This window comes from Hemicordylus capensis, chromosome 3 (genome assembly GCF_027244095.1).
Source record: "Hemicordylus capensis ecotype Gifberg chromosome 3, rHemCap1.1.pri, whole genome shotgun sequence".
NCBI classification, from domain to species: Eukaryota; Metazoa; Chordata; class Lepidosauria; order Squamata; family Cordylidae; genus Hemicordylus; species Hemicordylus capensis.
The window spans coordinates 184,397,523-184,469,611 of NC_069659.1; the positions used below are offsets into that span (position 1 = coordinate 184,397,523).

General features: G+C 44.5%; 1 long non-coding RNA gene across 2 annotated transcripts; it reads right to left on the minus strand.

Moving 5' to 3' along the window:
• Window positions 1-4,030: 4,030 nt before the first annotated feature.
• On the minus strand, window positions 4,031-52,763 carry LOC128349240 (uncharacterized). 2 transcript variants are annotated; one of them, XR_008318650.1, is made up of 4 exons: window positions 52,435-52,763; window positions 15,549-15,620; window positions 4,631-4,798; window positions 4,031-4,552 (listed from the first exon to the last, which is right to left on the minus strand). It is a non-coding gene; the product is annotated as an uncharacterized LOC128349240 (long non-coding RNA). The 2 variants fall into 2 exon arrangements; XR_008318651.1 differs by lacking the exon at window positions 15,549-15,620.
• Window positions 52,764-72,089: the final 19,326 nt, after the last annotated feature.

The following is a 72,089-nucleotide window of genomic DNA, read 5'->3' on the forward strand; positions in this document are numbered from 1 at the left end:
CAGTGCCACTAGCGCCCGTTATTTTAACGGGCTGAAAAATACTAGTATATAAATAATTCCAAACGACATGTCCAAGAGAGGCAGATCTTTCTCAGATTCAAATTTGCTATGATTCAAATTTACCATAAATGGAAATTATTCAATAAAATGACTAGTGTTTTTTAAAAAATTTTTTAAAGAAATTCTCAATATTTTGCTTCCCAATTTTCAGATACCAAATTTTGCATAAACAGTCCTGCCACTTACATTAACTGATGTAAATGTAAAATGCCCTACATTTTACATATGCCTGCTGAACAGTTCAAATAATTTTTATGTATTTTTGAGAATCAATTTGGAATATCATACTTCTCAATTATATACCGACACCACATTTGGTATGAAAAATCCTGCTTCTTAAATTAGCTGAATGCACCACTGTTTACATCAGAATATGCTGGGGGAAATGTTTATTTTATATTTTTTATTTTTTTTTTTCATTTTAGAAGAAATTCTGAATATAATAATCATCATATTTTAACTGTTACTGTTCTCAACAGATTTTAATGCTTAATAATCATACCAATAATTCCAAATGACATGCCCAAGAGAAGCAGAAGATCTTTCTCAGATTCAATGATATTATTCAAATTTTCCATATATGGTAATTATTCAATGAAACTAATATTTGAAGTGAAATCGTATAAATTTCAAACTGTTCTTTTACTTGCCTTTTACAAGCACATTAATTAAAAAATCTATTAAATTTCTTGAACTTTCCTATAAGTGAAATCTAGACAAAATGACTTTGCCCGGTCAATGACAAGATTCATCTACTAGTGGAAATAAAAGCTTTTTAGAACAGCGTCCCCTGTTTTGTTTCGGCATTAATTCATTCTTGGCAATTGTCTATTTTTCAAAAATTTTACATTGTACACATGTAAAAAGACAAAAACTGGCCAATGTCTTTAGCAAATGAGATCTGTGTGCATGGCTGAGAGGGAATGTAATCTCTCTGGCTTACACATACACACACAGACAAATACTCTGATCCCTCACGCCAGAAATAAATCACACTTTAGTTAATTTTACTTAAGTGCAACTCACTTTCTCTAGACCGAGCACTGAGTTCAACTAAACTAATTATCCTCATTATTGAATTTATTTCATTATTAGTTTCAAGGGTAACAAATACCTTCCTGGGTAGAAGTTAACCCTAATGGAGTGGGGAGACGTTCTTTTTGTCCCCAGACCCCGGCCCCAAGAAGACACAGGCAACAATGTAGTGGGTAAAAGGGCCACAGCTTTATTGATAAACTATAATCGGATTAGCGGACTGGGAAGGGTTAAAGCCCCCCTCCACAAGACAGTGCGGGAGCATCATTGTCAGCAAAGATAAAGCCAAGAACTTCTTTGCCTGAGAGCTGCTCTGACAGCACAGAAAATAAGTTACCCCAGCCTGAGTGCTGGAGGCCCTGGTTTGAAATCTCCACCCCCAGCACCTTACAACTCATTCTCACATTCTTCCCAAATAGTAAAATATAGAAGCTATTCACACACGCATGTGTGCATTTTTTCACATGCATGTGTACTACCTCTAGGATCGGTACAATTTGTGGCAGCAAACTTGCCTACAGAGCCAACCTCCAAAATGAGGTTAGGAGAACGAGCACTCTTCTAACCTTGTTTCTGTGATCGTCGGCCAGCCATGGAGGGCTCCCAGTCGGCAGCAAGGAGTGGAGGAGATATCCACATAAAACACTACACATTCACATGGTGCATTATGGGAGCTCTGGGGGCGGAGCAACATGGGGCGATGCATCCGGCACCCTGAGCTACCTGCAGCAGCTAGTAATTGTCTGGGCAGGTGATCCGCCCACCCAAAGGATAGAACCAGATTGTCTGTGGGGTAGTAAGCTTTTTAAGGCACCCTCCCTGCTAACCCTCTTGCCCTTTCTCATTGCTTGTGAGAAAGGGCTCATAGTATGGCACTGACTCAGGAGGACTATGGGATTGAATTGGTGCTGGCTCCTGGTGTGTGGATATTAAAAGGGGAGGGTGTAGATAGAAACCCTTCAGGTTCCACAAGCTTTCTAGCATGCATAGGGATGCACTTTTTAAAGAATGGTAGAGGCAGATTCAGCGCTTTGTAAACAAACATACTTCTCCTTTCAAAAACTGGTTGTGCAGGTCTGAGTTTGAATAAGGAAGGTCTGCTTAGGAAGGCTGCCTATTGACTGGCTCCTGTAACATCACAAACCCACCTCCCTACTCCCAGTCTCCTAAACAATTTTGCAGCTCTGTGGTCAATGTTTGTGATTTTTTCTTTCTTTCATCCTTCAGTTTTGTTAAGTCCTTTCAGCACAGTTCCCTTCCTCTTTCTCTCTTTGGTCAGCTTGCCCCAGGCCAGAAATATAAGAGTGAGCTTTGTCAGGCAGTGTTGGCGACGCATAATTAAAAAAAAAACAAAACATGTGACTTAGGAAGGCTCATTATGACAAAATGAGAACTCTCATATCAGAGTGTGTGTGCGTGTGTGTGTGTGTGTGTTGCGGGGGTTATTTCTTCATTTATCACCCTAAATGTGTGTCATTTAATCCCACAACCTTTTCCAGCAGCAGAGACATCAGTTCTTTCACCCACAGTGAATTGGTAAAAATGAATTTCCGTGCTATTGTGACCCAGGGTGGTTTGTTATAGTTGTGCCATAATTGAAACTAATGTTCACTTAGAGCAAGGTTTTGCAGCAGGGTAGTGATAATGGATCTCTTAAAGTCGGGGACATATTATTTGTCAAGCATGAATTTATAAAGGAAGGAGCTTGCTCTGCTGTGCAGAGGAAGCCAAAAATATATCAGTTATTTGTGTAATTGTTGTGGTTTAATAATCATATCTTCAATTCAAATGAGAAATTTGAATTTTTTCCCCCTTCAATACATGCAAAGGGCATATTGACATATAGAGGCATTGCAAAGTAAGACATATTGCAATAATTAGTAGAATTATTCCTGGCATGCCATGAGCAATTACAGGATTAATAACTACCCAACCACATAGCGTTATGTTGGAATAAATTGACCGACAAGGTTTTTCAGTTCGGAAATGAAGCTTAGATGGGTCATCAATAAAAACAACTGTGGAGTGTAGACTTTTGAGAGCATACGTTGCACATTTACAAAATATGGATGTGATAATTCTGCTTAATGACTGGAAGAACCTATTTAAAAATTAATTTAAAACATTTTGCCCTTTTTTTAAATTGCCTAGCTCAAGTCTCCATTTCTGACAGTCCCACTAATGTACCATGTAACCTGTATTTAATTTTGTGTTCTGATCAAAAGGAATACTCATAATGACTTCCTAATTAGCCTTCTGCATGCAGCAAAGGAAAGTTTTCTCTGATAGGAAAAAATTTAGGCTCAACTAGTTTAGGGGAGAGAGAGTGTGTGTGTTCAGGGGTGGCTTGCCCATAAGACTCAACTGAGGCAATCACCTCAGGTGCACTTTTGAGGCCCCTCCAAAGTGCAACTGTACCTCATCGTGGTGGAGGGGTGAACAGTATAAGTTTACTTATGCTGGCTAACACGGCTCTGGCCTGGAGAAAGACCTGGCGACCTACTCCAGTATTTTTTCGCCAAAAAACTTGGAAGTGCAAGAGACTTGGATTGGGGGTGGGGGGATGACACTGGAATGACCATGGCAGAATTAAAGGAAGCTGTTTGAGATAGGACAGCATGGATTGCATTGATCCATAGAGTGACCGAGAGTCAGATATGACTGAACGGCTAGAAGAAGAAGAGGCACTTTTGAGGAGCCTTTTGGGGTAGCAGCAGAATGTGCCCCTGCTGGCCGCTGCAGTTAGTCCCACAACCCTGCCTCCTTGCCCCAGGAGTACCAGGAGGCTGATGTAGCCCTGGCCCCTTACTATCTCTCCCCATCCCACCTCCAACGTCCAGGTGAGATGCTCTCTGAATGTCACCATGTGCTCCTGGTCACTTTGTGCTGCTTTGCCAGTGGCAGTTTAAAAATGAGAGCCCACATCTCACAGCCATTCAAAGCTTCCTACAGTATGGCCAGCAGGAGCAATTGTGTGGACTCTCCTTTTTAAGCCAGTGGTGATGACAGCACCTCACTTCCACTGGCTCTCTCCATGCTTGGAGGGAAGGAGAGCCAGTGGAAGAGAGGCCAGAGGATGCTGCTGTTATAGTTGCTGTAAGCAGCAGCTTAAAAAGGAGGGCTCACGCAGCTGCTCTTCCTGCTGGGCATGCTGTGCAAACAGTGCAGCTAGCTGTAGGAAACCTGGAGCGGCTGTGTGGGCTCTCATTTTTAAACCACCACCAAGAGCACCAAGGAGTGCAAGAGCACACGGTGACACACAACCAGTGTCTTGCCTGGGCTTTAGAGGCAGGGTGGGGATAGCAAGGGGGCGTGGTTACATCAGCTCTGCACAGTGGCAGGGCCAGTGTGAGGGGGTGCACTGCAGCCAACACTGATAGTGTCACAAGCTTGTCTGTCCGAGGCTTGGTCCCAGGTCACCGCCAAGGAAGCCGGTAGATCAGGGATCCTCCTGCATCTGAAACAAAGCACAAGAGAAACAAATCACTAGCAAGTGTCAAGTTCACCCTCTCTCCCCCACACCTCGGTCACTCACCAAATTCCAAGAGTCCTGAGCCCAAGGTCCATGATGTCACCAAGGGAGATCTTAAGGTGAGGTGAAGCAGCCCCATCTCTGGCTCAGGAATCAGGTCTCAAGTAGCAGGAGTCAAGGTCTCAAAAGTCCAAACAAGGAGCTGGGAAATCCAAGCAGCCAAAGGCTGGTCTGCAACAAACCCACACAACATGCTACTTTCCAGCAGCTTGGACATTGTCTGCTGGCTAATTTATAGTGCTGGGCTAATGGCTCTCCTCCCCCAGCCAGCTGTTGGAGATTTCAGCATTTACTTTGACTGTTAAAAAGACACTGATTTCGCCTCAATGGCTGCAGCTGCTGCCACTATTTGGCACACCTTCATTCTTGTGGGGTAAATGGTTGTTCCTCTTCTAACTCAGGATCTGATTTTTCACCCAACATCTCTTCTGCTTCCAATGGCTCCCTGCAGCTAAAGCTTCATCTTGGCCTGTCTCATCTGCCTCCTGCAGCCCAACTGTTGAGCTCTCCCCTTCAGGTGCCTCTTCCTCTGCTGGAGGATTGCCAACTTCTCCCTCCTCTGGACTGTCCATGGGTGAGGGCATGACAGATAGAGGCTGTTCTCACGACCAGCCTAAGCCTGCCTGGGCTGCCTCAGGTAGGGTTAGGCTGGTCATGAGAAGCGGCAGGATCCTCGTGGATCCTTTTGCTTCCTGCCTGCCTAATCCCCGTAATCAGCCCAGCGGTTAGCTGAGGTGCTCTTACACCCTTAACCTAGCTACCAGATGCCGTGTGATTCCTCGAGCTGCATGCAGCCTGAGGAGTCACAGAGATGGGCGCATTGAGTGCCCATCTGAGAGGAGAATCCCCAATGTACTGTGCATGCCATGCATCACATTGAGGGATGTCTGGAGGCCAGAACAAAAAATTCTGGCCCCACATCCCTCCGCCCTGCTCCGTGATTCACAGAGCTGCACAGAGCAGGGTTGCCCATGTGGGTACACAGGAGGCACACCAAAGAGGATCTGCTTGGTTGTCTGGGGGGAAGGTAAGGTGAAGGAAGCCTCCCACCTCCCGTTCCCTTCCTGCCCACCCAAGGCAATTGTGTGAATTGCCTCATAGTGTTACATAGGTAGCATTCTTGAAAAAGACAAGAAAGGATACAGCACTCTGGTCTCTGGCAGTGGTTGTTGGGTCATCCAATATTAAGGGTAGTGTTAGGGATTTGTACAGGAGAAAGCAAAGGGAATGAAGGTTAAATCTTCTTGCTCCTGATGATAACTACCAAAAAGAAACCAACCTGCACTTATTTATCCAAAAGTATAAGCCTCATCCTGGTTTCTATTCAAAAGTGCAACAGGGTGCAGGGGTGGGGAGGCAGCTCTTAACCTAGCTTCCCCCCAGGCAACCAAACCATCCATCTTCAAGGTGCCTCACACGAGCCCACACGGGCAGCCCTGCTCCATATAGCTCCATGAGGCACAGTGCAGGATGGACAGATCCAGGGGCCGGAACTTGTTGTTAGGGCCTACTGATATCCCACAAGTGTTGTATTGGAGATTCCCCCATCAGACTGGCACTCTCTGCGTCCATCTCTGTGTCTCCTTGGGCTGGATTCAGCTTGAGGAGTCACATGATACCTGGCAGCCAGGGTAAGGGTGCAAGCACACCCTTAGCCTTGACTAATAGCAGAGTTTCCTAAGAGGGTTAGGTGGTCAGGGAGTGGAGGGATCCATGAGGATCCTGATGCTTCTCAGAACCAGCCTAACCCCAGCTGGGCTGCCCCAGGCTGTGTTAGTCACTCTGGGTCATTCCACACACTGAGGCAACTCTCATGACCAGCCTAACTTGTGAATTACAGAAATGTTTTAGAGTTTTCATCTTCTTTCCATTTCTTCCTCGGGCCACAAGTAAAAGAACAGTGAGGCGGGTGTCGCGATCAGTGAGACCTGCCTCCAGAGGGTTTGCAGGGAGAGTGGGCTAAGCCCCACAGATGATCATTAGCCCTGTTTTCAGTCTCATGAGATATCTGGTCTCCTGCTACCTGAAACAATGTTAATGATATTTGTGAAGTTTAAGGTCACACTATTAAGTTTCCTCCAGCCACAACTAAAAAGACAGTGAGGTGGGTCTCATGATCAGTGACGCGGCGGGTCTCACAATTGGTGAGACTCGCCTCCAGAGGGTTTGCAGGGAGAGCTGGTTAAAGCCCGCTCTCCCCACAGATGACCATTAGCCCTCCCCGGGTGGCCAGATCAGCCACCCAAGCAGGGGCTTGGGTTTTGGAAGGACATGCACAGAGCATGCTGGAGAGATGTCTGAGCCGGGAGGCTGCTTTTTAGCCCTCCCAGTCTGGGGTCTCCTTGTGAGTTGCCATGGTGCAGAGCCACGCCATCTAGGGTGGGGCAGGCAGGGCACATGCCCCGGGCGCCACTTGAAGGGGGGGCGCAATTTCTTAAAATTAAAAAAAAATTAAAAATTTTTAAAATTTTAAAAACAAAATGGCCACTGGGCATGCTCAAATGGCCTCTGTGAGGCCCTAGAGCATGCCACGCCTCGCAGAGGCCATTTGAGCATGCACAGTGGCCATTTTGTTTTCAGCGGCCATTTTTTAAAAAAAGAATTATTTTTAAAAATGACCACCGCACATGCTCAAATGGTGCCTGTGAGGCCCTAGAGGTCAGTGGGAGGAGGGGGAAACTTTGCAGAACCCCCACAGCCTTTAAGAAGTCCCCCGAAGGGGCTACAGGTAATTTTATTTTTAAAAATTAATATATTATGTCACTGTACACATATTCAGATTGGCACCATGTACAGAGAATCAGGGCTTGTGAATACTGAGCTGAAGTTTATGAGCTGAAGTTTATGAGTTTATGAGACTGTATTCATTTGCTCTTACATTGCTTTTTGTGATAAGTAAGTTAAATGTGATGTCTTAATAATATGGCTATTAATGGTGAGTTTGTCTTTGAATCAATATGAAATCCTTAGTATTAAGGCCCACTGGGAGTTTCTTGCTCTTTCTCTCATTTTAACTGTCTTTCTGAAAGACTAGAAAATATTCCAAGCAGTGACACAGTTTACTCTGCATATCATTTAATTATTTTCAGAGTATCTGGGAAAAGTCAAATTCTCCATTTATTTTTAAAACATATGTAATCATGATGCTACAATGCATAGCAGAGAATTAGACAGGCAATTCTTTTAGTTTTTCCAAGTTCACCTCCGCATAATATTTGGGGATCTCATGAGCCCCAGCATACTGAAATTTGTAGTTTTCCAGCATTTTCTTGGTCTGGCTATGTCCACTGCTAAATAGTTTTAGAAATATTAAAAGATTAACAAGCTTGACTTGTATTTTTCAGCTGACATTAAGGTAAAGTTATCTGAAAGATGGGTGTCAGATGCTTGGACAGGGGGCGCAATTTCAGTGCTTGCCCTAGGCGCTATTTTCCCTAGCTATGCCTCTGCACGCCAGGGCAACACACGATCGTATAACCCGGCTTAGTAGAGCACTTACTCTGCTAACCGAGATGGGGTCCAAGATGGTGACCGGTCAAGTAACCTTTTCAGAGAGCTCCCTTGCTGAGTTATAATTTTAGTAAGTTTCTCAGGTCTTTTGCTCCGCTAACCTGGGCTAAGAGGAGGGCTTCCTAAGCGGGTAACCTGCTGTAAGGCAACTGGGCTCGCCTGCAAGCCCAGTATTCCTCACGGTCTGCCAAAATCAGGCTAGGCTCCCCTAGCCCGATTTTAGCCGATCGTGAGAATAGCCTCGGTGTGTCATCCACACAATCAAAAACTGAGGTTATTCACATAATCCATAGAAGCTACTCTTATGACCAGGGGAAATCGTGCTAAGAGAGCCTAGCCCAATCTCCCCTGGTCATCTGCTGCCACGGGAGCCACATTGCTCCTGGCAGCAAACTGCAAAAACCACCCCTCCCCTTAAATGAGGTTAGTGGAGTGAGCACTCCGCTAACCCCATTTTGTTGCTCATGTGCTGCTTCTGCGCGGCTCCATGGCATGGCTACACATGAGGAGACCCCCGCTGGGAGGCTGAAACAAGCCTCTTGGCCCCAGGGGTCTCTCCAAATGCCCCATGCACTTGTGTGGGGCATCCTGGAACTTCTGGGGGCCATGCTGATCCATGATGGAGCCGGCAGTCATGTGGGTGGCTGATCCGGCCGCCCAGGGACGGCCTGTGTGCGGGGAGAGCAGGCTAAGCCCACTCTCCCTGCACTACCTCGAATAGTGCTTCACACCTGGAGCGCCTCATAAGCTCTTTCTCACAATCAGAGAAAGGGCTCAAAGGGGGCGAGGGGAGGAAGCCTTCAAACGCTCACCTCCCCTGCAGTCAATCCTCTTGAAGAATCTGGACATGCAGATTGCACACCCAGACATGCAGCTGCCTCCTCAGGCAGCACTGAGATCAGGGTGCTAGGAGGAATCATCCTGCCCCCTGGAATCCCCATAATGCACTTCATGAGTGTGCAGTGTATTATGGGGATCCTCCCCTCCCCAAAGCCAGTCGAGTGACCCACAGTCACCCAGCCCTGTCTGCAAGCAGCTGGGGCTGGCAGATGACCGAAAAAAATGAGGCTAAGGGAACATTTGCTCCCTTAACCGCATTTAAACTGCAGGCTTCACAGGTGGGTTTGCTGCCATGGCAGCGCCTGCTGCTGCTTGCCTCCCACTGCTTCTCACGAGCAGCTAAGAGCGGGCTTGGCTGCCCTACCCTGCTTTTGACTGCCCATGAGAACAGCCTCAAAAACTGTGTTATACCCGAGTTTGGGAGCTCTGTGTGCTCCTAATTTTCACTTGTGTGGAAGCAAGGTAAGAGGAAAATCTGGGTGCTAGTGATTGTATGGAAGCAAGGTAAGAGGAAAAGCTACCCAGGTTTTCCTCCTACCTTGTTTCCACATCACCAAAAACTGGGAGCACACACAGCTCCCAAACCCAGATAGAACACAGTTTTTGATTGTGTGAATGGCCTCAGTATCTGTTTAGTATTAGTAAGCAGGAGAAAGCAAAGAAGAAATGTATCAAAAGATATGAATTCACTTAGAATTTCATCTCTTTTATCATGTCACTATTATGCCCATATCTCTGGAATTCATTGGCATTTTATTTCCAGCAGAATGTTGAGTAACCACAATAGCATCAGTCATTCTCAAGGATTTGTATGGTTTTTTGGAAGTTGTGTTGTTTGCAATTGCCTCTCCCTATAAGATTATAGTGCTTATTGAATTAGACCCGGGCTGCTCAGCTTCGGCCCTCCTGCAGATGTTGGCCTACAATTACCATAATCCCAGCCACTGTGTCTGGGTATTATTGGTGTTGTACTAAAAAAAACAGCTGGGGGGCCTAAATTGAGCAGAATTAGAATTAGACTCTGAATTAGACTCTGCATTGTTGCTACTGCATTGTTCTACAGCCTAGGTCCTATGCTTATTGGATGGTGATCCAGTGATTTAGAAGGAGGCATACACTCACAGCTGTCTATCAAGTCCTAATGAAATATTTGTAGGCCTGTACATGTTGATGGCCAGTTCACATAATTCTTTCTCCACAAAAAAACTGTGGGTAAGCCATCTAATGGTGCAGCGGGGAAGTAACTTGCCTAGGGAGCAAGAGGTTGCTGGTTCGAATCCCTGCTGGTATGTTTCCCAGACTATGGGAAACACCTATATTGGGCAGCAGTGATATAGGAAGATGCCAAAAGGCATCATTTCATAATATGCGGGAGATGGCAATGGTAAACTCCTCCTGTGTTCTATCAAACAAAACCACATGGCTCTGTGGTCGCCAGGAGTCGACACTGACTCGACGTCACAACTTTACAAAGATTTTATAGGCTTGAACATATATCGGCATGGAGACCTGCATGAACCACCAATGTCAAATATTTAGAATGAAAGGGCACATGTCTGCTTCTCCACCACAGCCTTTGGATCACCAAATAGTATGTCTAGCATCAAAGTACAGGTTCAGTTGCTGAATCTGATTGATAATTCTGTAGACTTGTTCAATGACTTTGACCCATAGGAATAAAAGTTGCAGCACTCTCCATTATTTGTACATTTCCATTTTTCCTTCTGTGTACCATTACGTGAATCAGAAGATAATGCACAGTTAGCCTCATTTTTTTGCAGTCTGCATGTCTACCAGATTGTTCAGAGTAATTAAAAATCATGAAAAATTAATTGAAACTAGCTGATTGTTGATGAGCTTTCTGACAGTAATATTAATGCAATTATTTTACTAGTAAAAAACCAAGAGCTGCAAGAGCTTATTAATATTAATATGTTGAAGGAAGCAAAAAAGAATTTTGTATGTAATAAGGTGAATGTTCTGAGATAAGCTTTCTTAATGCAATAGTTTTGCATCAAGGACAATTTTGGCCAGAGAATGTCAACAGAAATAGCCTGAATAGTTATTTTTGTGACTGAATCAAAAGAGAAGTACTTATTTTGAGACTGTTCTCCCTTTTGTTAAAAGGGGGCATTCAGTGATTTTGCAGAGGACATTCTCAGTTATCTCACCCCCCGCCCAAAGGGGCACCACAGAGTAAAAGTATCACCTCATTCATCAGCCATCCAAATATTTCCTCCCCGCTCTACCACACACAAATATTCAGGCACCTTACTCTTTCCTTCAAAAACTGACATTCAGTTGGTGGATCCATTGTGAGCCTCTTGGCAGCCCCTGTTGTCTGGTTGTCATGCTGTTTTGTTCTTCAAATAGTCCTTCATTCTATTACCAGTGATGGCATCATCGAAATGATCAGATCTAAGTACATGACAATGTCATTGAGGGTAAATGAAGGAAATTCAGAGTAAGGGCAATGTTTTCTTAGTAAGGAATGATATCCCAAGAGGCATTGCCTTCACTCTGAATTAGCTTCATTTGCTCTGTTGCTCTGTTGGTGGCAGAGCTTCAGCTTCCAGGAAGGTCCAGAGTGCTGACTTAGCAGTTTCTGTTGGGCCTTGCATCATTTTCTGGGCTGGCAGTATAAAAGAGCACGCTGCCCTGGAGGCAAGCTCACCAGCGGAGTCATCACCAAAGGGGTTACACCAAAGTAGATCGATCCTTTGGGAGCCCCTTTGGGAACCACGTGGGCAGGGTCTCTACTCTGCTTGCTGGGAGTACAGTTTTAGGTGTTTAATGATGTGCCTGAGTACGGATGTGAACCCGGGGAGAGCTGGGGGTACTTCAAAGCTGGGGGTTACGGGTAGGGCAAGGCATGGCATAGGGCCTTGTTTACACCAGGAGAGGGGAAGAGTGGCTCAACACCTTATTTCTTCTTCTGGCTGTTCCCATAATAGGAAGGTTCCTGGCTTGTCCTTTGGCCTGCTGGTGCTGCTGTTTAATGCTAGGTTGGTCCAGAATAAAATATTTATAATCCATCATTTAATTGTGGAGGAAAGGGCCAGCATGGTTTGTATTACAGAGACCTGGGTGTGGGAGCTGGGAGAGATTAGTCTTTCCCAGCTGTATCCACCTGGATATTTAGTGCAGTGTCAGCATGACTAGAGGGCCGATAAGGGGGGCGGATGCTTCCTTGTCTGGGGTGGCTCAGGACTTCATGGCTGCCATGACAACCATGGGGCTTTCCCACTATGTTGTTGGCCCGACACATAAATTGGCACACACTCTGGATCTGTTTTTTTTGACTGGGCAAAAGTATGGTGATTTGAAAGTGGGGGATATGTCTCTTGTCATGGTCAAATCACTTCCTTCTGAGGTTTAACGTTTCAGAGGCTATACCACTTTGCAAGGGTGAGGAACTAATAAAATGGTCCACCCCAGAGACTGATGGACTCCAATGGATTCCTGAGGACTCTGGGGGTGTTCCCAGCTGGTATGACAGGCGAAGCTCTAGCTGCTCTCTGGAACAGAGAGGATATGAACAAGGTTGTTAGTTGTGTTCGGCCAAGCATGTGCATGCTTGACCCTTGCCCATCATGGCTTATTAAACCTATTAGGGAGGGATTTTTTTTCCTGGTTACAGCAGGTTCCAAATGCCTTGTTGAGAGAGGGGGTGGCCCCAGCTTTGTTGAAGAAAGCTATTGTTTGACTACTTCTAAAGGAACCTAGTCTCGACCCATAGGATGTAAACAACTATAGGCCTGTGGCAAGTATTCCCTTCCTAGGCAAGGTGCTTGAGCATGTAGTGGCCAGTCAGCTCCAGACACTGATGGAGGAAAAAGATTATTTAGATCTATTTCAATTCAGGCTTCAGGCCTGGCTTGGAACATAAATTGCTTTGATCACCCTGTAGGATGACCTGTGCAGAGAGAGAGAGAGACAGGGGGAGTGCAACCCTGTTAATTATTTTTGATCTTTCAGTGGCTTTCAATACCATTGACCATGGTATCCTTTCAGACAGGGTGGCTGAGTTGGGTGTGGGAGGCATGGCTTCAGGGTGGTTCCGCTCCTACCTCGTGGCCCATTCCCAAAAGGTGGTGCTGGGGGATTACTGCTCAACCCCTTGGCAGTTGTGCTTTGGGTTCCACAAGGTTCCATTATTTCTCCTATGCTGTTCAACATCTACATGAAACTGCTGGGAGAGATCATCCAGAGATTTGTCCTGAGGGGTCATCAGTATGTGGATGACACTCAGTTCTATCTCTCTTTTTCATCAGACACAGGTGAGGCAGTGACTGTCCTGAATCAGTGTCTGGATGCAGTAATGGACTGGATGAGGGTGACCAAGTTCCAACTCAATCAAGAAGAAGTGCTGTTGGTTGGTGGTTCCTCTGCTTGTGTGAGTGATGTCCAGCCTGTTCTAGATGGGGTTGCACTCCGCCTGAAAGACCAGGTTAACAGTCTTGGGGTGCTCATTGATCCAACATTGTCTGTAGAGGCTCAAATGGGATTTGTGGTTTGGAGTGCCTTTTATTAGCTTCGGCTGATATGCAAACTGCAACCATACCTGGACAGAGATAGCTTGGCCACAGTTACTCATACTCTGGTAAACTCTCACTTTGATTACTGCAATGCATTGTACTGTATGTGGGATTTCCTTTGAAAATGATCCAGAAACTGCTGTTGGTACAAACTAGGGCTGCAAGATGGGACTGGGCAACTGGGACTGGGCACTTTGAGCATATTACACCAGTGCTTCATGAACTGCACTGGCTCTCAGTCCATTTCTGGGACCCATTCAAAGTGCAGGCTTTAACCTTTAAAGCCCTAAATGGCTTTGGACCAGGTTATCTGAGAGAGTGCCTTGCCCCATATGTCCCGACTTGAACCTTAAGATCTTAGGAGGCCCTGCCCCTGCCAAATGAGGTGAGGCAGATGGATACTAGAGAGAGGGCCTTTTCAATGGGTGCATCCTGGTTCTGGAACAGCCTCCCCAGTGAGGTTCACCTTGCACCATCACTTAGTTTTTTTAGATGCTAGGTAAAGACCTTTCTATTCACTTTCTGTTCTGTTCTCTTTTTAAAATTGATTTTTAAAACTGATTTTTTTAAAAACAAGTTTTTCCTTTTTTGTGGTTGTTTTTTTGGTTTTGGTGTGTTATGATTTGATGTGTTTTTATGGGATGTTTTAATGTTGTGTTGTGAGCCACCTAGAGAACAATTTGTTATGCAGCAGCTAATAAATAAAGTTGTTTATTATTATTATTATTATTGGTGGTGGTGGTGGAGGTTGCCCTTATGTATTTATGTAGCTAGGTCTGATTAACTAAGTGATGACATTCTTACTAGAAAGAAAGGATAAATAAAATGGTGCCTACTCTATTTATTTATTTATTTATTTATTTTTACATTTATATCCCGCTCTTCCTCCAAGGAGCCCAGAGTGGTGCACTACATACTTCAGTTTCTCCTCAAAACAAACCTGTGAAGTAGGTTAGGCAGAGAGAGAAGTGACTGGTCCAGAGTCACCCAGCTAGTATCATGGCTGAATGGGGATTTGAACTCGGGTCTCCCTAGTTTAAAAATATATATACTGTATTAGATCTTTTGGGGAAAGTTTAGGCCTTCCTAGAAGCCTCTCTTTTAATCCCAAATATTTGCTGACAAACATTTGGTTCACCACTACTTATGTATGGTGCAAGTATGATGTTCATTTGTAGAGAAAACCTTATATGTGAAAACCCAATTGTAATGAAATATTTCTTTGGAGAAATAAATTCTCAGATTAATCAAAAGCAAAATGAACAAAAGAGATTATGTGAAATGTTATGGCATTCAATATTCATTGATATTATTGCATTGCATCATGGGAAGTGTAGTTTGGCCTCCCTGAACAAAAAGAGGCCAAACTATTTTATATTACAAGTGGATAATAACAGACAGCCATAAACCATCATCAGAGATCAAAATAAAAAAGAGAGAACTGTAGGTGTGGCCAACAAAAAGAGGAAAATAGTGGTGACAGTCACCTACAGATCACAAGCGAACATGGCACACAACCAAACTAATGATATGCTGCTGCAGTGTGTTTTCTTTCATGCAAAGGGGGAGGGGTGCAATGTTTGGCAATCCACCTGCAGCCACTTGGAGCTTTTCTGCATGGTGCTTTTACTTCAAATCTCCCCTGGAAGGGAGTGTGTGTGAATTCCCTGGGAGATCTTTGGGAGCACATCACACACAACTTGGATTTTTCCTTCCAAGTTTAAGCGTAGCCGACTATGCCCAGGATAAAAAAACCCACCCTGTATTCCAGTGGCTTTTGGGGGATAAAGCGAGGGTAGTTGCCAGTCAAGCTTTTGAGATACAAGCTTTTAAGATGCAAATAGAAAGTTGCCTTCTGTAATGCCGCAATTCTTATTCGAAGTGACTTTGCTCCTGGCATACTCTGAGAGATGAAGCACTGTGTGAAAAACTCCCAGAGCCTCCTGAAAATATGTTCCTGAGGGTCCTCCAACTCTCAGGGCCATATTTTGCTGTAGAGCAGAAGGTAAAAAATAATAATAATAATAAATCACCTTTCCCATTGTTCACGAATACTCTCTTCTGCTAGAGTGTCATTAGTCTGGATGTTTTCTTCCTCTCACCTTCTGCAGGTTCAAAGACAAAGATTGTTCTGGGGTAGGGAACAATATGAGGGCCTGAGCATAGCAGGGAGGGGACGCTTAAACCAGGCCTAGATATCTAGGACATCCAGCCTGGGCTGCAAGCCTATTACCATAATGAGAACTTAATTATAAATCATCCTTGAGGATTTTTATGTAAGGTTGTTTCCCTTTATTTATAAGGACTGTCCAGATGTTGTGAGATTTGCTGAAACCAAGGAGAAGCACGTTGGACTAGACCAAGCAAAACTCTGAACAGTGGGTTGCTGCCCAGGCTCTTCTCTGGAGGGAAGGAGGAAGGGAACTTGTACAGGAAAAGCTAGGCTTGCAGTTTGAGAGACAGAAGAGTGCTGCCCTATGAGACTGTCCTGTCAACAACTATGAGGTCCGACTGGAGGGTTGATCATAATTAGGGACACTAAGAAACATTGAAATACTGAAATTCCAAGTTCCAGAATATGTGCAAGTAAACAAGTTAGGCCTCTAGACTCCAGCGTGTATAGAAGAACTGACATTAGATCTCTGGAACTGGGCACAGTACTGGAAACATAAATATATTTCCATGCCATACTGTCATGTTTGGTTTAATTATAAAGCAGACAGCCAGAAATGAAATGAGCTTAAACAAAGGGAACTAAAAGATGCTAAAGAGCACCAGCCAATTCTCCAGTTTTTCAAAATGGACAAGGGATTGGTGGGTGTAGTGGAGAAGCCTTTGTTTGCACAAGGCTCTTAGAAATGATGCTAGAGCACTGACTGTGTCTTTATGAGAGAGATAGAGGCTCTACACATGGTCTGTGCATAGAGCCTAACCAGTCTCTGCGGGGAGAGCGGGCTCAGCCTGCTCTCCCCACAGATGAGCAGGGAGCTCACCCTAGGTGGCCAGATCAGCCACCCACACAACTACCGGCTCCATCATGGAACTGGTAAGGGTGGCAGGGATAAGGGTCTGCCTGGCCCCTGGAAGTCCCAGAACGCCCTGCATGAGTGTGCAGGGAAGACCCCTGAGGCTGGGAGGCTTGTTAGAACCTCCCAGTCAGGAGACTTCTTGTGAGTCACCGCGGCACAAAGCCAAAACAGGGTTAGCGGAGCACATGCTCTGCTAACCTTATTTAGTGGGGGAATTAAGCAGGCTAACCATAGGGAGCCGCGCAGTTCCTGGCAGTTCTCATGGCCAATCAAAAGTGAGCTGGGCCTCACTGAGCCCACTTTTGAGTGGTCATGAAAATAGCCTCATTATGTGGCTTGTAGAGGGGATGAACTATCATGGTCAGCTCATACTTTTCAAACATTGGGCACACTGTGACTGTAATCCCTAGCCTTATTCAGGTGTTTGTCATCCATGGAGACACCATGCCCCCCTACTGTCCCCCCAGAGTTCTTAATCACAGGAAATATCTGTCCCCACATATGTGGGAATAGTGAGGGCTATGGCCATGGATGTGTTGATTTGGGTGGCGTAGCTAACCTACATACTTCCATTCACTCCCCTCATGCATTCTGTATCCATGGATGGTGAACACTATCAGTTAATCTTATATCTAAAATAGGTTCACCTCTTACATTCAGCAGTAGATGTCCTATTAAAACATTTCCACTGCCTCTTTGGCAGTAATGGGAGTGGCAGCAGAAACGTTTCTTGGGGCTGATTCCCACCAGCCACCATTATACCCCCAGCAAATGCCCTGTGGAATGATGCTGTATCATGATCTTATGCCATTGTATTATTCCAGGGGCATTCTGGGATATAGCAGCCAGTGGGAAGCAGCCCACCAGAAGAGCTCCTGGTTGCTTTCCAGATCACACCCTACAACGGTGGCACTGTGTGTCCATTAAGTGCGCTCCCATACTGCCTGTGTTTTGACATTGCAGTCCCTGCACAGTCAGCAAGGTGCCATTCACATTTCTGAAGCCTTACTTCGGATGTTATCCTTGTGCTTTAGTCCTATAACGTTGCATGTGCATCACCAAAAAAAAAGCACTGTATTTTCCCATTGTAGGGGGGTTGCGCAAGCTATTTACCTTTTCAAAATGATCCTGCCAAGATGAAGCATTTTATTGCTGAACAGCATGTAATCTGAAAAGCACCCTGGTGTACCCAAAGAGGTGGCGGAAGGTTGTTGTGTTTTGTTTTTAAAAAAAGGATTATTACTGCAAGCCAGCAATAAGCTGACCCTTGCTTGTTTTATAGCATTTCTTCCCCCACCCCACATTTTGCTGACTGGGAATGGATGTTGAGATTTGTGGGGAGGGAGGTGTCTGAATCCTCCTTAGTTATGACAAAAGAAAAGAAGTTCCAACCCTCTTCTTTCACAGATGAACATGGATCACTCACTGAGGCTATTCACATGAGCATGCAAAACTGGGGTAAGGGGTAAGCCCAGTTTTGCACACTCATGTGAACCACTGGGATTGTACCCAATCCCAGTGGTTACCCAGCAGCAAACCCACCAAAGTAGCCACCTAGTTAAATGAGGATGAGGGAGCGAGCGCTCCCTTAACCTTGTTTTTTTTAATCGTGTGTCAGCCGCAGGTGCTTGTATCCATGGCTGGCACACTAGGGGAGGGGGGATCCTGGGGGTGGGGCAACGCACAGCAGCTGTAAATGCTGTGGGTTGCTATACTCAAAGTAAGATGCTGCATTTGTAAAAGTTTAGAGTTGCAAGCTATTTTCTACAAATTAGGATGAAGTACATGTCTGAGTATTTAATAATGAGGATACTCTTGCGAAAGCAGGAAAGCGGGCTAAGGGAGCCCAGACCGCTTTCCTGCAGTTGTGGGAAAAGCCGGGAGCCATGCAGCTCCCAGCAGTTAGCCCGCTTAAGTCACCCCCCTGAAATGGGATTAGCAGAATGAGTGCTCCACTAAGCCCACTCTCCCCACAGAGCCTTGTAAGGCTCTCCAAACTGCTCATGTGAAGAGCCTCGAGGTCATTCACACAATCATAAACTGAAGTCAGATCAACAAAAATAGAATACAGATCATTACATGGAACTTAGCAGAATCGGACTTGAAATATTTGAAAGAAAAGATGGGATTTCATATAAGTACTAATCCAATTAAATATTTGGGGATAAAATTAACGGCTTCTAATAAGAACTTATTTAAAAATAATTATTTGCTGACATGGAAGAACATAATGGTGGACTTATTTTGATGAAAGAAGTTAAATCTTTCTTGACTAGGAAGAATATCGGCCATTAAAATGAACATTCTTCCAAGGATAATTTTTTTATTTCAAGTGATCCCAATAAAAATAAAAGACATTGAATGAGTGGCAAGGAAATATAAATTCTTTTATCTAGGTCTCTAAAAAGCCAAGAGTTAAGTTCAAGATAATGCAAAATGTAAAGGAACATGGAGGATTGGGAATTCTGAACCTGAAATTATATTAGCAGGCTACTTGCCTTATATGGATTACATAATGGATTAAAGAGACATACAGCTGGATTATGTCCATGGAGGAAACAGGCCTTTCAGAAGGATTGCATAAATATTTATGGACTGATATAAGAAGATCAGTGGTGGATATAAAAGGTCATTCCATTACAAGTAGTTTATTAAGTGTTTGGGATATACATAAAAAAAGAATAAGCCCAGATTTCTCTCCTTTGGCGTCAATATTAAATATTTTTCCCATGAAGAACATACTAAAAGATTTGAACATTGGAAAGAGACGGCATATAACTTACAAAGTTTGACTACAGGAAAAACAAAAATAAAGTCTATTCAGGTTCTTTCGTTGGAATGGATGAGTAAGCCTTCTTGGTTTCAATATTCACAAATAAATAGCATAATACAGAAGGAAATACAAAAGCAAGGTGTATGTATGTATTTGTTTATTTCGGCCCAAGGCCATCATAAAAAGCAAGGTGGAAACATCAGAGATTGACAGAATTTGAAATATTAACAACTAAAAATGATGTACACTTATTGGTTTGATATATGTTGTTAGTGAAATATGACCCCCTGCTAACTGGGCAAAGAGGCAACTTTTACCGTGGTGATTCTCTTTATTTAGCAGGGGGAGACTAACTGGCGCTATCCACCCCCAGCACAGTACTTCCAGTGACTGTTGCTGGTGTCTGTCTTATGTTTTGTTTCGTTTTAGAATGTGAGCCCTTTGGGGACAGGGAGCCATCTTATTTATTTGTTGTTTCTCTTTGTAAACCGCCCTGAGCTATTTTTGGAAGGGCGGTGTAGGAATAGAAATAAATAAATAAATAAATAAATAATCACCAAGACCTGGCAATGGCTTAAGAATGGCAACTTGAAGAAAGAAACAGAGGGTTTAATACTGGCTGCACAAGAACAGGAACTAAGAACAAATGCAATAAGAGCAAAAAAAGAAAAATCCACCACAAACAGCAAGTGCTGCCTTTGTAAAGAAGCAGATGAAACAGTGGACCACCTAATCAGCTGTTGTAAAAAGATTGCACAGACTGACTACAAACAAAGGCATGACAAGGTAGCAGGGATGATACACTGGAACATCTGCAAAAAATACAAGCTACCTGTAGCCAAAAATTGGTGGGACCATAAAATTGAAAAAGTTGAAGAAAATAAAGATGTAAAAATATTATGGGACTTCCGACTACAAACAAAAAAATATCAGCCACACAATACACCAGATATAACTGTAGTCGAGAAGAAAGAAAAACAAGTCAAAATAATCGACATAGCAATACCAGGGGATACCAGAATAGAAGAAAAAGAAATAGAAAAAATCACCAAATACAAAGATCTACAAATTGAAATTGAAAGGCTGTGGCAGAAAAAGACCAAAATAATCCCAGTGGTAATTGGCGCCCTGGGTACAGTTCCAAAAGACCTTGAAGAGCACCTCAACACCATAGGGGCCACAGAAATCACCATCAGGCAATTACAAAAAGCAGCTCTACTGGGAACAGCCTATATTCTGCAACGATATCTATAACAATTGACAATAAAATTCAGCCATCCCAGGTCCTTGGGAAGGACTTGATGTGTGGATAAAACAAACTAGTCAGTAACACCTGTCTGACTGTGTAAACAAGATAATAACAATAATAATAATAATAATAATAATAATAATCTCAGAATCAGAATGATTTAAAGACTATGATTAAATGGATGCAGAATATGAATAAAACAATTGATATGCAACAATGGGAATATCAATGGAAAGTGAACATTAAATTATAGCCAATAGTATGTTAAGAGAAAATTGGTACAAAATGTATTGGTACAAAATGGTATATTACTCCAATGATGATTTTGAAGATAGACAATAAGTATCCTGGAAATTTCTGGAAGTGTATGAATCAGCTGGGAACCTTTTATCACATGTGGTGGACATGCACTAAAGCTCAGAAATTTTGGAAGTTAATTCACAGAAAGATTCAACAAGTGTTAAAATTATATTTTCTTTTTTTCTCCAGAGTTTTTTGTGTTAAATATTACTAAGCCCTATAGACCTGCAGAATATACAGAGTTGTCCTTATACATGATAACTGCGGCTAGAATTCTTTATGCTTCTTATTGGAAAACTCATTTGTTACCGACGTTAGAGGAGTGATGTCTTAAACTTCGGGAATACACTTCAATGGCTAGGATTACTTCATATAAAAAAATAAATCAGAAGATAAATTTGCCTTTACTTGGGAACCCTTTATACGTTATTATCTGTCACAGGGTTGGATCCCTCATCCAAGATTTGGATTTTCTTTGCTAATGAATCCTTGAGTGAGTTTCTTTTAATTTTGATACTGTTTAATTTTGGTATTTAGTTATTCAGTTGGATGTTCTGTTTGAACATTTAAGATAGATGGTTGAAAGTTCTAATTAGAATCCATGTGGTTAGGAGGAAAAGTTAATAGGTAGTTAGGAGGAGGTGTGATGTACAAAACATATATGAGATGGTATCTATTGTACTCGTGTATTCTTCTTTTTCTGTATACTGTATTCCTGTATTCTTTTCTTATATCAATAATTTTTTAAAAAAACAAAACAAAAAACGAGGTCATTCACACAATCAAAAACTGTGTTCTACCTGGATTTGGGAGCTGTGTGTGCTCCCACTTTTTGGTTGTGTGGAAGCAAGGTAAAAGGAAAACCTGGGTAGAACTGATTGTGTGGAAGCAAGGCAGGAAGGAAACCTGGCTAGCTTCTGCTCCTACCTTGCTTCTACACAATCACTTCTGCACAGGTTTTCCTCTGACATTGCTTCCACACAAAAGGAAATTGAGACCACACACAGCTCCCAAACCCAAGTAGACCACAGTTTTTGACTATGTGAATGACCTCAGTGTCTGTGTACATTTCTTGGAGCAACTTCATGGTTTTATTTTTAGCCGTGCTTGCAAAGGATTTTTTCAGGCCACAAAGGGGTATGGGTGTTGTCATCACATTTCCTAGAACCAACTTTCATTACTCCACTCCACTTAGAAGTGCTGAGTAATGGTGTGACCTCTATGGTCAGGGCTTGCTAGATTCTGTGAAGCCAGGGTGTCTCTTCTATAAGCAGTTACAGATATGGAGTGTTCTAAAGACTAACAAGCAGAAGGCTGCCGGTTCAAATTCCCGCTGGTATGTTTCCCAGATTATGGGAAACACCTATATCGAGCAGCAGCGATATAGGAAGATTAAGATTAAGATTAAGATTAAGAGAGCGTCTTCTTCGCTATGAGCCCCACCGGCCATTGAGGTCACTTGAGGAGGTCCATCTCCAGTTACCACCAACTCGTTTGGTGGCTACACAGAGATGGGCCTTCTCAGGTGCTGCCCCGAGATTGTGGAATGCGCTCCCTGCTGAGATACGATCCTCCGCATCTCTGGCAATTTTCAGAAAACACCTGAAAACACATCTCTTCAACCAGGCTTTCTCAGCTTTTTAAAACTTGTTTTTAAATTGTTCTGATTATTTAATTGTTGTTTTATGATGTTTTTAATTGTTAATCATTGTTTTATGCTTTATAATTTTTGTTTTAATTATTAACTGACTAGTGAATTTTGGCCCGTTGAACAACGGGCCCTAATAACGGCTCTCCTGTCCCCCCGCTGCCATTCCCCCTCCCCCCCTCCCTCCCAGCTGACCCCCCCCCATTAAGGGCCAAATCAGCCCAGCCACTTGCCCCCGCAGCTTCCGCCGCCGACCAACCGGCCGCCCACCCAGCTGCAGATACCTCCTTACCGCCGGCACACGTCCTCCGCTTGATCCGCTGATCAATTAACAGAAGGAGAGAGGTGCTCGCATGCAGAGCTCTACTCTCTTTAAAGTCTCTTCCCGAACTGGCAGTTTGGGCGGCAAGGACGCAAAGCGCCAGTTCGGGAAGAGACTTTAAAGAGAGTGGAGCTGTGCATGCGAGCACCTCTCTCCTTCTGTTAATTGATCAGCGGATCAAGCGGAGGACGTGTGCCAGCGGTAAGGAGGTATCGGCAGCTGGGTGGGCAGCCGGTTGGTCGGCGGCGGAAGCTGCGGGGGCAAGTGGCTGGGCCGATTTGGCCCTTAATGGGGGGGGTCACCTGGGAGGGAGGGTTGGCGGCATCGGCTGCGGGTGCCTTTTTTAAATATTTAAGTGGCCTCCGCTCCGCCCCCGGCCTCCGTCTCTTTTGGCCAAGGCAGCGGCTCTGCCACTGCCTCGCTCAGTTCACCCCGGCGCCGGTTTTCCGGCTTCTTCGGGGCGGCCGCTTCTGGCCGCCCAAGATGGCTGCCGGGTACCGGCGAGCGTGTCTCCCTTGCCCTGTTCTGGGCCTGCGCTTCGCGCAGGCGCAGAACAGGGCAGGGAGGCACGGACACCAAGTGTTTTATTAGAGAGGATTTTAATGGTGTTTTAATGTAAACTGCCCTGAGCCTTTTGGAAGGGCGGTATAAAAGTTTTAATAATTAAATAAATAAATAAATAAATAAATAAATCCTGAAAGGCATCGTCTCATACTGCATGGGAGGAGGCTATGGTAAACCCTTCCTGTATTCTACCAAAGAAAATCACAGGGCTCGGTGGGTGCCAGGAGTCAAAATCGACTTGACGACACACTTTACCTTTAAAGTGAGGAACATTCATTATGACATGCTGAGCTGTTATGAAAAAAGAATGCTCATTCCACATACACACACAATGGGGCAATTCTCATGGGTGGGAGGGGCAGGGTAGGCTCCAAAGAGCTTACCTTCCCCACAGTTAATTCAAGGCTTGGTGGTGGAAGTGCACTCCATGCTCCCACATAAACAGCCCTGCTCCATGAAGCACAGAGCAGGGCAGAGGGATCCAGGTACAGAACCTGTTGTTCTGGCTTCTGGGCATCCCACATGACTCATGCTTTGCATTGGGGGATTCCCCTGTCAGACAGGCATTCTATGGAACCCTCTCTGTGTCTCCTTGGCCGGAACTCAAAGTGGAGACACATGACACATAGCATCCATGTTAAGTGTGCAAGCGCACCTTTAACCTTGGTTAACAGGTAGGAGGGTTAGGCAGGCAGGAAGTGTTCGGATCTGTGGGGATCCCACTGCTTCTCATGACCAGCCTAACCCAGGCTGGGCTGCCCAGGCTGGGTTAGGCTGGTCATGAGAACAGCCTCAATGACAATCGACAGTCTTGCCTGTCCCTGGCTCAGTATGGCTGTGCACAGCTCCTGCTTTCTCCTCTCCTTGGCAAAGGTCAATGGCTGTAGAATACTGTGGGCAGATGAGCCACAGAGATGTCGAATGAGTGGCCATCTCATATCTTCTGAGACTTGCCTTTTAGCAATAGTACTTAGCAATAGCAATAGCACTTACATTTATATACCGCTCTATAGCCAGAGCTCTCTAAGCGGTTTACAATGATTTAGCATATTGCCCCCAACATTCTGGGTACTCATTTTACCGACCTCGGAAGGATGGAAGGCTGAGTCAACCTTTTGGGCAGTATACAAATATGTTAAATAAATGATTTCATGGCAGTAAGGATCAGAACTGTTCTAGGACAGGACAAAGTGTTTGTTTCTTATTAGAGAAGCCTGGACTATGAACATTTTGATCCCGCACAGCTGAATGTGATATAAAAACTTGTTTTCCACCCTTTGCTCATGATTTCTGTCAGGTCAACCATTCACTCCAGTCCAGCTTTTGCATTTTGATGTCTTTAAAAGACTCAGGAACTGTAAGAGCAGACAAAAAGAAAATTGCACAAAGTAAAAATGAAACCATGCTGTCAGATCCAAGATAAATGTTTCAGCATTTTATAGGAGATGGTTTAGCAGCCACTAGGTCTAACATTTCAGCTTTATTTTGTTTCTACTATTTTCATTTTTAATGATTTTTATGGCAGCTTTATTTCTTCATGAATCTTCCGAAGTCTGAATATAAACGCTATGGGACATTATAAACTGAAGTCATTTTTTTCCCCTGCAGAGAAAAACCCAACTGTGATCCAATCCAGAGCTCTTTCTCCATTTCCTCTATGTTTTTACTACTAGAATCAATGAGGCACAGATCAATAAAGGTAGGTGTTTGCTTCATTCATTCATTTCTATATTTATTTGCCATATTCACGGTCATGAATAGCACAAAGCTGCTTGCAATCAAACATATAAGCAAAGCAAAACTGTATTAAAGACAATAATCAATTTCAAATATCAGCACATAAAACCAGTGAAATAAAGAGGCATAACCAAATCAAATCACAGATTTGAAGCAAAATGTGGTGGTTATATATGGCATAGATTAATGTCACAAAGACATGTAGTGGTAGAAAGCCAGAGCTTTAACATTCCCCTGGAGCTTGGCCATTGTCTTCAGTGTGATACAGATTGCGACTAATGGGGTTTTGCTTACTTTTGCTTTGGGTTTTTGCCAAGGGTGTTTTGCTTTGTTTTATATTATTAACATTTTAATCTACAAACCATTTAAGTGTGGCTGCTATAGCTCAGCTGACTTTACCAGGTCTAAGAGCTCGATTCCATGCTGGATTCCAGTGATCTCTTGTGTCCTTGTATTACAGCAATGTGGGACCCAGGAGGAAAGGGCAATGCAGATGAAGGGATAGGTTATGCACAAAGGGGCTGGCCTTTTTCTCAATGGCTCTCAAGAAGGCCATCACCCCAGACATTGGGCTCACTCGTGGACTGACTCTTACCTATTCAAGTCTATTGACTCAGATCCTATCCTACCCAGTCACTTCCCAGAACCCCTCTAGTCCCAGAGCAGACTCTATCTGAACATTCTTTTATTTATTTATTTTTTCCATTTTTATTTTAAACCAGCCCTTCTCTGCTCCATTCCAAAGCACCCCGCTTTGGAAACACTCCTGGAGGATGGTTCTTTGGCCTCAATAGATGATTGATGGATCTGATGCTGCTGCCAACCATCACAGCTTAGCATTTTTTAGTTTAATATGTTGGCTTCTGCTTTCATGCCCTGGTTCCACACATTGAAAGCTGATCATGCCTGGCCGGGCTGACATAGTCCAAACTATTGCTGCGTGGGACAGAGGGCTGGGAGACAAAGGGTTCAAGAAACTTGGAGCAGGAACAAGATTGTGTCGCTGGGAGAGCAAGGTTTGTGGGGACAGTTGCACCAGCAATGGCTGGCTGAAACTGGGACAGTTAAACAGAAGCCAGGAAGTCTTCAACCACCTCTTGATATCACTCCTGATTTTACTCATTGAGGGCGCCATGGGGGAAAATCCCATACTGGGTCCTCCCTTTAGCGTTTAGAGCCTCACACCTCCAAAGCTTATCGACAGGCAGCAGGTGTTGGATTTCCCACTTCCCATTCAGTGAACGGCAGGGAATCTTCATCAAGAGTGGCAGCCCTCCTCCTCTCACCTTCAGAGGGTAGAAGGAAGAGGACCCACTGCTGCACCCCACCCCATTCATTAACAGGGTGGAGAGGAGCTGCCTTAACTCTTGGGCCCTTTGGTGGTGGTAGCTATTCTGTGGTGGTAGCTATTCCTTTTTGCATTTTCCCCACCAGCTCATGATCTTTCTCCCAAAAGCACCTCCCAAAGACCTGACCGGCCCCTGAAGCCATCCCATCATGCTATTTAATGAAAGCTTCCGAATAATATTTGTAATTTGGGGCTTTATCCAAGCTGATACAAGACAAGGCACAAATATGGCATCTCTTCTTTCCTCAGCAGCCTCTAGCAGGGGTTCTTAGCCCTTTCTGAACCCATGGATCCCACCCCCAAGATCCTCTTGTATGGACCTTACTACATTTATTAGGGATGTGCAAAAAATTTCAGGCACAGAATGATCTGTGCCCGAAATGAGCAATTTCAGGTGATTCGGGGCCGAACCGAATCACCTCCGATGTCCCCCGATATTTTTTGGGGCCGAGCCGAATCACCCGAATTTCGGGCATGAAAAATTCAGGTGATTCGGTTCATGGTTGATTTGGGGGGATTTTTTGAAGTTATAGTGACTTTGGGGCAGTTTGGGGGCATAGCATGGGATCTGGGCAAAAAGAGTGGGGTGGGTGGTAGTGCCTAATGGGTGCAGGCTACCACCCCAATTTCAGGGGGATTGGGCAAAGGGCTGATTTTTGGGGAATTTCTGAAATTTTCATGTCTTTGGGGCAGATTGGGGCAGAAAGTGGGGACTGGGGCAGAATAGTGGGGTGGAGTGGTAGTGCCTAATGGGTGGAGGCTACCACCCCAATTTCAGGGGATTGGACAAAGGGCTGATTCTTGGGGAATTTTTGAAGTTTTAGTGACTTTGGGGCAGTTTGGGGGCAGAAAGTGGATCTGCCCCAAAAGGATGGGGTGGGGTGGTAGTGCCTAATGGGTGGAGGCTACCACCCCAATTTCAGGGGGATTGGGCAGAGGCCTGATTTTTTGGGAATATTTGAAGTTTGGGTGTCTTGGGGCGGATTGGGGGCAGAAAGTGGATCTGCCCCAAAGGAGTGGGGTGGGCTGGTAGATAGTGCCTAATGGGTGGAGCCTACCACCCGCCCCCAATTTCAGAGTGATTGGGCAGAGGGGTGAATTTTGGTGAATTCTGAGGTTTGTCTTCATAAGGTGAAGTGTGCTAAATTGATTACTTCCTCATATTATTCATAGTAAAGGAAAGTGTGAAAAAGTGAAAGTGGGGTCATGAGAGTTGTCTAATTGAAAAAAATCTCATTTGCTTTGATAGAATGAGAATTCACACCTCAGAAGTTTTTTCTGAGGTGTGAATTCTCATTCTATCATAGCAAATGAGATTTTTTTCAATTAGACAACTCTCATGACCCCACTTTCACTTTTTCACATTCTCAATTACTATGAATATGCGGAAGTAATCAATTTAGCACACTTCACCTTATTAAGACAAACCTCAGAATTCACCAAAATTCACCCCTCTGCCCAATCACTCTGAAATTGGGGACGGGTGGTAGCCTCCACCCATTAGACACTATCTACCAGCCCAGCCCACTCCTTTGGGGCAGATCCACTTTCTGCCCCCAATCCGCCCCAAGACACCAAAACTTCAAATATTCCCCAAAAACCAGGCCTCTGCCCAATTCCCCTGAAATTGGGGTGGTAGACTCCACCCATTGGGCACTACCACCCCACCCCAAAATTTTGCCCCTGGGCCCCTTTTTTACCCCCCGAATTGATTCAGATTCGGATTCAGATTAAATCCGAATCCAAACTGAATCAAGGGTGATTCGGGTGGCCCATATTCGGGCACAAAACAGAACAGGGGTGATTCGGTTCGGGTCCCGAACCGAATCACTGAATTCCCGAATTGCACACCCCTAACATTTATATATACAGTAATATATTTTTATATGTAAAAATAGTAAAAAAAGTTTTAAAAAAATTACCCCAGTAAAAAATAGAGAAAAATTACTCAAGACAGCTATTTTCAAGAACCTTATTCTGGTTCACCAGAAAGCAAATTATGTTCCGTGCAGTAAGGATTTTCCACGGACCACCTGGACCTACTCCTTCATGGACTGCTAGGGGATTCAGGGGCCCCTGGTTAAGAAACCTGCTCAGAGGTGTCACTTTGGGATGCTATTGGGCTGGTTCGCACATGCATATACATCATCACATCATTCTATTTCTCTATGCTTGATCTTTATATAATTGATTACTCTTGCCTTAATGTGTGAATGACCTCAGTTAAAAAGCACTGTTCTTGAGAATAGACAGATGGTATACCTGTGCAGTGAAGATCATTCTGTCACTACTTAATCCTCAGACCATTGTGATGAATATGCAAATATGAAATAGTCCTTTATGTACAGGACATTATGCATTAGGGCACAGGATTACAGGATCCATTTAGCCCTTTTCCTGCTCTTTGATTCTCCAAAAACAACACAGAAATTGCTGATATTGCAAGGGTTTTTATCATGGGTGACAATGGTCTCTAAATCTACAGTGGAAAAAGTCAAAACATGGTTGGATATGTGGGATAAGCCATACAAAGCTAAAATAATTCCTTTGGGGGACTTTAAGGGAAGTGAGGAAGAAAAGGCCAGTTTACCAGAGTTTAACTGCATAGATTTGACATAGTCATCTGGAAGGGGTACTTTGCTGTACTCAGCTTTATAGTTTCAATTAGGAGTTCATCCACTATAAGACCTTTTTCTAACAGAACTCAGTGAGATTGTAATTGGCTGCCCCAACCTGATCTTCAAGGCTGCTGGAATAAAATGTGATATCTGAATTTGGGGAATGGGGAAAGGGAACAGCCTTTCCTTTTTTATGGGTAGGAAAGAATGGAACTGTTTTTGCCATTTTATAATTGGTTTTGTTATATTCAACATGATAAAGTGTTGTGAAATGGTTCCCTTTGGAAATGAAAAAAGTGCTATTTTGCCTTGATATTTGAGTTAATCAATTTTACCCCAAAAGGTCATCTGTAGTTTAGAGTTAGGAAGGTGAGAATATGATCTATTCCTGTAGGAACTTCAGAAGTTCTCACACTCTAGGAGGTTCAAAAAGTCCTCTCCCTTAGAAGTCTGAAAAGCTCTGCCCAGGAAACAAAAACTTAAGACACTGGGCAGACACTTAACATAGGAACATAAGAAGCTGCCATATATGGAGTTAGACCATTGGTTCATCTAGTTCAGTATTGTCCACACAGACTGGCAGTGACTTCTCCAAGGCTGCAGGAAGGAATCTCTCTCAGCCCTACCTTGGAGACGCCAGGGAGGGAAATTGGAACCTAGATGCTCCTCCCAGAGCAGCTCCATCCCCTAAGGGGAATGTTTTATAGTGCTTACACATGTGGTCTCCCATTCATACACAACCAAGGTGGACCCTGCTTAGCTAAGGGGACAAGACATGCTTGGTACCACAAGACCAGCTCTCCTCATAAGAACATAATAACATAAGAACAGCCCTGCTGGATCAGGCCCAAGGCCCATCTAGTCCAGCATCCTGTTTCGCACAGTGGCCCACCAGATGTCGCTGGAAGCCACAGGCAGGAGTTGAGGGCATGCCCTCTCTCCTGCTGTTACTCCCCTGCAACTGAGACTCAGAGGCATCTTGCCTTTGAGCCTGGAGGTGGCCTATAGCCCTCTGACTAGTAGCCGTTGATAGACCTCTCCTCCATTAAGTTATCCAAACTCCTCTTAAAGCCATCCAGGTTGTTGGCTGTCACCACATCTTGTGGCAAAGAATTCCACAAGTGGATTATGCATTGTGTGAAAAAGTACTTCCGTTTGTTGGTCCTAGATTTCCTGGCAATCAGTTTCATGGGATGACCCCTGGTTCTAATGTTATGGGAGAGGGAGAAGAATTTCTCTCTATCCACTTTCTCCACACCATGCATTATTTTATAGACCTCTATCTAGTCTCCCCGCAGTTGTCTTTTTCCTAATCTAAATAGCCCCAGGTTTTGTAGCCTTGCCTCATAAGAAAGGTGCTCTATGCCCCTGATCATCTTGGTTGCCCACTTCTGCACCTTTTCCAGTTCTACAATGTCCTTTTTTAGATGTGGTGACCAGAATTGTACACAGTACTCCAAGTGTGGTCTCACCATAGTTTTGTATAAGGGCATCATAATATTAGCCGTTTTATTTTCAACTAGCTGAACCCGCACAGAGCATCTGTGCGGCAGTTTTCTTCATTTTGGGTTTAGTTGGGATAATTCGTTTGGCTGGTCCTCCCTTTGTAGCCGTGCATTGCACCCTGTTCCCTGCTCTCCCCCCCACCCGCCACAGCTCTCTCACTCACTCTGTCCCCCCCCCCACAGCTCTCCCACTTGCTGCCACCCCACAGCTCTCTCTCCCCCTCCCCCCCCCCCCCGCCTCTGCCCCGCTCCGGAACAATGGCACTGGGTTTGAGTTTTTTCTTTTTGGGCAGGAAGGTCAGCAGCGCATCCTCACAGTCCCAACAGTTTTTAATGGCCCCTTACTTCACAGTGATTTTGGGCTACATTTGGTTCTACGTTCTGTCGTTGACCCGCCAGCCGCCCCCTCTCTGTGGTCGGTTTCCTGTACCTTTCCCTTTCCTTTCTGTTCCATCCCGTGTCTGCCGATTCCCACCTCCCTCGCTGCTGCTCCCTCCCCAGGCAATGTTTCCTACTTTCCCCTCTGCCTTTCCTCCTTTATTCTTCTGTATCCTGAGTCTGCCGATTCCACCTGCCTCCCTAGCTCGCTGCCCCTCCCTTCCCAAGGCAATGGCTTCAGGCATCCACAGGGCTCCGGATGCCTCCAGACATAGTCCTCAACTCGGTCATCTGTAAGCGAATTATATAGATCGATAGATCCCCTTCCTAATGGTCCCTAGCATGGAATAGCATGGAATCCCTAGTATAGGGAATCCTCCCTACTACTGCCTTTTTGATGGGCCAAAATTTGGAATGGGGAGTCAGAGTCAAACTGTTTAAGCCAAAATGAGACAGAAGAAAAAGAAAAAGCCATGCCAGAGAGTGCTGAAGAGGCTGTTTTGGGGTGGGGTGGGGGGGGGTGTGAAGCATGAGAAAAAGAAAAAGAAACCTGAAAGATAAAGTAAGAGAATATGGATGAACTGGAAGAAGCTGTTTGGTTTTAGAACCTGGCTGAGGTAGGATATCACTACAGAAAAGTTTAGTTGGATGTGTCTCTCCTTCATAATTTTTGTTCTCTTACTGATCATATGGTTTACTGCAAAAGATGCTTCAGAATTTTTCTTGTACAAACCAGCTTATTGATTATTTTCATAGACCCTCTTCTCATGATTAGTGAGAAGAGCCATGAGGGGGTTAGCGAGGAGAGTGGGCTTAGCCTGCTCTCCCCGCAGATGAGCAGGGCGGTAGCCCTGGGCAGCCAGATCGGCCACCCACACAACTGCCAGTTCCGTTATGGAGTAGGCGGGGGCTGGGAGGATTGGGGGCTGCATGGCCCCCGGAAGCTCCAACATGCAGGGCATGTTGGAGAGACCCCCAAGCCGTGAGGCTGCTTTTCAGCCTCCCGGATGAGGGTGTCCTCGTGCGTAGCCACGCCGCAGAGCCACGCTGCAACAACTAATGAGCACAAAACCTGAGTTTGCAGATTGCTTGCTCCACAAACCCAGTTTAAGGGGAGGGATGGTTTGGTGGGTTAACTGCCTGGAGGCCACCGGGCTCGCCTGCGAGCCCGGTGCTTCTCATGCTCAGGCGAAATGGGGCTAGGCTCCCCTAACCTGATTTCGCCTGATCATGGGAATAGCCCCATAGTCTTTGGTTTAAAAAAACCTTGTTGAAGCTCTTTTCACGATCTGTGAGAAGAGCTTCAGGTGGTTCTGCAGGGAGAGCGGGTTAACTTACCCCTCCCCACAAATAATCGGCAAACCGTCCCTGGGTGGCTGGATTGGCTGCCCACACAAATACTGGCTCCGTCATGGAGCCAATTTGGGCGGTGGGGATCGGGGGCCTCCTGGCCCCCGGAAATCCCATCATGCCCCTCACAAGTGCGTGGGGCATGCTGGGGAGCTCCCCGACACCAGGAGGCTTGTTGGAGCCTCCTGCTCAGGGGTCTCCTCATGAGTTGCCATGGCATGGAGCCACGCCATCGCAACATGATTAAAAAATGGGGTTAGTGGAGCGCTTGCTCCTCTAACCTCGTTGAAGGGAAGGGCTACTTTAGTGGGCTAGCTGCTGTTGAACCACCGGGCTCGCCCGTGAGCCCGGTGGTTCTCGTGATGGATGAAAACCAGGCTGGGCTCCGTTAGCCTGGTTTTCCTCCATTGTGTGAATAGTCTTGTCATGTACTAATTGTGGTCTCTGAAGCTTTGTTTCACATCCAGTTGCTATCTTACAAGGAAATTGGCTGAGTCCTAAAAGAATTCTCAAAGGTTGGAGCAGTAGAGGGCTGGTGTGTGTGTGCATGTGTGTAAAAAAGACTTGGTGGCAGCAGTGAACACCATAAAGGGGAGGAGCAAGAAGGGGACTAAGTAAATTATTAAGACTGGAAAGACAAATAATTACATGTAAGGTATCAAAGTGTTGTCCAGATCAACATCAATAAAGTTCACTGTCAGTTTGTGGTTTCAGCGCTGGCTGAAGATATAGCCCAAGTTTTCACTGAGATGGTAAAGTTGTGGCTTAGCTCATTTTAATGGGCCATATTTATCCATTTGTTCTGTAAGCACCTTTCTTCAGTGTGCCTGATCTCTGCTTGTAGCATTACTGTCATATGCGTTTTGTCAGGTTGATCTGTGGGGTAGCACTATAAGTAGATGGTCTTTCTCTTACATAAGAGAGTTGGACTGCTTATCGCTTACTGGTTTCATAATCCAGTCTTCAAAATAATCTGACTCCTGCATTTGCCATTTACTATATTCATTCATTCATTATTAGATTACTCTACTGCCTTTCATGAAATTTATTATGACAGTTTACAAAAGTTAATACAATAAAATCAATAGAAGTCATATTAAAATAGCTTTAGAACAATAACACAAAACATAACAACAAGAACAGAAAACATGAAATAAAGAGAGAGAGAGAGAGAGCAGCAAGAGAAGAGAGAGACCAATAGTCCCTAAGGGACAAAGGCCTAAACAAACAAATACACATTTAGTTGCTTTTTAATGGCAGGCAATGAAGCCAGGAAATGGACACTCACCATGAGAGCATCCAAAAGCCTAGGCCAACATCAGAGGAGGCCCTGAGGCTATTCTCATGAGTAGCCTAACCCAGGCTAGGGCAGTCTGCAAGAGAACCAGTGCTAATCTAGGTGGGCGATTCACCCACCCAGGGAAGGGGAAGGGAGGGAAAGCCCTCTCCTCTCTCTCCCCGCAGACTTCGAGGAAGCTCTTCTCACCAATCGTGAGAAAAGCTTCATTAGCTCTTCTTGTGACATGAATAAGCTTGAAGATTGTAGCTGGATTTGCACAGTCATTTGAATCTAGGTTTAATGTGGGTTACTAACATTAGCATTACTAACATTAGCATAACCCATGCAAGGTGGGAATCTCGGGCCATAAACCAGTTTGGCATGAGTTCACATAATCACTTCAGTGCTGGTAACCCACATTAAACCTAGATTCAAACAATTGTGTGAACAAGCTGTGAAAGAGGCTTAAAATTAATAAACACTTAAGTCTGCTTTATTTCAGTAGAAATCGGGGGATTTAAGTCCCCTGATTTTTGATGATGCCCTTTATTATTAACTAATCCTATTTTGGCTTCATCACATGAAGCAGATCAGCCAGTCCAACCAAGATATTCAAGAATGGTGACACTGCCAATTTATCAAATATTGAACTACTGAAATATAGAGATAATTTTGAAAACTGGACAACAAATTGTTTCAGATCCAGAATTCTCAGGATGACAATTAAACACGTGTTTGAATGTTCAGTGCAGCACCAAACGTTTTGGAGACAAAACTACCTATACAGAATGTGGTGAACATTATATAGGGGAAACAGGAAGACATTTGGTTACTAGATTTAAAGAAGAGCTAGCAGATGCCAAATACATAAATAGGGAAAGGCCATGGTCAGTTCATATGAAAAATAAACACAATGGGAAAACAATGCCTCCTAAAGTAAACATCTTAGAAAAAACAGTGTACACTCGAAAGAAAGATAAGGGAAGCACTGTTTTTAGACAAGTTACAGCCTGAGGTCAATGGTAAGGAAGAACTGAAAGAAATATTAAAATACATAGAAGCTTTTCACACAATCCATGTGAAAAGCTTCAGGTGGGTTTGTGGGGAGAGCAGATTAGCCTGACCTTTCCTGCAGACGATCTCTTACCATTCCCTGGGTGGGCGGATCACCCGCCTAGATGAACAGAGGCTCTCCTGCAGGCTACCCACAGCTCACCTGGCAGTTCTGAGGGTCAGGCACAGGAAAGTACCCCAGCAAGGTGCCCTGCCCCCCAGAGCCCCAATAATGTACCATGCAAGTGCGCAGTGCATTAATGGGAGCCCCCCTCCCCCTGAGTGTGCCCACCATGGCTGCATATGGCCAGAGCAGACACACAATTTTAAAAATGAGGTTAATGGAGTGCTTGCTCTGTTAACCTCATTTAACTAAGGGGCTACTTTTGGCGGGCTTGCCGCCCCGTGGTTCTCCCTTAACCCGGTTTTGCATGCTCATGAGAATAGCCTCATTTGCTATTAAAGGGTAAGCAGTAATTTATTTCACACCCTCCCCTCTTTTGTTTTTCTGTTAGAGTAACTGATAAGCCGGCAAAGTTATGAGTAATCAATTTCTGCCTCCGCACCCACCCCCTTCATGTGCTAACCAGGTGCCTGATTAGATTTAAGGAGAGTTTTTGGAATATAAGAGTGTGGATTTTTAAACCGTGAGATATAAAACAATGAAGTTGACGTCTGTACATCAAAACGTTGGTTCTTTACTTGCAGCTTTTATATATATATATATATATATATATATATATATATATATATATATATGCAATGAAAAGGTCAGGAGAGAAGAATTTGGTGTAGATCCATCATGCATACGCCAGTATATCAACTAATTTTGGAGACTGCCCAACTATTAAGTCCATCAGTAGCAATGATAAGCTTAACTTTTGGCTCAAAAACTGTAGCTGGAACATCCCTCTGAGGCTGTTTCCACATGCAGGCAAAACCGGGCTAACAAAGCCAGGCACAGTCTTGCCCATGCGCGAGGACTACCAGGATCAGGCCCAATCCCAGTGGCACCTCAGAAGCAAACCAGCCAAGTCAGACACCCTCCTAAATGGGGTTAAGAGAGAGCACACTCTCTTAACACCATTTTTTTAATCCTCTGCCCACTCCAGCTGCTTGCAGCTGAGGCTGGGAGACTGTGGGGCTCCCGGCTGGCGTCAGGTGGATCCACACTTGCCCCATGCATTATGGGAACTCTGGGAGGTGGGGAGACACTCCCAGCTCCCAAACCCTCCACAAGAAGAGGGTCACCTGAGAAGGAAGCTGCACGTCTAGGTGCGTGATCTCTATGCCCAGACTCCTCACGAGGATCGTCTGTAGGGGAGGTAAGCTTTGGAAGGCTTCCTCCCCTTGCCCCATTTGAGCCCTTTCTCCGATCATGAGAAAGGACTCTCTGCATATTGAGGACATGATGGCAGCAGGGGCTTTATCCCTACCCCTCCACCAGTCCCAATCCAGATTACTTCTATCCTACAGCTGCTACTTCACAAGGTAGAAAACATTTCCCCTTGTGAAAAAACAGCCACAGAGGTTCAGTCTGGATCAGGACTCTGGTTCGGGGGTGAGATTATAAAAGCTCCTACCCTCCCACCAGTGTCCTGATCCATGAAGGGGCCTGATCCAGCTACTGGTTTTGAAACCAAGTTGAAGCCTATCAGTGTTAATGAAGGGCTTAATGCAATATCTAGTTGGTCATCAGATATCAGTTCTGCAGCAGCAGATCTTCATCAGTTGTGCACCATGTCACTAGAGCCAGACTGGTTAATTCCAGATGGACCTACGACAACTTTATTTCCTCAACCATAAAAGGTGTTTTGATAGAAGCTGCATTTCCTCTGGTATTATTTCCTTCTTTTTACACTCTCTCCTTTCCTCCCAAAGGCCAATATTAGGTGCTGAGCATTTTATATTTACTTATTTTATATATTATTGGTTTCCCCCTTTTTATAATGCATAGTAAATTTCAAGGGCTGACCTACTTTTTTAATCACTAGTTTTTCATTAATCAAGTTGCATATCACCGTACAAAAATAAAATCCCCACATTCTAAAGCCACAGAACATCAATAGACATTTAGAAGTATATTTGTCCTAAGTGTAAGTAGGTCCCCATGGGGATTCCTAAGCGTTCCTGTCTAGAAATTGCACCTCCTAGCCTTTTAACGCTACACAAAGCAATTTGAATCTTAGAAGAAATCATTATGTTAATTATCCCCTTTCCTCCTAGGCAGATAACATCAGCTTGGGCAACTTAAAACTTCTCCTTAATCCCAACCAAAGTCTAATCACCCCCAATCAAAATCATCATAAGCCAATACACGTGAAATTAATACCAACTAACCAAAACAGAAAAAAATACCATAATATATCCTACCTACTTTTAAAAGGCAAGACAGGCATACAGAGCCCTTTCTCACAAGCAGTGAGAAAGGAGCATAGGCAAATCTAGGGTGGGGCAGCCAGGGCACATGCCCTGGGTGCCACTGGGGGGGTGCCAGTGCCATGCTACTCCCTACCCCCAACCCCATTCACGGATTTTTTAAAAAATATTTTTTTTACCTGTAGCCCCTTTGGGGGGCTTCCTAAAGGCCATGGTGGGGTCAGCAAAGGTCCCCCCTTCCCCCCGCCGGCCTCTTAGATCACTGCCACAGCCTGTCCCGGGCTGATTTTCAGGCCTGTTTGGGCCTACAAAAATCAGTGCAGTGGCCATTTTGGAGGTTGCTGCACATGCTCAAAAGGCCTCTGTGAGGCCCAGCACCTTGCAGGGACCATTTGAGCATGTGCGGTGACCATTTTAAAAAAATGACCACTGAAAACAAAATGGCTGCTTCACATGCTCAAATGGCCTCTGCAAGGCCCTAGTCTAGTTTTTTCCATGATCTAGGGAGTTGGAAGAATGCAAAGTTGGCAATGGACCCAAGCAGTTAAAAAACAGATATAAATGGCACAAAAGTAAGTGGACAAAACATCCTTTAAAAAGACAATGTTGGTTTAATACCTTGTAAGCTGGCAAAACCGAAGGATATGGGGAGAGGCAAGGAATAAAATGGAAATATTCACTTGCATGCTATTTAATTCTTGATACAGAGCTCTATCTTTATCTGCATATTTGTCAAGCAATCTGATGATAAGGTTTGTGGGCTTTCAAACTTGGAAAGTGCCTGCCTTTAACTTGTGTGGTTCTTTCACACACACACACACACACACACACACACACACACACACACACACACACACACAACTGTTGTCAGAATTCACACCCAGAAATGTTGCATTTGCAATGTATTTCCATCCCCGTGTTGTGCAGTCTTATACTGAGAAATGGCTTGTCTTTTGAAATAAGTGGTTAACGTGCTGCAAATTATTTCCTTCAATTTAGCTGAGTTGTACTCGGGTTTTTATTGCCTGTGTGCATCCCAAGTAGATTTGCTCAAGTTTCCTTGCCTTCTAAAAAAGTTATATTTTAGAATGTCTTTTTTAAAAAAATCAATGCAACTCCCTTTTTACTTTGAACACAATTGTTTGTTTTTAAAAGACACATTGAATAGTCTGTGATTCTGATTGACTAGTGCATTTGATAAACGAGACATAAAGTTTAGTGTCCAGTCTGCCTGTTGCCTGCCTCTGTATTGAACAAGGGAGGTGTAACTTATCCAAGGCACCATATTTGTCTGCCTACTTGGTTCATTTATGACAGAGCTCACTTTTGAAAGGGTTGTAATGCTATGAAGGTGGCTGGTGCCCTCCATCCAATATGCACTATCACAGGCGATATGCTCTTACTACCTTAGTATCTGTCACAGCAACAGGAAATGTAATATGTGTGCAATAGAATTGGGCTTTTTGTTTTGTTTTTACCTTTAGAGCCAGGAAGCACACTGAATCAAGGGCAAAATTGCATCTATGTTTGCTCCTGGAGCAGAGTTAGGGGAAAGCTGGCTGATTGGTTATGAAGTCAAGCAATTTATCTCTTTTTAATTTATTTCACTGGCCATTCCAGAGCCAAACACCTTTCCCTTGGTGTGCCTTCCCGCTTTCTCAGCCTGTAGCTACTTTGCAGGGAAGCCAGCTTGCTCTAGCTAGTAATATTTTCCCCCTCTGCATGCCAGGCAGAACTTGAGGGGATGGGCCAGGGCCAACCTTACCAGGCTAAGCCTGCTCTCCCCACTCATCCTCCCCAGCCGGGTCTCTTTGATCGTGAGACCTGCCTCACCATTTTTCTGATTCGAATATCACACTGTTTTGCTGTTCTGTGGCTAGCTGCAACTTCCACCTTCTTCCTGATCAGGCTGCTGGATCCAAGCCTATCGTAAGCTGCTGGATAATTTCAGATTGTTTGGGGCCCCTAGGATTTCCCATTGCAACCATCTCCCTTTAAGGCAAAACATATTTTAAAGCTCTTTGCCTTAAAACGCATCCCTGAATTTCTTGGAGGCAGCAACCTGTAGTGAGGTGTGCTGAGGTGACAGAGCATTTGCTAAAGAGAGCTTTCACTGCTTAGCTCTATGGAGGCATGCCGAGCACATGGAGGCATGCTGGCACATTGTATGTGTGTATGTGTGTGTGTTGCTTACAACCTCTTTCTCCTGAAAGTGTCTGGACTTGTATTTTTGAGCTGATATTATGGTAAAGTTATCTGAAAGATGGGTGTCAGATGATTGGACAGGGGGTGCAATTTCAGTGCTTGCCCTAGGTGCTATTTTCCCTAGATACACCTCTGGTGAGGAGGAAGCCTTAAAAAGCTTACCTCCCCGCAGAAGATCAAGGGCTCCCTCTTCAACAGAGAGAGCGCCCACTCAGATGATTATCAGTTGCTGCCGGTAGCCTGGGGGTGGTCGGGCTGCCAGGACACATCGCCCAGCATTGCCCCACCTAAAGAGTGCCCATAATGCACGGTGAAAGTGCACAGTATATTATAGGGATCCCCCCTCCCCTCCCTAGAGCTGGCCAGGATCTCCGCAGTCTGCCAGCTGTGGCTGCTGGCAGACGATCACAGAAACGGGATTATTAGAGCACTCGCTCTCCTAACTGCATTTTGCAAGGTGGTTCCCAAGAGAGTGGGTTTGCCGCCGGGGTGCCATCAGGATCAGGCCCAATCTCAGCAGTACAAACACTGCAGGCAAAACTGGGCTTGGCTTCCTTGGCCCAGATTTGCCTGTGTGTGTGAATAGCTTCATGGTATTCTCACACATTAACTAAACATTTTAGATGGTACTTTTATTAGAGCATGGTAAGAAGTTGTTGCTGTTACAGAACAATCATTGAGCAGTATTGGAAACGCTAACAAATCTTAAACAGCCAGATTGAAATTATCCTGAATTGTCTTAATTATGGTTCAGGTGGACATTTGATTCCTAAATTGAATATGAATACTTTACATTCAAGGTGATTTTGATTGTTTTATTAGTATCCCCCCCCCAATCATCATGCTTAGATTGTAGGCAGCCATCCGCACACTCAGACTCTCACAAGGTTTTTACAACACCCTTGCAAATGTTTTAAAACCATATTTTTGAACATCGGACTTCCCCAAGAGCTCCAGTGTAGCAAGGGGATGCCAAGGGGCCCCTGGTCACACTAGCCCCCTACCTTGCACGCTCCAAGGTATCCACTGATAGGGTAGCTTTAGAAAATACTTCCCGACTCATGTTCAGAACCTAGGTTTCAGATGGGAATTTTGCCAGCTTATTACAACTCTTTGAGCTTCCTTTGAAATGTTTCATCTGAGAGGGCAAAACCACACTTTTGTTCCAAGTTTCATTTTCAGTCCTTTTATTTTTGTTGGCAGCTATAGGAAAACAGGGTACATGTAATAAAGCTTTTCAGTGTTATTTAAGCCAAGATAGGAACACTGAGTAAAAGAAGAGGAAGGCACAGGTGCTTCTTACCATTTATACTTTCATGGGGAACTTAGTCATTTGCTGGCCCAGTGGCATTCACTGAGTGTTCTTCAAGTCCAATTAGATATGCTTTTTACTTTAGGAGAGCTTTCATCAGATTTTTTTTTTTTTTTACAAGACCATTTGATGCAATACTTTTCATCTTGTTCTTTCAACCTTCTTAAATTAAATCATAATTACTTTTTCATGTTAGTGCAAATATTCCTACCAGTGACTCAATCACTATTTACTTGGTGACCTAATCTGTCCACCACAGGGCAACTTACACCTGCTACAGACTAGTTACCATGAGGCATGCGGTGCTTGTTTTCCTCTGATCTTCAATCTTTATAACAAACTAGAAAGTGCTCATCATTGCAACAAGCTATATTTCCTGTACAAAAAGTGAAGAAAGGAATGTTCTGAGAATGTCAGTGGAACATGAACTCAAGTAGGGTTAGGTTGGTCGTGAGAAGCAGTGGGATCCTTGTGGATCCCTCTGCTCCCCACCCGCCAACCCCCTTAACAAACCTGGCCTTTAGCCAAGATTAAGGGTGCTCTTGCACCCTTACTCCAGCTACCGGGTATCGTGTGATTGATCCCCAATGCAATGCACTTGCTGTACATTGCATTTAGGGCTGCCTGGAGGCCAGAACAACAACAACTGGCCCCGGATCCCTCTGTCCTGCTCCATGCTTCATTGAGCTGCATGGAGCAGGGGTGTCCGTGTGGGGGCGCGGGAGGCATGCTGATGATGGACGGTTTCATCATCTGATGGGGAGGTAGGTTATGTTCAGCCTTCCCCCTGCACCCTCTCAACTCCGCCCACGATGATTGTGTGAGTTGCTCCAAAGCCTTTCTTCAGTATACAGGAGGAAGAAAGGAAAGGCTTTTGCTGAGCAAATAGATGCAAACAGCTTCACTCTGCATTGCTTCACTCTGCACTGCCCCACCCCACAAGTGATCAGCCAAAAAAAAAAAAAAAAAAGGCTGAACTCAGGTCTTCTCAGTCCTGCTCATTCACACAATTATTATTACGGTAAGAGAAGTCTCCTTCCCTGGTTCGGGAGCTGTGTGTGTGTGCTTCTGTTTTCTTATCGTCTGCGAATTAGAAACAAGGCCAGAAGTGCCAGCAGTGATTGTGTGCTAAGCAGCAGCTGGGTTGGAGAGCTTAGCACATGATCATGGCTGGTGCCTCCAATCTCATTTTTAACTCACAGACAATCAGAAAACGGGAGCACACACAGCTCCTGAATGACGGTAGGAGGCTTCTCCTACTACCCTACATAACAGCCCTGCTCGATCAGGCCTAAGACCTACCTAATCCAGCATCCTGTTTCCCACAGTGGCTCACAAGATGCCTCTGAGAAGCCCACAGGCAAGAGACGAAGGCACGTCCCTTTTCCTGCTGTCACTCCCCTGCAACTGGTATTCAGAAGCATCCTGCCTCTGAGTCTGAATCAATCAATCATCTTTATTATTGTCTAAGACAAGCATAAGACAGAACAGTAAGGCATGATTCATAAAAATAAAAGTAAGTAATGGAACCATAAAACTATACTACTTTAAAATTGCTACTCTAATACTATAAGACTATATTATAATATTATAAAACTGCTATGCCTTAGAAGGTATCTGCTGCTGTGAAATCATTAAAACCTTTTCTAAACAGCTATATTTTAAAAGTTATGAGCATAAAATATATAAAATGCAAAAAACAGTGGCTAAAACGGAGTATGTAAAATAATTTAGCTAAATGGGGATACTAGGAGGAAAAGATAAAATAGTCAGTAGTTTAGAGCTATGCAGAGTTTATGCAAGGGTATGGACTGGCAGTCAAGGCCCGGCAGATCCTACACTCTGCCACACAGAACATGGCAGTGTTGTGCATAAAGGCTGGGTCTTCATCCAAGAGCAACATCTGGGTATAGGCATGGCTTGGGCAGCCAGGGTACTTGAGAAGTACTGGAAATATAAGCTTGGCCCAATTGTCTCTATAAAAGGGGCAGAAGATGAGTCCATGCTTTGTGGTTCTGACCTCCCCAGTGTCACAGTGACAAAGCCTCTCCTCAAAAGTACAGTGGGGGGGGAGGGCATGACAACGGGCAAGGGTGAAGGCCCTTCTGTGTTTGACTGAGTCTGGATGTATCCTATAGCCATCAAGACTAGTATAAGAATAATTGAGGCTCTACACACAATCTTTGTGGGAGGGTTCTGCGGGGAGAGCTGGCTTAGCCTGCTCTCCCCACAGACAAGCAGCCGCTCATTGCTGGGCAGCCAGACTGGCCACCCACACAACTACTGGTTCCATCATGGAGCCGGTAGGGGCTGCAAGGATTGGGGGCCACACGGAAGTCCCAGGATGCCCCACACAAGTGTGCAGGGCATCCTGGGGAGACCCCCGACAGGCTCATTTTAGCCTACCAGCGGGGGTCTCCTCATGAGTCGCCATGGCGCAGAGCCACGCCATGGTGACTCACAATCGGGGAAATGGGGTTAGCGGAGGACTCACTCCACTAACCCCATTTGCTAGCTCCTTTAGCCCGTTTTTCTCCCATGGTGAGAATAGCCTCATTGAGTGAATGAGCCTCTTATCTTATGCTTTATCCCAGGGCTACTCAAATCCAGCCCTCCTGCAGATGTTGTCCTACAACTGCCATCATCCCTGACTATTGGCTACTGTAGCTGGGATGCGGGGAGCTGTAGTCCAAAAACAGCTGTAGAGCCGAAGTTGAGTACCCCTGCCCTATACATTACACCCAACTGGCTCTCTTTTAAGACTCTCTTTCATTCAAGGAGTCATGCAAGAATTGTTTCAATTGTATGTTATTTCATGAGAAAAAGAGTATAAGAAGTCTGATAAGAACAGACCTAACAGCCAAACCCTCCTGGAACTCATACTTGCTCATACAAATGTGATAGTTTTGGGGTTTTTTAAAAAATAGGAGTATTAAGTAAACAGACAACTGGGGAACTGGAGAGAGGACATTTGCCCCACCTCAAAGAGGAACATGAATGTTCTCCAGATCTCTCCTTGAATGTCAAAGTGTTATTTAATGAATTATTCCTGACACTAGTAATGTCTTTGTTTACTCCACTCTCACCTTAGGGAATATAGAGCAAATGCCAGCTTGGAAACCTGTGTGCTCCTGAAATATATTCTAGCATCATCAATCAGCTTAAGGCATTTCATATGGGACTAGCTGTCACTACTTTGTCTTATTCAGATATTTTCAGGGCCCCGGTGCAGACCCCCGTGACTTGCCTGGCTCCCATTGCAAATCGGCACCTACTCCCATGTCCTTGGCCCAACCCCTGACCAACCTGGCAGACACCTCGGCTGACAAAGAGGCAATAAACTGGCCCTGGGGCTGGATGGCTTTTTGCCTTCCAGGAGTGCCAAAATCTCACAAGATGTGATTTCCACCTCGTGAGATCCTGTGCTGAATGATTGCGAGTCCACGGGGTCTCAAACGAGATAAGATCTCGTGAGATTACCTGTGGGATTTCAGGGGCATATACAGACAGGCCGGCCTGTAATGAGTGGCCAGATGGGTAAGGGCTGCTTAGGTGGAAGGAGCCTGTGGAGCAGAAGGTCTGACTTGGCAGGAGAGCCTCCATTATCTGTGGCAATAACAGGCAGTTGTCATAGGTGCAGCCAAGGGCCACCACTCTGAGGCCAGACCTGGACTATTCTGCCCTGATGAACCACGCAGCCCCAATGTGGGGCATTACAGACATCCTGTTTTAATCAGTAACCTAATCCCAAAGAATATTTTATCCTAAAATGTCATTGTCTATAATAATGGTCAAAGTATTTATATGTGAGGATTCCTATCCATCTTACTCCTCCTGAACTGCTTCAGCAGTGCAAAAAGGAAAGGTACTGTAAGAAAGCTGAGAGGGATAAGAAGGTGAAAACTGTTTGTCATTGAATCTACTCTCAGAACCCCTCAGAAACAACAAAACCCAGTGCCCCATGGGCTTGTGGGTTTGGGGGTGGTTGGCACGCTATGTGCACTACACCACCACTTGCTCTGGTGCCCCCCAAGTGGAGTTAAAGGGCTGCTCAAATCCCCATTATTCCCTATGGGAAAAAGCTTAAAGACACGCAAACTTCAGAAATTCTTTAAAAATCACCCCATCACCAATTTATTTGATATCTGGATGGTAGCAGGCACCCATTGGGGCACTACCACTTGACCCACTCTTCTGCTCCCGAAACCCCTTTTCTGCCCTGAATCTGCCCCAAAGACATGCCATCTTCAAAAATTCTTTAAAAATCACCCTTTTGCCCAATTCCTTTGAAATCTGGATGGTAGCTTCCTTGGGCACTACCACCCACCACATGGAGCTATAAGGTTGCTGAAATCCCCATTAGTCTCTATGAGAAAAAGCTTAAAGACGTGCCAACTTCAAAAATTCTTGAAAAATCACCCCTTTGCCCAATTTCTTTGAAATTTGGATGGTAGCTTCCACCCATTGGGAAATACCACCCACCCCACTCCTTTGGCCCTGTTACCCTTTTAAAAATCCAAATTGATTCAGATTTGGAAAATTTGGGTACAAATCGAATCTGGGGTGACTCGGGGGGTCAGATTTGGACCCAAAACAAAGTGGGGGTGATTCGGTTCAGGTACAAAATGAAAAGAAAAAAATTATTCATGCACACCTCTAAAGCATACCACCAGACCCTCGTTTCTGTGATCATTTGCTAACTGTGGCTGCAAGGAAACCCCCTGACTGGGAGGCTCCAACAAGCCTCAAGTCCTCGGGGGTCTCCTCAGAATGCCCCATGCACTCATGCGGGGTGTCCAAGGACTTCCAGGGGCCAGGCAGCCCCCGATCCCTGCGACGGAACTGGTAGTCATGTGAGTGGCCAATCTCATCTGTGCGGAGAGCGGGCTAAGCTCACTCTCCCCGCAGAGCCCAGTTAGGTTCTACACACAGATTGTGTGTAGCGCCTCATTGTGTTATACAGATAGGACTTCATTCCTTTCTGAGATGTTCTTTGCATTCTAGAGGACAAACCTAAACAAGGCTGCAGTCTGAGATACTGTTGAAAGGGGGCAAAATGTGACCCACTCTCCAGACTCTAATACCCCCTGGAGCAGGGAACCAGTTTATTCCCCTCAGTGAATACAGTGCATCCCTCCGCTCTGTCCTACATAAATAGAATACCTACAATATAAGAGTTCTGCCTCCTCATACACCCTACCCACCATAATGATGGGCAGTTTGCTAGGATGCAAAAAGCAACAGTAGTAATTTTTACATTAAGTTATAGGATTGCAAGTGTGTTGGCAACTCTACAGTGTGAATGGCTATGGAGGTAGTTTTCAGAATACTCCCTGCATTATTTTATATAACTCTAATTATATCCCTTTCCAACCTGCTTCAGGTAATTATATCCTTTTATAACCTCTCCTCAAGTGAAATGTCTCCATTTTCTCATGCACAACATGTTCTTAATTATCTGCTTTTTTTCTGTTTGAGTACCTTCAGGTGGCTGGGGTTGCCAAAATAAATGGAGAATTGTAGCAAAGAGTACAGTATGTTGCATAGATATTCCTAGCATCCCTTCCACCCCCTCTTTAGTTCTGTACACATTAGTTGCACTAACCATGTGAATAGGTATTGTGGATAAGGAGAAAATTGATACAAAGAGGTCATTCACATGATCAAGAACTGGTTATGGTTATAAGTTTATTCGGTCATTGACCAGCAAAAGATCAAGAACTGTGTTCTACCTGGGTTTGGGAGCTGTGCGTACTCCCAATTTTCGGTTGTATGGGAGCAAGGTAGGATGAAAACCTGGGTAGCTTTTCCTCCTACCTTGCTTCTACCCAGGTTTTCCTCTTAACTTGCTTCCACACAACTGAAAATTGGAAGCACAGATAGTTAGAACACAGTTTTTGACTGTGTGAATGACCTCAGAATCTAGCCTTACAAAGAGATTCTGATTGTGCCTCCAGAGGATTGGGGAACATAAATCAATATCAATAATACACAAAAAGAAAAGTACAGGTTTATAAAAATAAAGGGGTCATTCACCCAATCAAAAAGTGAGGTGCTTCACACAAGTAGTGTGAAGCCCCAAAATGGGGTTTGCTGGGAGAGCGGGCTTGACTGCAGATGAACAGGGAACCTTCCCTGGGTGGCTAGATCAACTTGTTGTAGCCTCCCTGTCAGGGGGCTACTTATGAGTTGCTGTGGCGCAGAGTCGCACTGTGGCAACACACAATCCTTTGACCTGGTTTTTGGGTGCTCTCTGATACTTCCTACTGCTTTGCAATAGTGTGGAAAATAATACAGTTGTGCCTTACCCCCACCCCACACATCCCCAAATCGGGAAAAGGGTCAGCAGACTTGGGTTCTGGTTTGCTTGATGAAAACATGATATTTTAAAGTAACGTTTGGTTTATTTACAGATATACAAGTAGGCATCAATAGAGGCAAACAGTATGGATTTCTATCAGGCAGCAGTTCTGCTACCTCACATCAGATCCCTGTGGAGAGGAACCATGTACTCCACACAAAGCCTTCAGCTTTCTCCTTCACACTCTTTACATTGGTCCCTTCCTTTTAGCTGAAGGAGGGATGTGGCAGCTTTCCCCAATCCAAACATCTTAGAAAGATTTCTGTACCCAGAATTCACTCCCCTAGGAAAACACCTGCTAACTAGCAATGTACGAATAGGGGTACAAATCGATTTGTACCCAAATCTAGCTGATTTGGGTGATTTGGAGACAGAACAAATCACCTCTGTGGTCCATTGGCTAGATTCAGGTCCAAATCAAATCACACCTGATTTGAATCGATTCAAGATTCAGATTCCTCCTATTAATTTCCCCAGATTCCCAGCTTTCTTTCTTTCTTTCTTTCTTTCTTTCTTTCTTTCTTTCTTTCTTTCAAGTGCTAAGCTCTAGCCCTTGTAGAAGTGGAGTTATGGAGCAAAATGTGTGGTCACTATTTTTAAAGTGTTTGGATTCTTTGGTGTATAATAATGTTTCCTCAATGAGGATTCATTACACAACTTCATTTTGACTGTCTTTGGACAGTGCCAAATATCAACTGCCATGTGCCAACTACTCCCCCTCCCACCTGCAAGGCAGTGGGATACTATTCATTTTATGTTCTAGGAATTTTTTCAAGTGCTTATCTATCTGCTTATCTGCTTATCTGCTTATCTGCTTATCTGCTTATCTGCTTATCTGCTTATCTGCTTATCTGCTTATCTGCTTATCTGCTTATCTGCTTATCTGCTTATCTGTCATTAAATTTATATACCGCCTTTCATTAAAACAATCCCAAGGCGATTTACAGCAAAATTTAAGAACAAGATGGTAAAAAAGACACAATTAAAATATTAATTGAAAAATATTAAATAAATCTGATTAAAAATTAAAAGCATAAAAGCAATACAGAGTACAAAGAGCAGCAGCAGAGAATCAAATAAATGCCTGGGCAAAAAGCCAAGATTTTACACTCTTTCTAAAAGCTATGATGGAGACTGAGGAGTGAATAGCCACCAGGAGAGCATTCCAGAGCCTGTGGGCAGCAACAGAGAAAGCCCTGTCCCACATGCACAACAACCAAGCCTCCCTCATTGTCGGCACCCAGAGCAGAGCCCCCTCAGATGACCTCATCAAGTGGGCAGTAACCCTTGGGAGCAGGCAGTCCCTCAGGTATCCTGGGCCCAAACCGTTAAGGGCTTTAAAGGTCAAAACCAGCACCTTGAATTGGACCCAGAAACAAACTGGTAGCCAGTGCAGCTCTTTCAAAATGGGTGTGATGTGCTCCCACCAGGCAGCTCCTAGGGGATAAAACCCTAGCTGCCGCATTTTGCACTAGCTGCTGTTTCCGGATATTCTTCAAGGGCAGCCCCCTGTAGAGCATGTTACAATAATCCAGCCATGACGTGACTAAGGCATGGGTAACTATGGCCAGATCTGCCTTCTTGAGAAAGGGATGCAGCTGGAGCACTAGCCAAAGTCGTGCAAAGGCACCCCTGGCCACTGCCTCCACTATTTTCAAGTGTTTAGACTCTTTGGTGTCTAATAATCTTTCCTCATAATGAATCCCTATGAGGATTCATTACACACCGAAGAGTCTAAACACCTCAAAAATTCCTAAGATAAAAACTGAGTGTCCAGTGGCTTGTGGGTTGGGGGGCGGGGTTAGTTGGCACATGGGATGCTACTAATTCCCCACCCGCAAAACAGTAGGGTCAAAATGAACAGAAGAAATGTAGGTGTGTGATGAAGACACCCAAGAATCTAAACACTTCAAAAATTCCTAAAAAAATAAACTGAGTACCCCAGAGTGTGTGTGTTGTGGGGGAGTGTAGTTGACACATGGCAGTTGACACTCTCCAATGACAGTCAAAATGAACAGAAGAAATGGAGGCATGCAAAGAGTCCTCATTGGGATTCATTATGGGCAAAAGTTATTATATACCAAATAATCCAAACACTTGAAAAATAGTGACCATACTTTTTGCTCCATAACTCCACTTCTACAAGGGCTAGAGCTTAGCTTTAAAAAATATAAAAATAAAGCTCATATCTGGGGATCCAGAAAGCTGGGGATCCATGTTAGGGTTATAATAGGGCAACTTTGAATCCCCATTATTTACTATAGTGGAAATATACAAAATCAGTAAAAACTAAAAGAAATCATTAAAAATCAACCAAGTGCCCTGTGCCTTGAAATTTGCATGTTAGGTGGCGCCCATAGGGACTTATCCACCACCCATATCTGGTGCCCCAGGACAGTGGTCTGAATCAATCCAAATCCAAATTGAATAAAATCAAATCCAAATGGAATCTGGGGTGATTTGGAAGGACAGATTTGAACACAAAACAAATCAGGGGTAATTCAATTTGGGCACAAATCAAATTTAAAAAATTGATTCATGCACTTCCCTACTCTTAACCATTACAGAACAATAATATTCTTTTGTCAGCTCTCAGACCATGATCAAGCATAGCTTTGAGGCAAATCTTATACCTTTCAATGAGGTCACTGCTACACCTCATCTACTGTACTAATGATGGACAAGAGAGTCTTTTGGGAATTGGAAGAGGCTACTTTTTCTATTAAAAAACAACCACCTCATAAAACTCAGATGAATTTGGAAAATTTGCCATTACTTTTTGCTGGGATTTGTGATTATTCTGCCAAGCACCAAGAAAGCTACCACTCCAGTTACAGAGTGCAGAGTTTAGTTATTGCAGCTATTTAAGTAACTCACATGGAGATCACTGTAGAGTCTAAACTAAATTGATTTATTGATGAAGTACATATGAGATAGGAAAGACCTATCCTTTCTATCAGCTACATAATGAATACAGTGTAGGTAGGGAGGGAGAGAGATGTTTCCATCTTCTTTCTAGGAGGAAAGGAAGAGGACTGACTCACTATAGGAAGTACCTGAGGAGTCAAAGCAGGGGTCATATAGCAGAGGCAAACAGGGACAGGTAAGGAGAACCTCACTAGCTACCTCTGCTCCCAGTGCCCCTAGTGGTCATTAGGATAGTGGGTGCAAAAGGTTGATGCACTGGAACTGCATCTCCAACACTTATATACATATTTCAAGTACCAAAAACAAAACAAAAAAAGCCCCAACTCGAAACTCAGACAAAAGGTTCTCAGGAGATACATTTCTACCATACGTATTAATATATATTAGGAATCAGAAAGGAGTGGAGGGGAACCATGATCCTCATGAGTAGGAATGGGTAGGAATATGGAATAGTTCACTTTGTACTGTTACCACAAGAACAAAAACACATCTGTGACAAATAATTTCTAGCATTTCCACTCTGAAGAAACTGGGGATTAACAGTCTTTCATTTCCTTTCTCTTTGACAAAGTATCCCCAAGGAGCTAATATTAGGTTAATGCATAGGAGTTTAGGCATGGAATCATTCAAAGGGTTGTGATATCTTCCTTAGAACTGCCACATATGGAGCACATGCTGCTAATGCTTAATACATTTTGCATTCCCATGTCATGTCAGGAGAACCTGACACTGGTAGGTAAATGAATGAATGTTTCATGGTGTTCCCTGGTGCTTCATAGCTACGCGGAAATAAAAATATAACAAAATAGAAATAAATTTCAATCATTTAATTGTATTAACAGGATTTTTTGTTAAGGAGGATTGGGGGATTGCAATGGTATGGTGGTGGGGGTGGTCTTCTGTTTTGCATGGTGAACTACAGGTGATTGGGTAGTAATAGCTGTGGAAATATTTAAAGCAGTTTATTTGAGGCAATTTCATGTGCTCTTGTAGAGAAAGGATATGGGAAAGAATCCAGAAACCACACAGTTTTGTGAAAACCAAGGGGCACCAATCTTGGCAGGATGCTATAATGGAGCAAATTGCTTTGTTCTACAAGCTATGAACTTATGAAGCATTGTAAAAGGCCTGGAAGACTGACTTCCAGCAGCAAGAATCTGATAGCTGTGGAGGAGCTGAGATAGTTCTCTGGAAAGATAGATGGTGCTTCAGCAAGGATCTGAGCTCAGCTGAGCACTTACCTGAAAAAGCAGGCCTCCTGAGAACCCAAGCCCGGCCCTTCCTTCGAGAGCTTAAAGGGGAGTTGGGCCTTTAATGGTTAGTGAAGTGCAGAGGCATAACTATAGGGGTGGCAGGGGGGCACGTGCCCCGGGCGCCATCTTTTCTGGTCACGTGGGGGGCGCCGCCATGACCAATTTTTTTTTAAAAAAAAAATTAATTTTTTGTTAATACAAATGTTTCCTGCTCAGTGCAGCAGCGCTGCAGCAGTCAAGGGAGCGCGTCGGTGCCCCCTTCCCCATGAGTGGTCCCTTCCGTGCTGCCTGCGCCCCCCCCCATTGCTTTGCTGGCGCCTGGCGGCCAGTCAGTGGCCTGGCTTGGCAGCGGCGGTGGGCACTTGTGAGGAAAAACCTAAGTATAATGTAGTATGTTGGGGGGCGGGGGGGCACGGGGGGGCACCATTTCAGTGCTTGCCCCGGGCGCCGTTTTCCCTAGTTATGTCTCTGGTGAAGTGGTGGTCTCTGGGTTCCAATTCCTAACTAGAGAGTCCAAACCCTGGGCAGTGTGGCAATTATTGGCCTGCTGCAGAATGCTCTCCCATTACTGGATCTTGAGCTAGCTTGAAATTTACAGGATCCCTAAGGCAAATTCTCACTGGCTCACTTTGATCCAGGGTCACTTCTGCCTTGGAATTACTAATTAAAGTGTTTAAGATCTAGATCTCAACACTATCCATTAGCCCAAACAAACAAAAAACCCCACACGGGTTTTAGCTGCGTTCCCCAACCCTGTCAAGACTTTTGGAATTTGGAGAGGAGGTGGAGGGTCTATGAGGGAGGAAGGGTTGGTCATAAACATGCTATTAGTGGATAGGACCAGTCACAAAATGGGTGTGATTTATGCAGTGTTTGCCCTTCGCATTCACAAAGCACTACTTATCTTCCCACTATTTGTGAAATAACTCTTTTGCCTTTCTCTGCATCCTATTCATTTGCCAAAGGGCATATGCAGTAAAGAGTACCTCTCTTCATTTATAGGCATCAAAGCAGCAGATAGTAAATTTCATCCCTGTTTAGACAATGATATTTTTAACAAGCTAAACAGCCTAGTGAAGGCAAGGCAGAGAGGGATGGGGGCAGGGAAAAGGTGGAGGTTTAATTTGGGGAGACCCAAAGCACAGAAGGCTTTTTATAGTGCATTCCTATGCATCTACCCAGAAGTAAGTCCTACTGCATTCAGTGAGGATTACTCCCAATTATGTGTGCACAGAAGTGCCACCTTAAAGAGAATTCAGACACAGGGATACAAACACACATACTTTCTCATCCTCTCCTTTAATGTGGCTCAACTTTCTTCTACTCACCTCCTCCTGTTGTTCTTGTTGGTGATGCCAGTGGGCTGGATTGCATCCCTTCCATCTGACCAGTTGGCCAGTGGGATTTGGTCCAGAGGACCAAGGAGGGCAGGAACAAGCAAGTGAGCTGATCCATTATCAGAATAGCTGCTACATAACTACCCCTTTCTTTTCTTCTCCTTCTGGGCCTTTCTGCCGAGGCAAGCAGCAGAATGAAGCCACTGTAGTGCGAAAGGAGAAGACAAAGCTGAGTGAAAGACAAGCAGGGCAAAAGGGCTTCAAGGCAGGAGGAGGGGCTGCTACTGGGTGATAGTAAACACCTCTGCAGACAGCATGTTACTTTCTCTGTATTGAAGATCTTAGACTTTAAGTGGGAACTTCTGATGTCTTATAACCATCAGTGCTAACTACCAAGGCAATGCAAAATGACAGCAGCTGAGAAATCAACCCACATCAGTACAAGCAAACACAGAGAAAAACATATATGCCATTCAATTGCAGGTGGATCAGGTTCATTTGTTACAGAGCTGTCTGATTACATGATTAGAAAGTTTTGCAGTTCCTCCATGTTAATTATTTTGTTAATGCTGAAAGCAAAGATGTGACTCCTTCCTCTTATCCCATCTACAATGTCTTTTGTGTTTTAAGCAGGAACTTGAACCTTGCATCTTTTGAGTCCATGAGATGGACATCAGACCCCTCTCAGTATGCTACATAGATGTATATTTCTGCACACTGCCTTGCTACCTTTCAGTTTCACTGCAAAAGTAGATTTGTAATGCTTAAAACAAAGTTCAGCCTTGAAGCATTTGATGTTCCCCCGTGCACTGAAGCAAGTAACAGGCTTTTCAGTAGCCTTCATCACCATAGTATACAGATTACTCAGGGGCATTAATTCTCCTATAGCATTCAGAATGCTTTCAACTTCTAGAACAAATTGTGCTTAGTTGCAAATGAGAATAATTCATCACAAGGTAAGGTGTTATATGTGCCATGGAAAGAGCTTAAATATTATTTATTTATCTATGTAAACTGCTTTGAGAACTTTTGTTGGAAAATGGCATATCAACATTCATAGCAGTAGCAGCTGTGAAGCAGGACATCTCTGGGTCACATCTCACCTTGACCATGAACACATTAGGAGCTATTCTCTCAGCCCATCTCTTTGTAAGTGGGGAATAATAATATAATCAGACATATAAAGGTTGTTTTATGATCCAATCACTAGCTCCCAACCGCACCTGCTAAGATGTTCTGGATGTGCTTGCCTATGTTCTAGGCATGCTTGGCTACACTAAATAAAGATTATTTATTTATTTATTTATTTATTTATTTATTTATTTATTTTTATACCATCTTTGAGGAGAAGCAGGGATTTTCAGTGCTTAATATCCTGTAAGGTTCAGACTGAAAGCATGCAGGGTTCCAGAAGAGCTAGAATCGTTTGATACAAGGGGAATGGAATCAATCCAGCATTGGTAAAATAGCTAATAAAAATCAAAGTCTGTAGGACCTGCGAAAGTTCCCCTTGGTGGGCCCCAGGCAAGAAGGATGCTATTTTAATATCTTTGACTTTAACTGAGCACCTCAATATTGTAGCAGGCCTTCAGAATGCCCAAGCACCTACTCTTTCCACACATACACAATTTAGCTACATTTGCAGGATGCTCATCATTAGGAGAAGTATCTCAAGTAGCTATGTAGCTTCCAAGTGCACTCAATGAGCCCTTTCTTGTGATCAGTGAAAAGGACTTGAGGATGGGGAAGGCTTCTGAAGCGTACTTTCCCCGTAGATGATAGCTGAGTCTGTCCTGGGTGCGCAGATTGCCTGCCCAGACAGACACTGGCTGCCGCTGGCAGTGCAGCGGGTCAGGGGTTGAGACATGTTGTCCCGGCACCCAGAAATCCCATAATGCACTGTGCAAGTACACGGTGCGTTGTGGGGATCCCCGCAGCAATGGGCAAGTGCCCATCACTGCTGCAGCGCCAGCTAAAAGCAGGTGGTGCTGCACATGATTAACATAAATGGGGCTAAGGGAGTGCTCTTGTTTAGGAGGCTGGCTCTGCAGGTGGGTTTGCTGCTGAAATGCTGCCAGGATTGGGTGCGATCCTGGTGGTTCCCACGTGCAACCAAGCCTGGGCTTGACTGCCTTAGCCTCATTTTGGACACATGTGAGAACAGCCTCTATGTCTTTTCTTCTAGAGCGTAAAGGGGAGTGAGGGGTCTTGGATGGTGGTTGAGCTAGCAGAATTCTGGACACTGATTCTTTGCACTCTGGCCTCGCTTCTGGGTAGCCTATAATGTGCTTCCTCCCCAATCACCAAATCTTGGACTGGCTTGGGATCTGTGGGATTCTACTAGGGTTGCCAACTAGGGACTTTCATTTATTTATTGCTAAATTTCTATACCACTTTTCATTAAAAACAATCTCAAGGCAGTTCACACAAAAGTTAAAACAAAACTACAAAAATTACACAATTAAAATATCAGCTAGAATATAAAAATACATACCTGATTAAAATATTAAAAAACAAGCACAATATAACCATAAATGATACAAAGCATCAGCAATAGGAACAATCATTTAAAAGCTTGGGTAAAAAGCCAAGATATTGCATGCTTTCTAAAAATGGATGGCGTCTGGGAGCAACAACTAAGAAGGCCGTGTCCCGTGTGCACCACAGCTGAGCCTCCCTTATTGTCTGAATCCTAAGCAGAGCCCCACCCCAGATGACCTCATCAAGCAGGCAGCAACCCTTGGGAGCAGGCAGTCCCTCAGGTATCCAGGGCCCAAACCATTAAGGGCTTTAAAGGTCAAAACCAGCACCTTGAATTGGACCCAGAAACAAAATGACAGCCAGTGCAACTCTTTCAAAATGGGTGTGATGAAATTCTAGTGGGCAGTTCCAGATAAAATCTTAGCTACCGCATTTTGCACTAGCTGCAGTTTCGAAATATTCTTCAAGGGCATCCCCACGTAGAGTGTGTTATGTAATCCAGCCATGACATGACATGAGTAATTGTGGCCAGATCTGCTTTCTCAAGAAAGGGAAGCAGTTGGTGCACTAGTCGAAGCCGTGCCAAGGAATCCCTGGCCACCATGTCCACCTGAGCTTCCAAAAGCAGAGACGGGTCCCAAGCTACATACTTGCTCTTTCAAGGGGATTGCAACCCCATTCAGAACCAGTAGAATCTCCTCAACCCCATCAGCTGTCCTACTGACCAACATTACCTCTGTCTTGTCTGGATTCAATCTCAGTTTATTAGCCCACATCCAACCCATCACGACCTCCAACCCCCAATTCAGGACATCCACTGCCTCCCTCGGATCAGATGATAAGGAGAGATAGAGCTGAGTGTCATCTGCATATTGCTGACAACTCAGGGAAGTCCCTGGATGACCTCTCCCAGTGGTTTCAAGTAGATGTTAAACAGCATGGAGGACAAAACTGAACCCTGTGGGACCCCACAAGCCAATGGCCATAGAGCAAGCACTAGTCCCCCAGCACCAACTTCTGGACCCTCCCCCCAAGAAGGATTGAAGGAAGCCACTCCAAAGCAGCACCTCCATTTCCTATACTTGAGAGGTGCTCCATAAGACTACCATGGTATTGATGGTATCAAATGCTGCTGAGAGGTCCAGCAGGGATGCACTCCCCCTGTCTAGCTCCTGGTGTAGGTCATCCTACACCAGGAGTTCTTTGGAGTTCTTTGAGAGTGTCAACAAGTGTGTGGATCAAGGTGATCCAGTTGACATAGTATACCTGGACTTCCAAAAAGCTTTTGACAAAGTTCCCCATCAACGACTCCTGAGGAAACTTAGCGGTCATGGGATTAGGGAGGTCTATTGACGGCTACTAGTTGGAGGGCTGGAGGCCACCTCCAGCCTCGGGGGTGGGGTGCCTCTGGGTACCAGTTGCAGGGGAGTAACAGCAGGAGAGAGGGCATGCTCTCAACTCCTGCCTGTGGCTTCCAGCAGCATCTGGTGGGCCACTGTGCGAAACGGGATGCTGGACTAGATGGGCCTTGGGCCTGATCCAGCAGGGCTGTTCTTATGTTCTTATCCACTAGAGCAACCAAGGCAGTTTCAGTCCCATATCCAGGGCAGAAGCCAGAGTGAAAAGGGTCTAGATAATCCACATCATCCAAGACCCTTTGCAGCTGGGATGCCACCACACGCTCTATCATCTTGCCTCAAAAGGTGATAGGTCTACAGTTATCCAGGTTGACGGGATCAAAGGAGGGCTTTTTAAATAATGGTTTTACTATCACTTCTTTGAGACATGATGGCATCCTGCCCTTCCTTAATGAAGCATTAATGCTCACCTCCAACCATCTGTCTGTATCCTCCCTACCAGCTTTTATTAGCCATTAAGGGCAAGAGAGCACAATGTCGCCTGCAAACTGCCGAGGAACTTGTCCACATCCTCAGGCTGTACTAACTGAAAAGAATCCAAGAAAATAGGACCAGATGGTACCCGAGGCATGTCTGCTGGAACTGCCAAAACTCTGGAGTCCAAATCAGCACAGATGCGAGTGACTTTATCTGAAAAGTGATGTGCAAACTGATCACAATGGGCTGTAGATCATTCCTCCCTCATTACCTACCTGGGGGGATGTGTGAAGCAATGTCTTTGCTACATGAAACAGCTCTGCTGGTCTGCACTGAGCAGATGCAATGTAGATGGAGAAAAAGCATTTCTTTGCTGCCCCCACAGATTCATACCTAAAATGAGCTCTAGCCTGTGTTCGATCAGATTTGTCACTACTCTTCTTCCAGTGTTATTCCAGCCATTGCCCAAGTTGTTTCATTGCTCTAAGCTCCAAGGAAAACCATGGAGCAGAACAGGCTCCGCCAAGCTGGAGAGGGCATTTAGGCTCAACCATGTCAACAGCCCGGGCTGTCTCCGCGTTCCAGAGATTCACCAGGTCCTCGACAGAGTCACCAGCACTGGACACTGGAAACTCTGGCCTCCGGGAGCAGAACATTCTAATCAGTTCAGCGCCCCTTCAGAGGACAGATGGAGCAGTCAAACTAAATCCCACCAGATGGTGATCTGTCCATGACAAGGGAATTATCTTGAAATCCCCCACCTCCTGATCATTTATTCCCCGGTCGGCAAAAGCCAGATCCAGAGTTTGTCTGTCCATGTGGGTAGGGCCAGATACCAACTGAGATAGGCCCATGGTTGCCATGGAGGCCATGAAATCCTGAGCTGCTCCTAGTAGGGGGACCTCAGCATGGACATTGAAACCCCCCAAGACAATAAGCTTGGAGGAACCCAAAGCCACCTCTGAGACCACCCCCGCCAGCTCAGGTAGGGAGACTAAAGTGCAGCAGGGTGGTCATTACACCAGCAGATTCCCCAGCCTATCTCAGAGACCCACCCTCAAAGACAAACACTCGAAATTCTAAGATTGCCACATGGAAATGGGAAAGATCTCATGATAGATGACCACAATGCCCCTCCCCAATCCTCCAGGTGGGGCTGCTGCAGGATAAGGAAACCTGGAGGACAAAGCTGAGAAACCATCCCCACCCAGTTCATCGAACCAGGTCAGCATACTCATCCACAATCAAATCATGGAAGAGGGATGTTTTAGCATTTATTGACCTGGCATTCATCAGCAACACCCTAATTCTTGAGGGAGTTTTCTCAGAGCTCCCTCAGGCTGCAGGATTGGGAGAAGAGCTGGGAAAAGGAACAGTCCTCAGTTGCCTAGACCTTTCTCCCCTATAATGGCCTGCCCAACTCTCACCGCCATACCTTCCTCTGCCTATGATCTCACTAACCCTAGGCCATCCCCACTCTTCTGCTTTCCCAGACAAATCTCCCCAGCCCAACCAACCACAGCTCCTCTTTGAGAAAACCAAGCCCAAGACTTGTTCAGTCATACAACTCTCCTTGATGAGCTGGGCAGGATTGATCTCTCTCAGCCTTGTCCTCCTTGATGGAAAAAGGGAGGTCTTCTGAAGCCCAAGACTGAGAACCCTTGCCCTTCAGCTCACACCCTTCTTGCCCTTCAGCTCACACCCTGGTGCAGACTGACTTTTATATCAGCAGTGATGGTAAAACACCTGGAGCAGAGGTGCTCCTACTCCTGGACTTTGGAGCCAACATCCAGGGCCTCCACAGCCCCTGGGCCCCCCAAATCCACTTTAGTCTGTCCCGGGTGGTGTGGTCACCCAGCTGAGCATGATCATGCTTAATTTGCAGGGGAGGGGGGCCTCCAAAGGCCTTTAGGTCCAGGCTCCAAAATTATCTGGGTGCACCTCTGACCTGGAGGGAGTGAGGCAGAGGCAAACACACAGTCAGAGCCCTACACAAACTGACTCTCTTCCTTCCCCTTTTGTAAGGGGCATTCAACTATTTGGGGGACAAAATGACTTTTTTTTCCATTAGGAGGAATAGAGACTATTTTGGGGCCCAAAAAACCTTTGTGTGTGTGTGCATGTGTTGTGATATCCAAAGTTTTGGGAAGCAGCTGGAACATTTTGTTCACTCAGAACTTTGCTCTCATGAGCAGCTTCTCTTCCCTCTCCCTATCCATCCAATGGGGGAGCCAGAGTGGAGGTTCTGCTTCCATGGCAGGTTGCAGAGCCACATGATGTAGGAGCAAGCACATCTTTGGAAATTAGTCATCCTGATGGTAGTGTTTGTGGTCTCTCTCTCTCTCTCTTTTCTTCTTGTTTAAACTGTCAAATGGTCATCTCTTGGATTTATCAGCAAATGTATGCAGAAGTGGCATGCATTTTTAAAAAATATGAACAAGAACTAAAAATTAAAAACCAGGCTCACTTCTGATTGCTATTACTGAGTAATGGCATATCGTTACTACATGGTAACATTAAGTTAATATTAGTATTTATATACAGCTTTTCAACTACAAAAAAATCATGCAACTGTTTACATAGCAAAAGGAATTAGAGAATCATTCAGAAGTCCCCAAACAGTCCATAATCTGAAAAGAAACACAAGGACAAGACCTTTTCTTGTCCCTCCCAGTGCAGCAGCACTGGCAAGGCCACTGGGCTGAGCTGAATGGAGCAGTTACTATTTCTCTGCTAAACTGATATTATAATTTAAAGGATTCTCTTTGCTCAGTTAGCAGGGGTTAGTTTGGTGCAACAATCAAGGATTATTCTGCTGTCACCAAAAAATACTCCTTAAGATTTAGGATAAAATATAATTTTATATGTTTATTCTATGAAATGAAACCAAAACCAAGAAAAACATAACAGTTTCAGAGAGGATTCTAATTCTTATTCATCAGGAGATGGCACATCTGTTCCATGTGTCTACCTTTGACACCACATTTTGGATTTCTGTATAAAATGATAAAACACTTCCTGTCTTGATTCCTAGCGATGTGATACAAGATGTCCTATTTAAAAAACAGAGCAGAGACTATATCAAGAGAAACGGGAGATTGACAACACCACAGTCTGTCACCCCTGAAGGCAAACATCATGCTCTTTTTTATTAATGCATGTCATGGACATGCTAAAAGGCATTGCCAGGCCCTGGATCAGAGTATTTAAAAGTACCTACGGGGCTGGAAAGTCTTCTTGCGGAGAAATGGTCTGCGTGAGATGCAGACAGTCTACCTTTCCCAACTCCCTCTTGTCTCTTTCTTGTCTTGTACATTCTAGTCATAAGCTATGCTTTTACTAGTGGCATACATTGTGTGTTGCTCTGAAATGCATGCTGTCTTGGGTCTTAGTCTTGATCTTTTATGCTGAACATGTAATTTGATTAATTTAATTACTGTCTTGTGTGATGCCAATGTGCTCAGTGATTTTGTCTTTCTAGATTCTTTCCCAATATATACAGGTGGCCCTCATTATTCACAGGGTTCTGCTCTGGCCTACAACCACGGATAACAAAAACACAGATAATTTTACTTATTTATTTGATTTATATACCACCCTTCCAAATTGGCTCAGGGCGGTTTACAGTTAAAACAAACCACTAAAACAGTAAAGAGCTAAAACAAATTAAAAACAATATAACAACTAACAATTTAAAAACATTTTAAAACAATTAAACCATTACAGTTATTAAAAACCCTGAAATCAGGTTTTAAATTTTAAAATAAACCAGATTTTTAAAAAAACCCAAATTTAGGATGCTGAGTAAGCTTGGGTGAAGAGATGGGTTTTCAGGTGTTTTTTGAAAATTGCCAGAGATGGGGAGGATCGTATCTCAGCAGGGAGCACCTTCCAAAATCTAGGGGCAGCGACCAAGAAGGCCCGTCTCTGTGTAGCCACCAAGTGAGTCGGTGATAACTGGAGACGGATATCCTCAGATGACCTCAATGGGCGGTGGGGCTCGTAATGAAGAAGACGCTCTCTTAGATACCCAGGGCCTAAGCCGTTTAGGGCTTTGTAAGTTATAACTAGCAGTTTGTATTTCGTCCGGAAACCTATTGGCAGCCAGTGTAACTCCATCAGTAACATGGTCTCTCCGAGATGACCCAGAGACCAACCTGGCTGCCGCATTCTGAACCAACTGAAGTTTCCGGACTACATACAAAGGCAGCCCCACGTACAGCGCATTACAAAAGCCCAGTCTGGAGGTTACCAACAGATGTATCACAATTTTTAGGTCATTGATCTCGAGAAATGGGAGCAGCTGGCGTATCAGCGGGAGCTGATAGAAAGCACCCCTGGCCACCGCCTCAGCCTGAGAAACCAGGGAGAGGTGTGAATCCAGAAGTACTCCCAGACTGTGAACCTGTTCCTTTTGGGGAAATGTGACCCCATCTAGAACAGGTAGATCAAAATCATCTCTGGAGTTCTGACCCCGCACAATAAGTACCTTCGTCTTATCTGGATTCAGCTTCAGTTTATTCTCCCTCATCCAGCCCATTACTGCTTCCAGGCAGGCATTTAGAGAGGATATGCCAGCTCCTGAAGAAGTTGGCATGGAGATGTAGATCTGGGTGTCATCAGCGTATTGGTAACACCCAGCTCCAAATCCCCTGATGATCTCTCCCAGCAGCTTCATGGAGATGTTAAAAAGCATTGGAGAAAGTACAGAGCCTTGAGGGACACCATAATTAAGCTCAGATCTTAAAGAGCAACAGTCTCCAATCAACACCATCTAGAATCTGTCCGAGAGGTAGGAGCGGAACCACTGTAAAACAGTGCCTCCCACCCTGCAACACTCTCAGACGTTCCAGAAGGATACTATGGCCAATAGTATCGAAAGCCACCAAGAGATCCAAAAGGACCAACAGAGTCAAACTTCCTCTGTCAATTCCCAATTGGAGATCATCCATCAGGCTGACCAAGGCAGTCTCCACCCCATAGCCCGCCCGAAAACCAGTTTGAAATGGGTCTATATAATCAGTTTCCTTCAAGACTGCCTGGAGCTGAGAGGCCACCACCCTCTCAATTACCTTGCCCAGCCATGGGAGGTTGGAAACAGGCCTATAATTGCTCAACTCCAAGGGATCTAATGCAGGCTTCTTTAGAAGAGGTCTAATGATTTCCTCCTTAAGACAAGGAGACATCCTGCCCTCCCTCAGAGAAGCATTTAGACCCTACAACAGCCTCCCTGCTAGATTGAACAAGCCATGTTGGACAAAGGTCAAGAGAACAAGTGATAGGCCTCACCGCCCCAAGCAGCTTGTCCACATCCTCAGGAGTCACAAACTGAAACCGATCCAGTTGAATCGCATAAGAGGAGTTGCTGGACACCTCCAGTTCAGGCATCAAATTAACTGTGGAGTCTCCATCTAGATCGGCCCGAATCCGAGAGATTTTATCTGCGAAAAACTCTTTAAACACATCACAGCGGGTAACTGATGACTCCATATTCTGGTTCAAGGGAGGTGGGGTGGATACCCATCCCCTCACAACCCTGAACAACTCCACTGCGCATGAACTCACAGAGGCAATACGAGCAGAAAAGAAACACTTCTTTGCAGTACGTATTGCCTGAGCATAGATCTTTAAATGTGCTCTATGTCGTAGTCTGTTGGATTCGAGTCGAGTCTTTCTCCACTTGCGCTCCAGTTGCCTACCTTGCCGCTTCAGCCCCCACAGATCTTCCATATACCAAGGGGCCAGTTTTGAAGCGGGTTGGAGGGGACGCTTGGGGGCAATCGTGTCTACTGCCCTGGTGAGTGAGTTGTTCCAATTCTCAACCAGGGCATCAACAGGATCACCAGAAAGCCAACATTGAATCCTTCCAAGGCTTCTTGGAATCTTACTGGATTCAATAACCTCTTTGGGCTGACCATTCTAATGGGCCCCTCAGCCCTGCAGAGGTGGGAAGTGGTTGTAAGTCCCACCTTAACCAGATGGTGGTCCGTCCATGACAACGGGGAGATCAAAGGAGTCCCACCCACGGAACACCAGCCTGATCAGAGGAGAAGACCAAATCAAGTGTGTGACCTGCAATATTCGTCAGTCCAGAGACCACTTGGGATAGGCCCATAGTTGTCATGGCCACTATGAACTCCTGAGCTGCCCCAGACAAATTGGTCCCAAAATGAACATTGAAGTCCCCCAGCACCAAAAGTCTGGGAGACTCCAATGCAAGTCCTGCGACCAAGTCCGTGAGCTCAGTAAGCAATTCCGTTGGGCAGCGGGGCGATCGGTACACCAAAAGAAGTCCCAATCTATCCTTGGTCCCCAAACTTAAGTACACACATTCAATATGGTCCGATACCCTAACAGGGACCCTGGTGAGGGAGATATTATCCTTATAGACCACAGCCACTCCACCTCCCCGCCCACGTCCCCTCACCTGCTCCCCTACAGAATATCCTGGAGGGAGAAGCTGGGACCAGACTGGACCACTAGCCTCCCCCAACCAAGTCTCGGTAATACATTCCAGGTCAGCCCCCTCATCTGTAATCAAATCATGGATGAGCTCAGGTTTATTTTGGACAGACCTGGCATTGCAGAGGAGCAAGGTAAGGCTATGTGGGTTGTTGGCAGTGCTCCCCGAGGTCAAAAAGCTGGCAGGACAGCCGGAAGGAGAGACAGCTAATACATTTCTGACTACTCTTCCCCTGGAGCAACCTGCTGACCTGCCAACGTTTCTTCTTCTATTACCCACCACCACCGGAGTAGCTGCCCCATAGTCAACGAAGGTGCCCCCTGTTTCCCCATCTCCAGATGAACCCAAACAGATTGCAGAAACTTCAACCCAATTCCCAAACAGCTAAAACTAATTAGACAGAAGCCCTCTAGCTCTCACCCTTGTTCTGCCCTGAAGTGGCTCCCCCAAAGGGGTGACCCCCTTTGGTGTTTCCCCTTCGGTGGCAACCCCGCTGGTGGCAGGCCCGCCGCCACAAGCAGCCTCCTATAAAGCCCAAGACTGAGCAGATGACCCAAGGAACAGCTGAGTCACTCAGGGGCTGGTCCTAGTCCTGCACTCACTCCCCACAGATGTTACCTACAGGCAGCAGCCCCACAGGGGAAGTCAGGCAGCAGCAGAAGGAGTCCCCAAGACCCACCTGGTCTCACACCCCAGGCTGTATTGGGTGGGAAGCAGATGGACCTCTCCCGCTCCTCTGCTGGGCTTCTGACACCCTCAATAATGAAACCTCAAGTCAATGGGAATTGGGGGGTTACATTCTGGAGCCCAGGAAAATGACCAAGTATAACTGAAAAGACAGGGTAAACACAGAAATAAGGATAGCGCACAGCTCTGTACCTTGGCCACTTCGGTTTTCCCACTCTCAAACACTCCAGCTCCTTCAGCAATGCCCCCCAGTTTCTCCAGTAACACATAATTATGTTTCCTCACCCCGCTGTTGAAGTCCAGAACTTAGCAGCACAAGCCCCTTGGACTGATTGGTTGGTAGGTTGGCCAAAGAGGCAGCACATAATTAAATGTGATTTTAATGGAGTTTTATTGTATTTGAACTTTTGTAAACTGCCTTGGGAAAGGTGGCATAAAAACTGAACAACAAGTAAGTAAAATAAATAATTCCAAATCAAGTAAACATACACAGAGGAGTGTGTGAGAATCAAGGAGTGAGAGGAGAATCAATTTTTAATGAAGTAAAATCAAACTTTAATTTTTAATTTAAATTGAATTTTAATTGCAATTTAAATTTAATAATACAGTACTGTTATTATCAAAATTAAATTTATTTTTAATTTGAAAATTTTAATTAAAAATCAAATTTCATCAAAATTAAAATTATATTTATAAACATAATAATTAGCATCTTATGAGGAGATAATTAGCATCTTGTCCAATGCTGCAAGAGTCTCCAGGAAATGGCTCCAAGAAACTCCATAGAAATGGCTCAAAAAAAGGCTCAAAAAGCTCCAGAGCAATGGCTCCTGAGGGCTCCCTTATGCTGCCAAATGCTACCCAAAATGGCTTTTAGAAGCACAAAATACTCTAAACATGCAGACCAAAGCACTTCACTGTCCTCCTCCAAACTCCTCTCACAACCCATGAGCAAATGCAGCAAGAGCACAACCATGTAAGGGCAGAACTATGCTGCTGAAAACCATGGATATGCAAAGCTGTGTACCACAGATAACGAGGTCAGGAATATATTGCCTGACCGCAGATACACAAAACTGTGAGTGCCAAAACCATGGATCACGAGGGCCACTTGTGTTAGCAAAATGGCCATCATTATAACAGGTGGGGTACAGAGACAAAATGTACCCCTTCTGTGTAGTCCCTGTAGATGAAGGCCAAGTCATTCAGTGCTGAGGTGGTAGGCAGCTTTGGTCCCCTTGCCAAATGTACCACTTCACTCACTCCCTCCTCCGCCAAGATATGAATGGCAATCATTAAATTGTAAGAGCAAGGATGGGCAAGTGCCCCTCAGAAAAGTAGTTTGTTGCTCCACCTGCCCCCATTTCTGTTTCAAAAATCTAGTATGTGGTACACAGCATGCACATTCATAAATGGACTTTGCCTGCCATAGTATAAGAGAAAGGGGCACATTTAGGAATACTAGTTGAAGGCAGGATAAACCTTCCCTGTGTGATTCCAGTGTCTGCAGTGGGGACAGTGGCCTGTTTTAAACATTCATTTGAATCTAGGTTTAATGTGGGTTACCAACATTAGCGTGATTGGCATGATGAACCCATGCAAAGGTGGTTTATGGCTTGAAATGAATCTGAGATTCATTTGACGTGGGTTCACATAATTATGCCAATGCGACTAACTCACATTAAACCTCGAAAGATTGTCTCGAAAGATTGTATGAAAGACATACATTCTAACATCGAAATATTGTATGAACCAGGCCAATTTGCCCCTTTTCAATGTTGTCCCATAATGCCGCCACTTTACTTTGTTTCACATTACTCAACAGGAGGTTTTGGAAACTAAGCCACCCCCTATCTGCACACCCCAAACGTTTTGCCTGCATAACCCCAGCTAGAGTTTGGTTTCTTGGTATAATGCTAGAGTGTAATGGAATCCTGGGAACTGACTCAGTCAATCAATCAATCATCTTTATTACGGTCAAAGACCAGCACAGGTTATAATATAGTAATACATTATACATCTACAGTAAAGTAGATAAGGCAATCAGATTATTATGTAAATAATAATTTACTTATTATGTAAATTACTTATTATGTAAATAATAATTTACTTTACTTATCTACAGTAAAGTAGATAAGGCAATCAGATTATTATGTAAATAAATGTTGCATGTATTATTACTATAAACTATAAGATTAAGATTTGTATTACAGCTCTAGTAGGAAGACTAGTGGAATGAGGGTCTAAGAAATACAAGATATTAAAAACATACTATAGATAGAGTACAAGTGAGGCAGCTAAAATATAGAATATAGCTAAAACATCTAATTAAAATAGTAAGGCAACTAACTAAAATGAATAATAGCCAGTATTTAAAATCTGCTACATAAAATTAATCAGTTATAAAATACAACTCTGGCGGAATATATAAAACTATTTATTATTATTATTTTACACAGTCAGACAGGTGTTATTGACTGGTTTGTTTTATCCAGACATCAAGTCCTTCCCAAGGACCTGGGATGCCAGAATTTTATTGTCAATTGTTATAGATATCATCGCAGAATATAGGCTGTTCCCAGTAAAGCTGCTTTTTGTAATTGGCTGATGGTGATTTCTGTGGCCCCTATAGGGTTGAGGTGCTCTTCAAGGTCTTTTGGAACTGCACCCAGGGTGCCAATTACCACTGAGATTATTTTGGTCTTCTTCTGCCAAAGCCTTTCAATTTCAATTTGTAGATCTTTGTATTTGATGATTTTTTTCTATTTCTTTTTCTTCTATTTTGCTATCCCCTGGTATTGCTATGTCGATTATTTTGACTTGTTTTTCTTTCTTCTCGACTACAGTTATATCTGGTGTATTGTGCGGCAGATGTTTGTCTGTTTGTAGTCGGAAGTCCCATAATATTTTTGCATCTTCATTTTCTTCAACTTTTTCAATTTTATGGTCCCACCAATTATTATTATTATTATTATTAATTCAATTTCTATACCGTCCTTCCAAAAATGGCTCAGGATGGTTTGCATAGAGAAATAACAAATAAATAAATAAGATGGATCCCTGTCCCCAAAGGGCTCACAATCCAAAAGAAACATAAGATAGACACCAGCAACAGTCACTGGAGGTACTGTACTAGAGGCAGATAGGGCCACCCCCAACTCTACATACAACTCTAGTGCGGGGAACTGACTTTATATTGATGGTTCAAATAGTGAGGCTATTCACATGATGGGAGAAAATCGGGCTAGCAGAGGCTAGACCCAATTTTCTCCCATTGTGTGAACCACCGGGCTTGGCTGCAAGCCCATTGGTTCTTCAGCAGGTAACCTGGTACAATACCCCTGCCCTTAAACCCATTTTTTTTACTCATGTGTTGCCGTGGCACATCAACTCATGAGTAGACCCCTGACCAGAAGGCTCAAAAGCAGCCTCCTGGCTCAGGGGGTCTCTCCAGCATGCCCTGCGTACTCGTGCAGGGCATGCTGGACCTTTTGGGGGCCACACGGCCCCTGATCCCCCCAGCCCCCACCGGCTCCGTAACGGAGCTGGCAGTCGTGTGAGTGCCCGATCCAGCCACCCAGGGCTACCACCCTGCTTGTCTGCAGGGAGAGCGGGCTAAGCTCACTCTCCCTGTCAGGGGTATAACTACTATTAGACAAGGGGAGGCGGCTGCCTGGGGGCCCCCACGCCTCGAGGGCCCCCCAGAGGCAAGTCACATGACTATATATTGTGAAGTGTGTGTGTTTGTATCAGCGAGGGGCCATGAGGGGGTTGGCAGGGACTCCTCATGGCTCTTCTCACTAATCATGAGAAGAGCCTCACTGAGTAAGTTTCCCATAAGATAACAATCATTTCCCCATCACATATCAACTTGGAAAATGTGTGTTTCCACTTTTCTGGGACAGACATATATTTTTACCAGGAAGTTTCAGGTTCAAATGGATTGGTTGGTGTTCCAGGACAATAATCTAACCCATGTGGAATTCTGTGGCAATCCTCCCCAGGGTGAAGGATAAAAAATTGAGGCAAAGCAGGAAGAACCTGCTAGAAGTTACTGGGATATGTGGTAAGGACATCACAAAACTTAATGAAAGATACTTTGCAACCTGACAACCTGACTGCTATCTCCTATGTTTTCTTGGCCTTATGGTCCTGCTATGTTTAGTAAATTGTTTCTTCTTTATTTGTACTCATATATATTTACTTGTTATTTGTACTCATGGTGCATATACTTATGAAACCACTTCATGCATCTGAAAAAGTGGACTTTACCCCACAAAAGCTTGTGGTGGAGCCTTTAAGATGCTATAAGATTCTTTAGTTGCTTTTGCTAACACCACAACTCTTGAGTGTTGGGAGATTAGGGCTCCATATGGTAAGCACTCCATTGGCATATATCATGAGGAAAGAGTGAACCATTCTTGGAACTGATAATAGTGACCTTGAAGAAATCTTTCCATATTGCTTCACATTTCAGTTTTTCCTTGGAGAAACTCTGAAATTCTCTTTCCAATTTCACTTTGGGGAAATTTCAGTTCCAAACTAGTTTCTATCCAGAGGACAATCAATATAAGATCTACATGTGTTGTGGCACAATCTTATGTTGAATTTTATTCATTAATGGGTGGTAGTGGTGGTGGTGATCATTATCATCATCATAATCCCACACTTTTCTAATTAGAAAATAAAAAAATGAGGTTGCAAGTTTCACCTGGTTGTATGCAGGTTTTTATGTGTACCAGCATTTTAAGCTCTTTCTAAAAGAAAGAGTATCTCAAAAGAGAAAATGGTGGGAGCCAGTTTGGGGATGGGCAGTTTTTACTACTTCATCCCCTCTCTTTGAAGCTGGCTTTGGGAGCGGGAAGGCAGTTTCCATCAGAGACACATTGCTACCCTGCTTTCAAAGACAGCTCCAAGGTTGGAAGGGCAGGTGATGGAACTGCCAGTGGTTTGGGGCCTCCTACTCCCACTCTAATAAAGAAGCTGACCAGGAAAGAGAAGGAAGCAATTAAATGAAGGGAAGCACTGTGTTCCTCAATTCTTGCTCCACCCACAGCAACAGCCTAAATGAAAGATAGCATGGCAGGAACATAGTATAAGCAACAGAGATAAATTTTGAGATGTTGAGTAAGTATGTGTGTGGGTTGGGGGTAAGGGCTGAAGCAACAGAGGGAGTATAGGCAGGAGGAAGGTGATGGGAGGAGGAAGAGCTAGAACCCGCCCCAATAGATGTCCCCCAAGTTGTGCAAAATGCTGTGAGCCTAGCATTAAACCTAGAAATGAACTGACAGTTTCCTGCCCTTTAATGGCATCCCAAACCTGCCAGCGGATAGTTGGCTGCCTTACCCTCCCTCACTGTAGAACTGCTTGTACACAAAATAGAAAATGTTGTATGTGTCTGTTGGGAGCTGGAGGGAGAAAAATACTGCTTTCAGACACAAGGAACCATTTCATTTCTTTTCTTCTTCAGTGTATATATCTGCCTGTTGTTCTGTACGCAGCTCTCCCAAAACCTATGAATGTTTTCTGCTGTTATGAATGTGGACAGTCTTCCTTGACATGTAGTATCTAATCCAAAAATAAATATATTCTTAGTTAAATGAAAACAGTCACAATGAATTTTCCATGTCATCACATCAGCATCTGATGCACCTCAAATACAGCAGTACGCCTCACCAAACTCAAGGATTAGAGAGAATGCATGTTTTAAATAAGAAATGCAATCTCATTTACATTTTTGTTAGGGGAAAGTAGAAGGCAGAGAGAAAAAATAGAAGTTAGGAAGCAGACACTAAACAATCTCAAAGAGAACAGGAAAAAAAGAAGTCTCCCTTCTTTTCCTACTCTTCACACTAACTTGATCTTCCTTCCTTCTTCCTTCCTTTCTGCTATTTTGTTTCTCATAATCTCTTAGGGAAGTTTGTGGGCTTCAGGGGTAAGATGAGATATTATTTGGCTGAAGCTTATGTACATTTGTAAAAAGCAAAAGCAAATGAAATTTGCAAATTAAAAAAGAACACTAAAGCCAGATAACTTCTTGTTTTCTATTTTGAAATGACATTTTTCATACTAATGCTTTTTTTATTAAATAGGTGTCCTTTTTTCCCCTTTTGATCCCTCAGCAATGTCCATAACATTTAATTTTGTGCAAATTAGTAGAGCAGTGCAGTTTAGATACATTGACTCCAGCTTGCCCTCACAACTGAAGCTTCAAATTAGTTGAGGAGTAGGCCGACAATTTCGAGCCTATGTTATTTAAAGAGGATTTAGCTGTTTTTGTCATTTTCAGATGTGCTGCAGACCATGCAAACAAAGCCTTTAAAGTTCAAACACCCAAATTTGGCCACAACTACAAATAACAAATGGATGACTCTTAGCAATGAAATGTTAATTGGTGTCTCAGCAGTTTCACTTAAAGTACAGTAACTGCCAACATTTAATCCTTGCCAAATTAAAATTTTAAACAGAGACCTGTATCAAAAGAATGAGGATAAAGGTGGTTCTGTTACACAGGATGAAATCAAAGCACCAGCAGTCATTTGTTTGCTACTGGAAAACTGTAGACCTGTATACTTCTGTCACAGCTGAAGCAAAGACAGTATACTACAGGAATGGGACCAGATGTAAGCTCTGGCAGGAGCAGGTTCAATTATGTACGGAATGTTCAACGGAACAGCTGTGCCACAAACCAAAGGGTCAAAACAGAAGGTTCCAGCCAAGCAGAAGGGCATTGCCAACGGGATGAGGCAGTTAGCAATACAAGTTCAAGAAGGGGAACCAATGTCAGTAAATCCATCTGTGAGGGGATGACAGGCAGATATGCTAGGAAATTTAGGACCCACTGGGAGATGGCCCAGCATGGAACAGCAATGGGGGAAAAAGGACTGGAGTAGAGTTGCCACCAGATTTCATCAAAAGTGACATTTCTAGATAAATATGGAGGTTCCTGTTCAAGCAATTATCTGAAGAATTTGAAGGAAAGCAACGTTTTGATAAGACTAGTGACATTTCTGAGAGAAAGTCCACACATCCCTACTTGGGACCCAAATAAAAAAATTAATGCAGGTTGTAATCCACGCTGTGCTGTAAGTGTCACCTACTAATCCCCAGCAAAGGACGTCCAATTGCATCTTCATGCATCTGGCAGAGTTGATAAGATCAGGGACTAGATTTGGTGCACCTAGGTAATTTTGGAGGCCAGACTTGAAGGGTTTTGGAGCCCCCACCCCACCCCCACGAGCCCTGCCTCTTGCTATTTTTTTAAAGAAATGAAAACCTGCATTTGCAAATGTCCTGGGTGGCCTCCGCAGAAGCCTGCCACTTCCTCACTGCTACCCCACTGCACTAATCTTTGCCATTTTTTAAATACTTTAAAGTTTTTTAGTTCTTTGCTGGGGGTGGGGGGGGTGAGCTCTGGGAAGAATTGACAGCAGCAGGAGACATGAAGGCGGCACACACAGGTGGCGGCCAGGTGGGTGGGCAAGCTTATTGTGTTCCTTGTTACAACTCACTGTGCTAGTGTCTGCTAGGATGCTTGGGCTGGTCAGTTGCATCGCTGACCCTCCTGGTCACAGAAGCTGAGCAGAGCATCCTTTGGAGGAAGGAAGGCCAGGCCTAGGAGTGGGGAGGGAGAGGGTGGGACTCCAAGCACCCAAACCACCCGAGGGGGGCCCAGCAGCGGCAGCCAGGGACTGAGTGCTCCTGGTCTGGCTCTGTCTTGCAGCTTCCAACTGGCCCCCAGCTGCTCAGCTCACCTTCCCAGCCCCTGACAAAGAATGAAAGGACTTTAAGTATAAATAAAAATGGCAAAGATCGGCAGGGTGGGCATGGGGCAGCAGCAGGCTTCTGGGGAGGCCCCCCAGGACATTTGGAGGCCTGCTGGATAGGAGGTCACAGACCAGCGCCCAAAGGTCCGGGGAAAAGATCACATCTGACTGAATTGTATCTAGAGCAACAACTCTAGATACCAAGATGATCAGAGGCCTGGAGCACCTTCCTTATGAGGCAATCTGGGGCTTTGTAGTTTGGAAAAGAGGTGACTATCGGGGGGACATGATAGAGGTATATAAAATTATGCATGGAGTAGAGACAGTGGACAGGGAGAATTTTTTCTCCCTCTCTCACACTAGAACCAGGAGTCATTCCATGAAACTGAAGGCCGGGAAATTTTGGACTGACAA